The sequence below is a fragment of the Gobio gobio genome, assembly GCF_949357685.1.
Source record: "Gobio gobio genome assembly, chromosome: 12".
Lineage (NCBI taxonomy): Eukaryota > Metazoa > Chordata > Actinopteri > Cypriniformes > Gobionidae > Gobio > Gobio gobio.
This window is the reverse complement of record NC_137105.1, coordinates 33,213,029-33,281,293: the sequence shown is the minus strand read 5'-3', so window position 1 is coordinate 33,281,293 and position 68,265 is coordinate 33,213,029. Positions and strand designations below refer to the sequence as shown.

The 68,265-nt window shown below is 37.9% G+C and overlaps 2 protein-coding genes across 2 annotated transcripts; one reads left to right on the top strand and one right to left on the bottom strand.

Annotated features, from left to right (window-relative positions):
* Nucleotides 1-35,439: 35,439 nt before the first annotated feature.
* ptger2b (prostaglandin E receptor 2b (subtype EP2)) lies at nt 35,440-42,621 on the bottom strand. The gene is made up of 2 exons (XM_079830349.1): nt 41,639-42,621; nt 35,440-37,664 (listed from the first exon to the last, which is right to left on the bottom strand). Exons 1-2 carry the CDS (start codon nt 42,521-42,523, stop codon nt 37,389-37,391), a joined length of 1,161 nt encoding a protein of 386 aa, XP_079686475.1. The 5' UTR covers nt 42,524-42,621; the 3' UTR covers nt 35,440-37,388.
* Nucleotides 42,622-45,791: 3,170 nt separating this feature from the next.
* On the top strand, nt 45,792-67,246 carry nid2b (nidogen 2b (osteonidogen); the record flags this gene model as incomplete). The annotated part of the gene is made up of 18 exons (XM_079831279.1): nt 45,792-45,986; nt 46,241-46,516; nt 46,647-46,870; nt 49,458-49,861; nt 50,326-50,571; nt 50,668-50,868; nt 53,164-53,388; nt 55,600-55,746; nt 56,484-56,612; nt 60,168-60,290; nt 60,597-60,833; nt 62,111-62,335; nt 62,790-62,959; nt 63,057-63,186; nt 63,950-64,121; nt 66,346-66,503; nt 66,899-67,022; nt 67,138-67,246. 18 exons carry the CDS (start codon nt 45,792-45,794, stop codon nt 67,244-67,246), a joined length of 3,495 nt encoding a protein of 1,164 aa, XP_079687405.1.
* Between the last annotated feature and the right edge of the window lie 1,019 nt (nt 67,247-68,265).

The following is a 68,265-nucleotide window of genomic DNA, read 5'->3' as shown; positions in this document are numbered from 1 at the left end:
AGGGGCATTATTTTATTTGCAAGAATAAGACCACAGCCAAGAGGGAGACTTACAATCTATCATTTAATCCTCGGTCTGTTTGAACAGACAATATCAGTAAATCTCCATGACTCAATTTTTGCTATCTCAGCAGCTTGACTTACTGCAATAATTTGATACCAGTGTATATTGAATTGACAGCAGATCTTTTAAAGGAAAGTCTGACGCCATGTCTGCGTCCTCATCAGATCCAGGAAATAAGGACAGTGGGAAACACTTGAATTCAGTTCACCACGAAATGTCACAACAGCCAATCCTGACTCAGTTTCACATCCTCTCAACTTTTAATATGTAATCAGTTTTAAGTGCATGAACTGCTCTTTCTGGTGCATTGTTTAGTTGGTTTATAAGGACTAAAAGCTAAGCGATGTCTGACCTCATTCTCATTCATTATCTTGTTCATGCAAAGGAGCCTGGGAACACCATACAACTCACACAGAGACAAGACATCTGGCCTTCTTATAGATAAGAGTCTCCTTAGAGAGAATGGATAGATTTTTTTGTTATTGCTTTTAGAGTCAATCGTGGGTGGTGAGCAGGGCTCACAAAATTTAAAAATCGCTGGTAGCCCTTCGGGCAGGCACTCTTCAGATTTTGGTAGCCCAAAATGAATGTAACTAGCCTAAATAAAAAAATATTTCTTTATGTAGAAAATTTAATAGAAGTCGCAACATCAAACATCAAAACCATTTTCAAAATCTCAAATATCAACAAATATAAAATAATCAAATAATCAAACGCGTTAATATTTCCAATCATTATGTTGGAAAATACTTATCAGGAAAAAAGAAATTAAATTATTAAGCAATATCTCATAGAGTTTTTCCTTTGTGTTTCATATACTGTCCACTTGGAGGTGCTCTATAGGCATATGTTTTCCTCGATTTGCTTCCCCTGAAGAGAAGCTGCTTTTGAAAACGAATGTGAAAGTGAGGCACGTTTGTTGAGTTTTACTATGAAATGAGAGTTCCATGTCTTTAATAAAATCAACACATTAATTGTTTATCTATCATCCACCCGCAATTCATTAGATTATTTTGTTATATTTTATTATTCCGAAGTTTAGCTTATGCTAACGTTCTTAGCGTACGTGTGTGTAGCAGGCCCGGTTCCAGAATCAAATCACTGAGGGTGCTCTAGTAAATGTGCTCCACCATCAGTGTACAGTGAGAAATGTATGATTTATTTACTGTTCACTTTTACCAATAATTGGAATTTAAAAAATATTTAGCTACAAATTGTCTATTAATCTATTAGTCTGCCTTTACAGCGCTTTAATGCGTTACTAGTATTTTAACATATCTTCCTGAGAACCAGAAAAAAAGATTTAGTGAATTTAGATTTTTTTTTAGGTCATTACATTGTTTGGAGCATTAAAAAAAACTAATGGATATAAAAAAAAATCCTATGTTATATGCTATATCCTCTGCTCTGTAGAGGACACCAGAACTATTTATTGAGAAAATTAAAAGACATGAATAGACAAAAACAAAGTGATTTTTTTTTTTTCATTCACCGGTCAATTTTTTATGCTTCAAGCTGTTTTTATCCAAACTTTGTATAAAGACGATTCTCAATGTTATGAAAGATACAGAATCATTTGATATACCATTTTACTTTATGCAATGTGTGTAAACATGGCCATATGCCATTCCCATTCTATGCAATGCATCTATACACTGTATCTAATTTGCATATGAACGTGTAAGAATAATAAGAATTCTTCATTTTTCATAAGAATGTCCAGACTAAAAACTGTGCATGTTGTCAGAGAAATCTGCTAAAATATAATTAAAACCTCTATTCTGGGTCTCAGGATTATATTTCTGTCTCGTGCAGAGTGGCATTTATATTTAGATGTCACTTCCTAAACTTTGCAGCATGCGATTGGCCGTCGGTCCTCTTAGCAACAATAGTTTTATTCAATGAATGTTACAGAGTGTACCCTCGAAAGTGAGCCAAGATCGCTATGATCACTAAAATGCTGTTGTTTTGTCAGTTCATCGCGATCTCACAAAGCTCCATTTGAAAAATTAAGTTGTAACAATAAATATCTACTTACATCGTGTCTTGTTAATGAGAGGTTACACGAGCCTGCATTAACTCAGCACTGAATAGCCTAAAAACAGGTTTAAACAGGTTTTAACATTCAGGTTTAAACTCAGAGTTGGTTGAACCTCCTTATGAAACGGGCCCCAGGTCTGGACTATTTATATTGTATTTAGTGCTGTCAAAATTATTTCTAGATTCTTTCCGTTTCACACATTAAAAATAACGCAACTGATGCAGCATCTGTGTTTTGTCATCTTTGTTAACGAGAAACCTGCATTAATATTCTGCATTCATTTGCTTGCCTGTACAAAGTATGCAACAACAATAAGGTGTATATTAGAAGTTGTTTTTTTAAGATTACCTAACCCACCCCTAAACTCTACACTGCGAAGTGGGCATATCAGGTAATGCAGTGAAAAATGCCCTACTGTTTATGGCAACTGCTGTTACTATCCTGCAGAGAAACCTATACTTTGGCAATTGGGTAAAGCCTTGGCTGAATTAAAAATCACTATACCCTACGTTAGTCCACTAATACAGTTCACTTGAAGGAGTGAATGAAAACGAGTGAATTCAGACAGCCATTATTTGCACATAGGCTGTACACTCGTTATTGTGGTGCAATGTGGTATTGAATGAGTGCACTCAATAACGTCCACTATGGTTTCAGACACCACTACAAATGGCTGTCCCTTCAAATAATGCCCTATTTGAGGATATAGGGGGCGATTTCGGATTAAGCCCATGTTTTGCCCTCCAGGTGGGCGTTCCTAAGCGTGTGACATCACGTGAAAACCATGAATTCACAACTATTCTGTATTTGTAATGTATTTCCAACTAAGAGGTATTTGAGGCGTTAGCTAGAAAGGTGTTTATATCAGAGGAAATGTTTATTAAATAACGATGAATCACGCCCAATAAGTCAAAGAATGTGCTTTAGGCGAAGCACAATTGATAAATAAAAGGTGTGACAACTTAGAAAGTAAGCAGCTCAGCTTAGTGAAATAAATTTGTCAAAAAATGTAGGGCATGACATGAACTGTTTTAAATAATTGTGATGTTGTCCTGCGAGTGCCAGTGTGGCTCTGTTTTGTTTAGACAGTGACAATCTGTAAACCTGAGCTAATCACAGTTCATTGCTTTGCGGCTGAAGCCATAAAGGAAAGTGCATTAGGCAGCATTCTGAGCAGGAACTGGCTTGGTGTCCATTGACACATTCCAGATTTCACACTTCCTTTCCAATCGACCATGTGAAGCATAAAGTTCTATTTATTATTTAGGTTATCTTATCTCATGAGTATGATTAAATGTTAGGCCTACTTGTGTTTAATTTATCTATTTGAAATGAGGGAGAGGATTGTTTGCTGGCAAGCATTTAGTACGGATGTTGTAGACTGTTTATATAAGTTTTAAATAGAATAAAGGAGCATGTTTACAGTGGTGAGCCAGCAAAAGTACACAACAAATAAATTGTATCCTCCTTGAGAGAATCTTTTTTTATTTCTCACTTTTCACTTAGGGCTAAAATTCCCAATTGTCAAATCATAAATTACAACATCTGTTTCTTTCAGCACACTTTTCAAAACGGATTCATGTTTCAAATTAAATTTAAGACCACAATGTGCATCAAGTAATACTGAGGCTGTGTTAAACATCAAAGAGATGAGCTCTGAGAAATTTCCATTGTCATGACAGCAAAAATGATCAAATGGTCATCAAAATGATTAAATACACCATGGATGAGGAGAACAATGTGTTATGCATTTTATTAGAAATGTAATCTTGTTTTCATTTATGGTACTTTTTTCCCAAAAGTCTTAAACATTTCCACTATAGTGCCAAATTATGTACTTTTAATATTGTATTTAATAACTGTCATGGGTTCTGTGACTCGGGTTGGTCTTATTTTCAGAGTATGGTAACACAACAACGATGTAGGCTACTAAAAACGGAAACGTTTTTCCTTTGCGTTATTCATGTACAGATGACAACATTGTCAAAATGATCCCCATTCACACCAATTCGTAAAAACTGTTAAAATCACTGTATTATGCTGTCAGGCCAGTAGTTGGCGATCTCACTTTGTAAAGAAACACTAAATGCCTGTAGGGCACTATCATACACAAGGCGCAATGCGGCATCAGGCATTTTTTGGCTAGTTTCAGCCCGATGCAGTTCACATCCAGGATCATTTTCACATCCTGTGCCACGTTGTTAAAATAGCAAATGCACTCATGCCCATATGTGCACCCATTGGGTGTGCTGGTCTGAAAAGAAGGTGTGTTAAGGCGCATTGTTGCCGCGTTTTTTGAGGCAACTGAAATAGACTGTGCCAATAACCAACTGAAACCTGGTCTAAAGCCAATGCCGCAATATTTATTTATTTTGTTATTTAAAGAGCGCGTTAGCGTATAGGCGTAAATAGCGTGGGTGGACCCCCCCAACTGAGGGTTGTCCCCCTTAAAAATATAATTAAAAACCACATTGTAAATAATATATTGATATGCTTGCCTCTGGCTTGGCGTGCTCAGTTGGGGACACTAAATTTTTTATAAATTTTTCAAATAAATATCCAAATAAATCTAATTATTAAACTAAATTAACCATTTAAACTAAACTACTGATCTAATTACTGATCTAAAGCCCACACTGTCACTGTATGATAATTGAAATGAACTGATGACATAACTGTTTTCTCCAGAATAGCTGCACGGCTGAATAAAATAATGCTGCATTATTTTCCTGTTTAACAATGTAAAGCTGCTTTGAAACAATCTGCATTGTTAAAAGCGCTATATAAATAAAGTTGACTTGACTTGACTTGACTTAAAATAATTGTGTAAGTAGTAAAACAATAAAAACGCTAAAGCGGCAAAAAATGTGTTTTAAGTTTCGAAACATTTTGAGTCCCCCCTCTCTTGCCTCACGGTGGTTTGGTCCATCGCACACCTCACCTACACACATGTCCGGTGGGAGAGAACAAAGTTCTTCAGTAGTTATGACGTTTGCCGTTTCCACAAATTTGACCTTTTGTAGTTTCCATAGAGACAATAATGGGATTGTTTTCAAAAACCTTCCCTTGTTACCTTCTTTATTTGCTTCCCTATTTATTATCCCTTTGTTCTCTGTCTTGTCTGTTCATTACCTAAAGTGTCTGGATTGTGTGCTCCCTTTGTATCCTGCCTAGTCCTGCTGACTGCTTTCCCCTACGGGGTAGTTTTCTGTTTGTTTTATTTAGCTTTTTTTAATTAAATAAAATTACTCTGCGACTGAGTACTCGCCTCCTCGCTCTACACCCACAACCTGACAAATAACATTTTGTAATTGAAGTTAACTGCTGTGTAAATGACATTGTTAGCATTTTTGGAATAAAATGCTTCTTTGTCACGCAAAGGCTAGTTTTACATTTACAATTAGATTTAAATGTAAATATGGTATGTCATAATTTCAACTTTTTATCTATATCATTTATATTTTCTTATGTGGTGGAAATGGGCTTCATATGAGTATTTAAGATTAATCAAATGCTAGCTATGAAATTAATGTTGTAATTTCGACTTTTTATTTCATGATTATAACTTAGTAAGTCATAGGGGTTGAAAAACTTTTCACTTTTGAATCACATTTATGTGATTAAAGTCGAGTTGATGTGAACTAGTTGCTGATGACATTATTAGCCTAATAAACAAATCAGCCTGAACCTTGAGCTGAGACTCGGGTTGCCTTGATAACAGCTATGGCATATGACACAATACTGTCTTTTGTCTTTGGGTTGTTATTTCTCACAGATTTCTGCTCGTTCTAAATCAGATACAGATAAATTAGCACAATAAAGATTACATTTATATGGATGCATTAGTGAGAGAGTATGTGAATTAATTCTACCTGGCAGCGTCTCTCTACTAGTGAAGCTGTGGTTTTAGTTACTAAGAAATATATACTAGAAATATACACCGATCAGTCATAACATTATGACTAATCTTATGTTGGTCCCCCTTTTGTTGCGAAAACAGCCCTGACCTGTCGAGACAGGGACTCCACTAGACCCCTGAAGGTGTGCTGTGGTATCTGGCACCAAGATGTTAGCAGCAGATCCTTTAAGTCCTATAAATTGCGAGGTGGGGCTTCCATGGATAAGGCTTGTTTGTTCAGCACATCCCACAGATGCTCGATTGGATTGAGATCTGGGGAATTTGAAGGCCAAGTCTACATCTCAAATTCGTTGTTGTGCTCCTCAAACCATTCCTGAACCATTTTTGCTTTGTGACAGGGCGCATTATCCTGCTGAAAGAGGCCACAGCCACCAGGGAATGCCGTTTCCATGAAAGGGTGTACATGGTCTGCAACAATTCTTAGGTAGGTGATAGGTGATAGGCTTCCTGATCTCATACAGAGCAGACGTGCCTTCTATCTGCTCCCTGCTCTGCTTTGGCGCTGATCTTTTTGTCTTTTTTTCTTGACTCCCTGCTTGCTGGACTCCTGAAAATACTGAAATTGAATTAATTAACTGGTCTCTCAGCGCGATTGACAAGATTTTCTCACTGAGGAAAGGTGCTCCGGGAGAACCCACCTGCCCGGACGGGACCTTCCCCGCGGGCTACACGCGGGACGCCTGGAACAACTGGCAAGGCCTGTGCCTGGAAGTCCTGTCCGTGGAGGATATTGAGGATTTATTAGGGGCCAAGCACCGAAGGTGCGAAGGCACCTATTGAAACCGTTCCCGTTCTTATTATTATTATTCATCTTCTTCTTCTTCTTCTTCTTCTTCTTCTTCTTCTTCTTCTTCCGCCACGAAGTCTATGGCAGCCCATAGAACCGTATGGTAAAAAGTTGTGAAATTTGGCACACTAATAGAGGACAGTCTGAAATGTCACCGTAGCAAATTTGGAGTCTCAAACTCAATCCCTCTAGCGCCACCATCAGTCCAAAATTTGACTCATGTTTATGCTAATAACTTTTGAACCATAAGGGCTAGAAACAAAATTCTTTTTCCCTCTGATTCCTTGGCTTAAGACGATTCGATTGCACCATATGACGTCATTTTCCGTCATAAAACTTTTCCCGCCATTTTTAATTTTCCGAAAAACCTACTTTTACGAACTCGTCCTAGACGGTTCATCCGATTTGCACGAAAATTGAACCAGATCATCTTCAGACCATGCTGACAAAAAATCTTGCAAATCAAGTTGATTCGTCAAATCATTTGCGATAAACGCGCAAACAAATTTTACATAGCGGTTGCAAAAACACTCTTAAGGCAATATCTCCGCAACGCTTTATCGTATTCAAACCAAACTTGGTACATGTCATCACAAGCATGACTTGAGGCAACATAAAGCGTTTCGGCGCAGCGCCACCTACTGGTCCGGAGATACGAAAAATTGCTATTTTTGCTTATAACTTCTGAACTGTTTGTCCAAAAATCATAAAAGTGGTCTCGTTACATTCAGGACGGCATGCCGAGTCGTCTGATATTCAATTTTACCATATCGGCCATTTTGGCTGTCGGCCATTTTGAATTTTGTCAAAAAATGCTATATTTTACAAATGCATTAGTATATTGTTACTAAACTCGGTATGTGACTTCCATGCTATGCCCTGAAGGTACTCAAAAAGTTTTAGGGCAGTGCCACCTTGTGGTCAAAAGATATAACAAACTTGACAAAAATGCTAATAACTTTTGATTAAATTAGCCTAGTATATTGAAACTGGTCATAATAGAGTCATTGGCTCATGCCGATTCAATTGCAACCTATGATGTCATGTTCGGTCATGATAATTTCCCCGCCATTTTTAATTTTCCAAAAAACCTACTTTTGCGAACTCGTCCTAGACGGTTTGTCCGATTTGCACAGAAATTGAACCAGATCATCTTCAGACCATGCTGACAAAAAATCTTGCAAATCAAGTTGATTTGTTTAATCGTTTTTGATAAACGCGCACACAAATTTTGCGTAGCAGTTGCAAAAACACTCATAAGCCTATATCTCCACAACACTTTATCGTGTTCAAACCAAACTTGATACATCTCATCACAAGCATGACCTGAGGCAACATGCAGCGTTTCGGCGCAGCGCCACCTACTGGTCCGGAGATACAAAAAATGGCTATTTTTGCTTATAACTTTTGAACTGTTTGTCCAAAATTCATGTCTTCCGCACCATGCTTTGAAGGTACTCAAAACGTTTTGGGGCAGTGCCACCTTGTGGTCAGAGGTTATAACAAAATTTACAAACATGCTAATAACTTTTGATTAAATTAGCCTAGTTTAATGAAACTGGTCATAATACAGTCATTGGCTCATGCCGAGAACAGAGATACTAATTTTTCCATATTTGGTCAAACATCCTGTCCTCAATGTTCTTATTTGATCAAAACCTACTTTTTCAAACTCATCCTAGACCACAATTTCCACCAAAATCGAATCGTATCATCTTCAGACTGTGTCAACAAAAAGTTAGGGATTTTGCATCAATAGATGAAACCGTTTTTGTAAACCGCAGCGACGAAGTTGAGCCATTATGCCAAAATTACTCTTGAGGCTGTATCTCTGCAATGCTTTGACATATTGGCATCAAACTTTGCATGTGTCATTGTTCCGTTATTCTGACCACACCACATCAATTTCGTATCTGTGCCACCTATTGGTCAAAAGTGATAAACCATTAACTTATATTATCAGTGACTCTATATATGATATTTCAGCCATTTTGCCTAATCTTCTTAAACTGTATAATTGTTAATTGTTGCAGTTGGTCTGACACTCTCAGACTACAATGCATTTTCAGCCTTTTGCTTAAAATCATCTTAAAACGTGATTAATTGCTCATTGCTCCAGTTGATCTGACACTGCCAGCCATTTTGGCATGTCTTGTCTTCTTCTTTGCGCTTGGCCCCGGTATTGCTGCTTGCAGCTATATTTCATAATTGGCATTATGATAGTGGGGTTCCTATTTCTCGGCCTTGGGATTGCCCTGACCTATCGTAAAATTGGTAAGACAGCTGCCAGTAAATTCACCCAGCCGCTGTCTGTGGAAATTAAAGAGTGCTTCGTGGATGTGTGTGACCGACTGAAGGTATTAGATCAAAGAATGACATTGATTGAGGAGCTGTATCGTAACATCTCAGCCCGGACTGCGGAGAAGCAGGGAAGAGTGGGCTCCATCGGGGGTCAGGCTAGTGAACTGCTACGCAGTGTGTCTGGTCTGACCGTGAAATTGGATGAAATGTCCAGGTCCATTCATGAACCGGACGCTCGCCACTGACGCTGAGGATCAGAACGGATTGATTGATTATGGTCTGGAAAATTACCGAAGATCAGCTAAATGGATTAAGATAGTTTCCCTCATCCCAACGTCCAGCTTGTCCCTATCTCTCGGTTGGGAGGTCAGCTTGACAGCTGGGTCCTGCTATCTTGCTTTCGTTCCCTGTGCACGGCCATATCTCCTTTCAAGGACAAGCCACAGAACTGAACTTTGAAAACATCTTAAGTTATGGCTAACATTCTCACACAACACAGGAAGCTTCAAGACTCTTACTCGCATCACACACACCTCACCCCATCCCTGCCCCCATCCAACCGTCTGCCTCCCCTTTCCTCCTTCCTATCTCCCTTACTATTCCCAACAAAAAATCCCATCACGTGACCACGTGTACTGTGTGTACTATGTATGTAATGTTTGCATGTATGCTTAGCAATCTGCATTTCTTTATTTCCGGAGAGCGTGTGGCGGCGCTTTAAATAGCTGCGGCTCGGAGGCTTGCTCCAAACTTCATTTCGTTGCATTGTACTTGTACATGTGTAATGACAATAAACTTGAATCTCAATCTCAGGTGTCAAAGTAACATCCACATGGATGGGAGGACCCAAGGTTTCATAGCAGAACATTGCCCAAAGCATCACATTGCCTCCACCGGCTTGCCTTCTTCCCATAGTGCATCCTGGTGCCATGTGTTCCCCAGGTAAGTGACGCACACGCACCCACCCAGGCCATCCATGTGATGTGAAAGAAAACGTGATTCATCAGACCAGGCCACCTTCTTCCATTGCTCTGTGGTCCAGTTCTGATGCACTGTTGGCGCTTTCGGCGGTTTACAGGGCTCAGCATGGGCTCCCTGACTGGTCTGCAGCTATGCAACCCCATATGCAACAAACTGCGGTGCACTGTGCATTCTGACACCTTTCTATCAGAACCAGCATTAACTTCTTAAGCAATTTGAGCTACAGTAGCTCGTCTGTTTGCCCATGACCCTGTCGCCGATTCACCACTGTTCCTTCCTTGGACCCCTTTTGATAGATACTGACCACTGCAGACGGGGAACACCCCACTAGAGCTGCAGTTTTGGATATGCAACTAGAAGGCCAAACTGAAATGTCTGTAGTTCCCACAGGGACCAAGGGTTTGGCATGTGCAAGTGAAGCAGCTGTGTTTACTTACAAAAGTTTACTCTGGAACAATGCTCTCTTTTTTTAACAGCCTTGAGCATCAACAGTCTTTACTGTCTTTACAGTGGCTGTCTGGATGTCATTTAAGAGGAACACACACATGCTTAATGTAAATTAAGTATCACACAGGGGCCCTCAGAATTTTTTTATATAAAAAATTATATTTACTAACTTTTATAAAATAGTTTAAAAAGTAAAAACGTTTTTTAATAAAAAGTCATCAGGTCTAATGTTATTTTAGTAATTTATAATTTGACAATAAGCATCTAAATATTTTTGAGGAAATAAACCCTTCAAATCTGCCTATTCAGTTGTAGTGTTGTATAGATGTCCGTTTACTCCAAATTAGGATTTTTACGCCTAACATTTTCAGCTCTATGATTGGTGGTCCAGCTGTGAAATTACAGAGGGCCAATCTATAACAAGTCAATGACAGGGCAATTTCAAGTGACAGGAAAATTGACCAATCGCATTGTTCCTTTTAATGGGTGGGACTTTAATGGGTTAAGCCAGAGAATGATTGTACTTCTTTTTTGAAAGTAAATTTAAATCTATATATTATGTCTTTATATTTAGAGTACTGAGTGTATACATTACGGACATACATTAAGACAGCACAGCAGTTATCTATCTAAAATAACACGATGTTCATGATAGGTTGTAAAATATTGGGTTGTTACACCAATTTGACGCTGGGAGAATGAAGGGTTTTTAAATTGACCAAATTAAGTGTGTTGCATACTTTCATAGAGTATACTTTCATACTCTATGGCAGACAGGGTGGACACATAATTACTTGACAGTGATTTCTTAAGTTATTCATGCCTGCCGGCTGTGTACGGACGTTGTTTTCCGCTGCTAGTTTGTATTGAAGTCCATGCGAAGTCTAGTTTATTTTCCCCTAAAATGGGGCGGTGAAGAAATCGACAGTTAAGTTCCCGGATGTGCTGGTAGTAGGGGAGCGCGGGGCACGCGGGGCACGCGGGGTTAGTTGTAACACGCATGGTTTAAAACTTTCCACACATGTCAGGATGACGAAACTTGGTGTATTTACTAGTTGCCATATCAACATTATTTAGAGAAAAAATTGTGCCAAAATTAAAACATCTTTTTTTTCATCTGTTTTTTGTGTTTATTTAAAATAAGACAAATCTGATATTATTTTAATCTTATATCTGTTGAGATAGTTCATTAACTCTCTAGCAGATAAGCAGCAGAAGACACGAGCTGCGGATTAAATCCCAGTTGTGCAGATGCGTGTGTTGTAACACTGCGTTACAATGAGCCCCTATTAGAACTACGCTATTCTATTCTATACTTTTATGAATTCTTTTGAGAAACCATGAGAAAAGGGTGTGAATAATGATTGAGAATGTTCAGAAATGATTCATTATTGTTTATGTTTTTACCTCTGCATAGCTGTATTTAGCGATGTGTTTGTTATCAACTCAAAAATGTGTATATTTTTAATGATTAGAAAATGCCTTTAGTTTATTTTAAAAAGTTAGTAATTGTATATTATTGACAAAATATTTTAGTTTGTCATAGATATTTTTTTGATTATATCAGGTAACATTTTAAGCTGCCATTTGGTTATGTTACAATGTGCCACTCACATGTTACAATATAGCTACCCCACATATGGGGCATGTTGTCACATTTCACTTCCATTCTTTCGGGGTCAATCAATCAATCAATTTTATTTATATATAGCACACTTAAAACAACCACGGTTGACCAAGGTGCAACACAGGTGTGATATGGTCCCTCTTCCTCTTTCCTGTCAAGAGGCATGCAGCAGCATTCTGGACTAACTGCAGACGCTGAATCAATGACTTATCTAGACCTACATATAAAGAGTTACAATAATCAAGACGAGAAGTTATAAGGGCATTTATTACCCTTTTTAAATCTTTAGGATGGAGATATGCCTTTACCTTGGCTATAGTTCTCAACTGGAAAAAACACGATCTAAGAGTGGTGGATATCTGATTATCAAGCTTAAATGCACCATCCAACACAATACCAAGACTCCTCACAGTTGAGCGACTGTTCGAAGTCAAAGGTCCAAGATAATTTATATCAAGAAGTTCAGGGTGTCCAAACACTATGATCTCTGTCTTGTCTCCATTTAAACTGAGGAAGTTTAAATTCATCCATTTTTTAATGTCCTTCATACAATCAAACAGGGGCTGCAGTGGTCTCTTTTTTTTTACATTCAGGGGCAAATAAATTTGAATGTCATCTGCATAACATATCTGCAGAAGTTTGGCAACCATATACGAGAAGGCTAGTTACATCCCGGCAGCAGAAACACAGAATTAAAACGGCAAGAAACAAAGGACAAACGCAGCATGGTACTGACAGACGGCTTGCCTTACACACTGGTGCAATCTTGGATCTGTAAATCTGTAAATCAAGAAAAAAGTATACACTGTATTAATGAAATAAAACCACGTAATTGTACTATAAATGTGGGAAATGAATGTGGGAAAAAATAAATAGTCTACTCTGAACCCCAAGTGGATTTACACAAACTGAGAAAGTCAAAAAGCGTTAGGTTGTGCCCCGCTTTCCCCTACGTATGATTATGACATGTTCCGTCTGCTGTGAGGAACACGAACGGGAAAAAAAACGCTGATAAAATTGCTAGCGCTATTCGCTATGAAAACCGCAAGCAACAATAATGAGGAGGACAACATTGCGAATTTATTATTTAAGCCGTTTTCAAGATTAACTTTTAAAAGCTGGAGATCAGAAAAGGAAGACCAAGACCAGAGCTTAATTTTGAGCAGAAAGCCAAGCTTTTAATTTCAACCAAATCAATTAAAAACGATACAACTGATGACAGCATAAATCAAGAAGCTAAAGCTCCACTGCTGGAATTGTTTGCTATTTGGGTACGTTTTTTAAAATCGAATAGGTTACGTGACTGATTTTATTCTGGCCACCGCTGCCACGGTTTTACATGTTAAGCTTTAGTTGAGAAAACAATTATTTTGCAGAATTACTGGTTAGTCTGTAAATGTACTATCTAAGTGGCCATCCACATCTGCTGTAATTCTGCATAATAGTTACATTTTCCACAAATCATACGTTTAATACAGTCTGTTACATATATTTAATTAATTATCAACGGGAAGTTGTTAATGCGGAAAGTATCTGTGGCTAATGTGTGCTTTGGTCTAAGCACTATCATGATGCATCGGCTAACATTAAATGCTGTTTAATTTGATAGTTTTGTGGCCAGTTGTCACCATATTCCGTTGAAATAACACAGATTGTGTGATGCAATTATTTGCATATGATGATTTGCATTTTTTATTACTATTTTGTTTTTGTGTGTGATAACTCTCACGCTCACTCTGATGTTTGCTTGTGGCCTTTCTTGTCAAAGGTATTATAAAAGAGAACACTGTAAGCTGACTTTAAGGCTTTAAGGCTGATTTTAGGCTTTTCCCCGAGAACAAAAAGTGGGTGAGAGGGCTAAGGTGCAAGTGTCATGGTTTGCTACTGGAATCACATCATCCTTGCAACCATGCATTAGGCCTACTAGTAATGTTTACACCTTTTTAAGAAAATGAACATGAACAATCTGCATAAAGATGTAAATTAAGCTATATGAAGTGGATATTTTTTTCTATCATAAAAAGTTTGTTCACTATGAACATGTTTGTTCAGGGACTTTTATATCCACAGGGTTTTCTTTTTGTAATAAGAAAGTAACATATTGTCACGTAAGTGAAGTCTTTTATTGTCATGTAACGAAGTTCGTTGATATGGGAAGAAGGAGGCAAAACTAAACACTTTTAGCCAATCAGCAATCAGCATAAACGCTCATTCATGACTGACAGGTGTTTAGTGCGCTAACTTGTAATTGTGTATTCAAGTGATCCCTATGCCAAAATCATGGCATAAATATACAGTAAGTTATCTACTAGTAAAGAGAGGGAGAGTGTCCCAACTCTCAAAACATGGATTACACCTGTGGGAGATGTCCATCGTCATGTCATGTGCACACTGATCAGGACATCTGCAACTTTCAAACCAACAGCTGCTGAAAGAGGTTTGAATAAACGATTCATCCATTTTGGCTGTGCTAAGTGCGTTATGTTCTATAAATATGTACTTCACAAAAGACGTACAGCAATTCTGTATTAAAGCGCAACACAAAGGTATGCACATTGTTGTTATTTTTTTGTTGGATTATCGTACCACAGTATGTATCAACGAATGACACATTTTGGCTGTGCTGTGTGCATTAACGTGTGTGAAATGCCATATTTGGTCACTTTTTCCACTTAAATCAACATATTCTTACTGTTGACATTTGAAAATGTCCAAGGGTTAAAGCCATCGGTTAATTTCTTGATTGCCATTTTGACAGTTTCCACCTGGACATTTTAGTCATATTTTCTCATTCTCTTTAATGTATTTGCCCTGTTTTGATCTGTTTTCCTGGGATCATTATTTGGTTTTAAGGAGAAAAAATTGTGCTTATCAAACTTGATATGGTATGGCAATAAAATTCTATAACATTATTTTGTCATTTAAAGTTGTGGCGGGTTTTTCTTGGAGTGGGTGGATTTTGGTGAGCTTTTGGGCTGGAAATTGTCGACCCAATCTGGCAACACTGTCAGACACCGCCATTTCTGTTTACTCACTGTATCAGCTAGCTAGAATGTTACAATGTCTGCACCAAAAAACATTGCAAATGTTCTGTTGTTGGATGTACCAACAAACATACCAGTCTCCATAGACTCCCGGCATCCGAGCCACTGAGGACATTTGAAGTACATTTTTGAAGGATATAATAAACAAAGTTAAAATGTTATATATTTGCGCAAAACCATTTTTACACATGATTGCTTCACGAACAAAGGTCAGTACAACACTGGATTTGCGAAAAAGTTGTTTCGGAAGGATGGGTCAATACCAACACTGTCAGCGTGCTGAGTAGTAGGCTAATAACTGCAAAGGATCCAGTAGCGAGTCAAAAGGTATATTTATTCTCAAAACACAAGAGTAAAGAGCACAGAAACCACAGCATGGGGGCAAAGCACGGAGATCCACAGCGCAGGAACTGAGCAAGCGCCACTGCCCCTAAACCTACCCATCACAGGAGACTGCGCAGTTTACTTTCTGTGAAAAAAACTCATCCTGTATGATTTATCAGCATTTTGAAAAAGTGAGGACATGGGGAACGTCCTCATATTTCACCCTCTTTTTGTAATACCTATGTCATACCCATGTCATTATACACATTTGTGTCCTGATATTTCACAAAAACATGCCCCCACACACACACACACACAGGAACTCCGGACAGGAAATGACGATCTGACAAACAGGAATGGGTGATGAGACAATAAATAGGCAGGTGAAATGCGGTGCAGTGCAGCTGGCTGTAAAAATGAGCGGTGATATTCAGTGACCCCGCCTCCAACACAACCACACACACACACAGAGAGAATGAGTAAGTTAATTCATGAATCCTGAAAAACACTTTGTGCTCTAACTTCATATCCAGAACAAGGAAGGATGGCACTTCCTATTTTGTGAATGTTTGCAAATTTACTTTCTGAATGAGCTTTCTAGAATGCTGTACAGTAATATGGCTAAAGTTACCATATTCTCTCACAGTGGCTAGAGCTGTGCCGTTAGTTTTATACCGAAAACGCTCACTGTCTGCGTAATTCATAAACGCACAATTATTATGCATTGTATTATAGTTGGGTGAGGGACGTGTTACGTTCCCACACAAGCACCTATACAACAATTTGTAGATTAACATGATGGTACATGCTAGTCGATGAGTTGAATCAACTTAACTCCACAACAACTAACATTACATAAATGTATCCACTAACCATTCAGTAACATCCGCAGTCTAAAAGTTGCAACCTCTTTCTGACTCTCTCCATCTGTGTCCGACTCCGGTTCAAACATGTAAGGCTGCACTCCACAACTGGTTATTTCTGACCTTTTGGCTGAGTGAGATTCGTTTTGTTGTTGACGTTGTATCGTTGATGTTGTAAGCTCGTGTAAAGGAGCTGCGGAAGGGGGACGGGGAGCAGCAGCAGCAGCAGCAGCAGCTCATTTGCATTTAAAGGGACACACACACACAAAAATGGCGCGTTTTTGCTCACACCCAAATAGGGGCTAATTTGACAAGCTGTAACAAATGATCTGGAGGGTATTTTGAGCTGAAACTTCCCAGACATTCTGGGGACACCAGATATTTATATTACTTCTTGTGAAAGGGGGCATAATATGTCCCCTTTAAGAACAAATGGTGCAACCAAAGATTAGTATCTCCGAAGTCACAGTACTGAAGAGTAGGCAAAAAAAAGGGTCCTACTTCTGGTGAGATTCTGAGGTGTGCATGCGATCCACGGGAGATCGTTTTTAGTGGTCGCAAAGTAAGTAAGCTTTAATCTCCTGAACTAGTCTTGTGCAAAGAATCCTGTAAACCAACAATCCACTGCAGTTTCAATTAATGCAACAACATTTTTTCATGAAATTAAGTTATTATAAAATGTATAACATTTGTGTTGCTTTAGCTCAATTTAAACAAGCAGCAAAAATATATATTTTTTACAGTGTGTGGACTTTACGTTCCTATTTAAGAAAGAACTTACGAACAGCTGGTGCAACCAAAACTTGAAGTTGGTGCAACCAAAACTTGAACTTAAACAGAGATGAGAGTACTAGAATAACGAACACATGATGTGAAGAGCTTTTTGAATGACATGTTTAAATTCTGTGCTTTCTGCGGGTGATTCTGTGTGGGCTGAAAAACTGTAGATACAAAACATGTGTTGAGACAAGTCCTGGAATGACATCAGGCAGAATCCATTTCTCGAATTTCCTGGATCTGGGAAAATTTCCTCAACTTTTAAGTTTATGTGCTTATGTTTTGCATCCTCCTTCCAGATGCATGAGCTTGGTTGTTTAAACCAACAGTTCAGTGGTTTACTGGCATCTCTAGTCACATTTTGCCCCCTCACACCATCATGATTCATGCCCATGCAAGACAGGCAGACAGGCTAGGAGATCTTTTTATTCGTTCCACCATATCATGTTTCAGCAGTTTACCCCAAGGCTTGGTTTGCAATCTGATTTGTGTATTTCAGATCTGAGAAACAGCCAAGAACATGTTTTGCATTGCAATACATCCAGATTTCTGGAACAGGTGGAGTTATGAACTTACACAACACTGTATTGCATCATACATAGTAGTATAATTGACATAATATACTGATGATAATTTGAATATTCCACAAACTGTGATGGGCAAAGATTAATTTAATTTAATTCATATTATCTTTTAAGAAAACAAATCTAAATAAACCTAAATAAATAAATAAAAGTGTTGTTACTATTTGAAAACTGATGTTGTTGTTGTCTAGTATTAAGACTACTAGGATGCCAAAATAAACAGCATAACAATCATAAATCAGTCGCCTTTAGGGAAATCATTCTTGATTTTATGGCTTGGTGGACTCTCTCTCAACAGGAACAAAAATATTTCGGGATTATATCCAAGATACACATTTTCACAATCTTATGAACTTTTCCCAGAACACTAAGACATAAAAATACATTATACTTATTTTAATCTTTCCTTTCTACTTGGGCCTTTATCATTATCATTTGATTAATAGTCAGGCATTCCTAAAAATCTTTAAAAAAAAAAACATTTTAACTGTAAAATTATTTTACCTTTTTAGGTACAGAACATTGATACTGTAAGTATTAACATGTCTGCATTGCATTGTAATGATTTTAATGATTAATGACCTGACATTTTCTCCCTTATTGATATTAATGGGTATTAATTCCATTATCCATTTGCACAGCTAAAACTCGTCAATGACTTCATATGTATTAATTTAAATTTGTTTATAATTTACTTTAAAGCCAAGTCAATTATGCTGACTTCTGTAGTATTTTTTTCTGTGCCGGTTGTGGGGAAAATAATATAAAACTTGCATAAGCTGATTGCTGCTATTGGTAGGCTACCTGAAAGCGTAATAAAAGCCAAAATAAATCAGAAACAAACATGCTTAAGGCTGTTCATACTGACACATGTTTAAATTCTGTGGTAATCTGTGCAGCTTTCTGTGGAGTTGTGTGTGGACCTGGGACTGTACCGAAACTTCCAACTTAAAGGGGTCATGAACAAAAAAAAAAAAATTTCTACTTGTGATTTTTGTATGGTTTTTACATTCAAAAACATCATAATGAATAAGTAATAGGCTATTTTCTGCCATGGTTTTGAGCCTCTCTCAAGACACGCTCAGTTTTAATGGCCGTGCCGCACTGAAGACTTGGAAGTAAACGCCCCACGGCTAGGATTGGATACGATTTGCATATTTAATGAGCTTTGACTCCCTGGTGAGTACGCGTGAGGCATTGTTTTGAAAGCAGCAACCAGAATGATTCGTTCCTCAGGGCTCACAAAATGTCTTTATCAAACAAACACAACGATTTATCTCTCATCCACCCGTGATTAATATAAATTTTATTTTGCATTAACGGGCCCTCCCGATCGGTGGATATAAGCGCAAACCGTGCATCACACACACACACACACACACGTTGCAGACAGCAAAAACTTCCGCAATTGTATTTTTCCTTCAAATATCAAGTCAAGAGAGTGAACAACGCACATCCCCGGGACGTTGGGCTTTGCAAGCCCTGTGACAGTGGTAAGTTATGTTTAGTTAGACATGTACATGATGTAACATAGTATTACATTGTTACAGATCAAATACAATCACATATAAAAACATTTTTTACTCACATTAGTGTGTTGCTTCATTCGTTCATGTAATCTCTTCGTTTGTCTCTTGTTTACAAACGAATCCGGTGAAATTAACATAACATGAAATTAGATTCCACTGTTATGCTGATGATACTCAGTTATATATTTCAGCACGACCAGATGAAATCTCTAAATTATCCAAGCTAACAGAGTGTGTTAAAGATATAAAATATTGGATGACCTGTAATTTTCTCCTACTAAATTCAGATAAGACTGAGATATTACTTATTGGACCAAAAACTGGTACACAGAATCTCTTAAATTATAACTTGCATTTAGAAGGATGTCCTGTTACTTCATCTGCTACAGTTAAAGACTTGGGTGTTATATTAGACTGCAACTTGTCTTTTGAAAATCATATTTCAAATACTTCAAAGAAAAAAAAAAGCATAATACAAGAGGAAACAAATGGGCAAACAAATAAACAAACATTAAAAACAACATACAAAAAAAGCTATTTAGATGAACATACATGCACGTATACACATATCTACATTCACATATAAATACGTACACACATTGTATATCTCCATATCCAGAATGTGTAAAGTATTGAATATATGATGTTATTGCTATCGTTTATTATTTACTGGTTCTACAAGAAAAAAAAAACAATCAAGCAAAACAGAGAGAAAAAGGAAATACAAAAAAAGGACAGAAAAGAAAAAGAAAAAGTGTAAATACTGTAAATAGCAACTAGATTCTCTTTACACAAAGTGAAAATAACATTTTCTTAGCGATAGCTAATATTTACACTAAGTGCAAATAGCTTTAAATGCTATTTAAGTGAAATAGCATACTAAGTGAAAATAGTGACATATTCTATTTGCACCATATAAAAGTAGCAGTTCTTTGCAATATGTGTAAATAGTAATTACATGCAATTTATAATTAACAGGATGCAATAATAACATAGTGTAAATTATTATATTTATTAAAATTATTAGATGGATGCCGCCTTAAAGGTCCCGTTTTTCGTGTTTTTTTTGTTGTGTTTACAGTGTGCAATATAACATGTGTTCATGTTTCGCGTGTAAAAAAACACAGTATTTTTCACACAATTTACTTATCTGTATACCGCTGTTTTCACTGTCCTCAAAACGGCTTGAAAGATTTCCCTGTTCTATGAAGTCCCTCCTTCAGAAATACGTAACGAGTTCTGATTGTGCCAGCGGTTCCCGTGTTGTGATTCGACAGCAGCTTAGCGCACGCAGAGCGCACGTTACCGGAAAGGTCACGCCTCTTACCATAACGGGGATGCATGCGCTCAATGATCTCTAAGTACAGCGTCCCTGGGAAAGCCAAACAAAGGTGACTTGACTCCGGGATGAAAATAACAGCGTCTCGATGACATGGCAACAAACAAACTATACGAACGCAACCGAACGCAACACTTCCTATTCTCCACGCGGGAGCAACAAGACCACGCCCCCTTTTTCACGTGTTCTTGTGGGCGGAGGTTAGTCGACATACTGCTCTACTGACGTAATTAAAGCAGGAAATACCAGGATGTAGTCCTAACCAGCCGTTTGCTGTAGGCTTTGAAAGGGAACTTCTGTTAAATAAAATATCTCGCTTGGCATTGAACTTTGAGCTTTATAATTTTACAGGTATTATAAATGCTCTAACAGCAACATTACACACTAACTAAAGTTTGAAAAATGGGATCACGAAGAACAGGACCTTTAATGGGACAATAAAAGCCCTCTCTACACCTGCCCCTAACCCTACCCAATAAATGCTTTTATTTTTATTAAACATTTCGTTAGGCACTTTATTTCCACTTTTAGAATATTTGCTTAATTAATTTTTTTTTTTAAGTAAATGCCTTTCCGATGTGATATGTGATGGGAAAAGGGATAAGAGTGAGCTCTGCAAAAGGCTGATTCGAACCCGGGTCGATCATGTCAAAACCTAGATCCTTTAGCCTTACACACTGATTGTGCCACTGAAGACATTAAAAAATGTGCAGGGGTTTTTTTTGGTTTTTTTCTTGTTTGGCCCAACCAGGCATTGTTAGGCACAGCTAGTGTGAATAGCGCTTGAGTGGCCATATGTCCGGATTTTGGCCGGACAGTCCGGATTTTAAGCCCCCTGTCTGGCGTCCAGCGCAGCCTCAAGCCGGACACTCATTTGTCCTCCTTTTTGGAGTCGCGCTGAATCTGCCTAAAAAAACCTGCTCTAGAATCTTTATTGGGACGCAGCAGCATAGCATCTAATGCCGTAAGATCTCTAGTCAAACAACTGAAAGTGGTGTCAAATAAATATCTGATATCATTGTTGAAAAATGTAAACAATCCTCCACAACGTGCTGGCTACGTCATATCATAACGTTAATATGCCGAAGCATCAGACCTCATTTAATCCGGAATGGACAAAAGAGCAGGAATTTATATCAAAAAGCAGTAGAGACGCTTTTCATGGATTTTGCACACTGTGACGCTGTGAAGTGGACGTTAGTAGTCAAGGGAAAGCCGCCATTGACCGACATGCCAGCACTGAAAAACATAAAAGTAACCGACAGGCCGCAGGTACTTCTTCCCTTAGGTCATTTTTTTCAAGAAGCAACATGACAAAATTTCTGCTGTAGAGCTTTGTAAAGTCTTTCATGCAGTCAAGCATCACCAGTCATACTGTATAAAAGAAATACATAAATAAACAAATAATTAATGCGAAAAATAAATAAATACACATTTCAGTTCTTAACAAAGAGCTGCCTGAGCTACTGCAGAGGGTGAACTTCTTGTGAACTGAAATGTGTATTTATTTATTTTTTCGCATTCATTATTTGTTTATTTATGTATATCTGTTATTTCCAGAAGTCCAGAAATGTTATGTTTTCAGGCACTGTGCACTTTGCAAGACTTTGCATCAAAATGTCTTGAATAAATACAAATACTGTGAACAAACACTTTTTTGCCTCTTCTGTTACACATAAACCTACATCAAGATATATCGTAGATCAAATTGTCTGGCAATGAATAGAGTAGGCTATTGCTGAATTACTGTATCATGATACCATCGATATGATGGACAAAATTGTACTGTAGTTGCGAGTACACCAGAGTCCTATGCAATTATTCTTGCCTCACTAAATGCCGAAAAGTGTCCTCCTTTTTGGTGTTATGGAAATGGCCACCCTACTTGCCAACAAGGCACGCTATTTGCACTTGGTGTGAATAGACACTCCGAAAGAAAAAATTGAAAGTAAAATGGGGGGGGGGGTTAAATGATTTCCTGTTGAAAGTTCCTGCAGTGGAAACGCGGCTTTAGAGAGCTAATTATGGCAATTTATCTATTCAATTAAATACCTTACTCACCTGTTCAGCCACTGCTTGTATATGTCTGTATATTGTCTGTATATATTTTAAATATTCTGTATATAATCTGTAAATATTCACCCAAAACATAGACAGTTCTCGCCATCTCGGCAAGCAAAGCCAATGCTGGTTCTTGTTACAAAATAAATGTAACTGTAATCCGTTACAGTTACTGAGAAAAATGGTGTAATTAATTTACAATTACTTATGAATATGTTAACGATTACAAAGGGGGTTACATATTAATATTTTCTGTAAAAAGCTAGAATATGTTGAATCAACATGACATCATGACTTTACGTAAACATACACGCCACTTTCTAAAGCCAAATGGCGTGTTATCTGTACGCATTTTGAGCAATCCGCGTGTATGTCTACGCCGTGTGATCCCGCGTGTATGTGTACGCCAAAATGAACCATTATGTGTGTGTGTGTTTGTGTGTGTGTGTCCACAATGTAAATGGATTTATAAACATACTAAATTATGTTTTTTTTTAAATTTTAAAATGCAGAATGTTTCTTGTGATGGGTTTCACTAGCCGCGTTTTCCATTGCGAATTGAAATTGCGAATTGAAAATACGCCCAATGGAAACACGTCAATTTCGCAAAAATTCCCATATATGGCAAATAAGTTTTTACGCTTGCTTGAGGTGGTTTTTCAGGCAATTCGAAAAAGGAAATTTTCGCAAAACTGCAATGGAAACAGTTTTTCCGCATTTACAGGTCACCTGGTACGGTCACGCATTGCTCTCACATAGGGCCTACATATAATTTTTTTCCACTCAAGTATAGAGACAGAGCGTATTTAGGCCACGCCCATACCGGGGGGGAAAACAATCCAACGCTCTCCATTGACTCCATTGAGGCTGCATCCTTGTCATTTCGGACTTATAAAAAAAAAACAGAACAATGTCTAAAAGCTGATATGTGACAAAGTGTACAGCAAACAAGCTAAAAAACACAGAAATAATTTTTTATAAGCTGTCGACCCAAAAAAACGAGAGTTTAAGGAGACAAAAGTGGATAAAGGCAGTAATACGTGATGTTTCAGCAGGAAGAATGGGTAAATTTTGGGATCCTGACACTCAGTATGCCTCAGTATACCTATGTGTGCAGTAAATATGTTGTCACTGTTAAGTCAAATATCCAAATGTCAGTTTTATATATGATATTTCCTGTCGCTGATTACGTTCCCCTCTAGTGTGTGTAGTTCTCAGTGTAATATAACGTGTCTCCATGGCCTGTATCCACTTTTTTGTCCTTAAACGCTCGTTTTTTGGGTCAATAGCTTATAAAAACGTCTGGGTTTTTGGTTGTGGGTTTTGCTTAGCTTGTTTGCTGTACACTTTGTCACATATCAGCTTTTAGACATTGTTCTGTTTTTTGTTATAAGTCCGAAATGACAAGGATGCCGCTTCACGCAATGCAAAGTCAATGGAGAGCGTTCGATTGTTTTCCCCCCCGGTGGGCGTGGTCTTCAGATTATGACGCGTGTTGCTCTGTCTCTATGTAACGATATCTTATGTGGTTAAAACGACATATATTTTCTCCTAATAAGGAAAGTGCCGTAACTTTATAATGACGGACACCGGTGCAACCACAAATACCATAACTATCTATAGGCCTACTGTAATTAAAGGTCCTGTTCTTCGTGATCCCATTTTTCAAACTTTAGTTAGTGTGTAATGTTGCTGTTAGAGCATAAATAATACCTGTAAAATTATAAAGCTTAAAGTTCAATGCCAAGCGAGATATTTTATTTGACAGAAGTTCCCTTTCAAAGCCTACAGCGAACGGCCGGTTTGGACTACATCCATGTACATCCTGGTTTGATTACGTCAGTAGAGCAGTTTGTCGACTAACCTCCGCCCACAAGAATACGCGAAAAAGGGGGCGTGGTCTTGTTGCTCCCTCGTGGAGAATAGGAAGTGTTGCGTTCGGTTCGGTTGCGTTTGTCGCCATGTCGTTCAGACGCTGTTATTTTCATCCCGGAGTCAAATCACCTTTGTTTTGCCTTCAGGGGCTGTAGTTTGAGCGCATTCATCTCCCCGTTATGGTAAGAGGCGTGACCTTTCCGGGCAACGTGAGCTAAGCTGCTGTCGAATCACAACACGGAAACCGCTGGCACAATCAGAACTCGTTACGTATTTCTGAAGGAGGGACTTCATAGAACGAGGAAATTCTCAGGCCGTTTTGAGGACAGTGAAAACAGCAGTATACAGATAAGTAAATTGTGTGAAAAATACTGTGTTTTTTTACACATGAAACATGAACACATGTTATATTGCACACTGTAAACACAATCAAAGCTTCAAAAAAACACGAAAAACGGGACCTTTAAGACATATATTCAAGAAATGTATTAAAACAGAAATACGCTATAGTTTCAGCCTTGCTCAAAGACTGAGGAAACAGGCCAGTTACGCATGTCAATCCATTACCGGCGATCTTGGTTTGCTTCTTATTCATTAAATATACAGCCAAATAGTTGATTAAACATTGATCAAAATTAAAATACAATTTATACAAAACAAAATTAATTTTAAAGAAAGAACTTTCTAGAAAACACAATTCACAAAATACATGTCCCCAGACATATGCGCATCTGATGTGCCTTACTCATGCTGCTCACTTTTCATAATCAACATATGAAATTAAAAGTTTATAATATTTAGACATAGCCTAACTATATGAAACTAAATAGGCTACGTTTTCTTTAACCCTCTGTCCGACGAAGTCGTCGGTGCCTTTTGATAGATTTTTTCCTTATTCCATTTCCAGTGGAAACTCACAATACTCCGTCATTTTTAGGCATACAGATAAGTGCAAGACATAATTATAAACAGTAAACTGTCTACTTTTATTTGTGTACACTCAATAACAGCAAAGGCCGTGGACTCAGGGAACGGATTATTTTGCACTCCACTCCAAACGCTGTCTTCATTTCAAAAATATATTTTGTTTATTAAACGCAGAGTTTTTCATTTCAAAAGCATTTCTAAATTCAGTTTATATTTCCAACAAACGAAATTCCAAGCCAAAATAACGAAGTGGTAAAAAAAAACCTTTGAGTTACCGCCATGCAAATTCAAACTTTTCGCTCGTCTCTGTATGTAGCAATGCGTCACAATAACCTGCGTATGTAAAAGTCGATCATTCTTTACAGATGATGGTTTGTTTGGACAGAAGACGAGTTCTTTATTAAACTCATGAAAAACAATAGAATATAAAATGCCACAATTTATCATAACACCTCATATGTGCCGCTCAAGTATAAGGTGCTTTCCTTGCCATCAGTTGGATAACACGCACATCTCTTTCCATTAAAAATAATGGCGTGCGGTGGCTGGGATCATGGGCGTGGAAGTGGGGGGAAAAGTGGACCTGACTACCCAGGGCCCCGTCTAGGGAGAGGGCCCTTTGAAAAGTCTGGAATATATTTTAACATGGAACATGGGGGCCCATCAGGACTGCCTATGCATAGGGCCCAGGATTTTGTGCTACACACCTGGCTGGGATATACATAAACCTAACAACATACGTAGCATACTTTTTGGAATGATTTATCACGAGAGCTATGAGAGCACCATGCTACTATGAGTTCAAGACCTACTTTGGCTCTGTATTGCTTGGTTCATATACAGTAGTTTATTTAACGATGTTTATCTCCATTTATAACAAATTAGCTAGTCTGCTAGCTATCTAAAGATGTCTTTAGCAGCCACACTTCTATTTATGAACCCTTCTACAGAAAATATTAAACATTTTCCTTCTTGAATAAGCTTGGTAACCCTGTCAGTTATAATATTATAAAAAACAGCACTGTACCAGTGACCTATAACCCATGATGACTGATGTATGGTGTGGACACTGAGCTACTTTATCTGTCGCTCTATTGTCCAGTTTGATTTTTGGTTTGGAAGATAAAGAATACACACACACACACAAAGACAGACACACACACACAGATTGAAGTAATTTTTTTACCAAATTGTATTGACTGCTCTAAGATATGAGACACCAGTTGGGACACAGAATAGAATGACACATGCTTATTTGATAGCTGTTTAATTTCCTATGTGGGTTTGCTTTATTTTTTTTTAAATCATTGTTTTTCCCCCCAAGGTATTGTTACAGTAGATGCCAGTGTTTCCTGTAATAGCTATGCAAAGATTTTATTTCAAAAAGGTATCTCAGCTCTTCAACTATTTCTTGTTATAATATTTTAAATCTTTATTTAACTTCAGAATGATCTCAAAGTAAAAAGAGGTGCTAAAGTCTGATTTTGTGGTGGCTGTGCATTAAAATGTAATTATTATAATCTTAATTGAAGTAATTAAGGATTTTGAAAGTCTGACAGTAATCAGTGTTGAGTACTACTGTAAGGTTACTGCCTGGTTTAAATGTTTGAAAATGATTAACAGTTGAAAACATTCATTAGAAATTTTGAAAAGTAATCAAATGTAATCAGTTACAATACTTTAATAAAATGATTGAAATAGTTAAACCACTTATTACTTATGAATAGGGTTACTTGTAATGTGTAACCTATTACATTTCCAAAGTAACCTTTTCAGCACTGCTAGTGATGTTCGATTCTTGAACAAAACATTCCTTTAAGCCGGTTCTCAGGGAGTAACCAGTTGAGCCGGTTCATTAATCTAACTGTTTCGAACTTTAGTTCCGGGTTGATAATGCAAGACGCACAGCCGAAGTAGTACATCCAACTGAAAAAAGAAAAAAAAAAGAAATACAATGAGCTGGTTCAACCAACAGTCAGAGTTTGCAGAGGATTACAGAGGAGTCTAATGAGTGAGTTGTTCAGTCTTTAGATATGTAGAACATACAGTATCTGGGTTTGTGCATCAATGTCTGTAATGTGGGCTGTAGGTGCGAAACTTTTAGGAATCTTATTCAAGATCTACTCAATATTGGTCAGTCGCATTCGACATAAAGGATCGGCAAATTAAACTGTGACCACAAACACCATTAACTTAAGTGAATGAAAGGCAATGATCAGTAATATGCATTCACACAAATAACATTTAAAGGCCCCCTTAATTTTTTTAGCTTTTAGTATGAATATGTTAGCCTTAAGGTTATGAATAATCTGCTGTGTTCCAAAACAATGACAAAAATTCTAATTTAGGAGATATAAGCATTCAAAACGTACAGTCTCTCACTTCCGCTAAAATGGATCACGTATTTTTATGACATCACCGTGGACTTCAGCTTCTCATCACATCTTCTGTCCAATCAAATGCTCTCTAGAATCTGAAGGGTCCCGTCCCCTAAATAGACACTGAATCTGCAGCTGAAATCGGTCACTTGCTTTAGTCCAGGGGTGGCGTAAAATCAAAATGTGATATAAACAAACGCTATTGGCTGTTTTAAAAAAGGGGAGGAGCTGTCTGATATATGCCGCCCTGTCTTCCTGTTTTAGGGGAAATTACGTCAACACATTGAATAATGCTGCGCGTTTCAAGGCACTTCAGTGGGCCTTTAAATTGAAATGCTTCAATATGCGTTGACACAAATGTATTGTACCCACTTTATATTAGGTGGCCTTAATGTGCTAACATCTAAATTAATAATTTTATACAATGCACTTGTGTACATGCATGTTTTTACATTGTACTTACATTTTAAAAATTACCTGAATTTATTTGAATGCATCATTGATATAACAGGAGCTGATGAAACCGGTTCATTGAAACAAAATGTCCGAAAGAACCAGTTTGCGGAAATGAATCAGACTATACATCACCAATATAGACTAATTACCAAACTCTCAGGAGAATACAGGAACAGGATGATCAACATTAACCTGACATGCAATGTTAACACAAGACAAAACACTGAGGAGAACTAAGAGCTTACATACACAAGGAGAGGTAATGAGGAAGCTAAATGAACAACAGGTGAACATTGTCAGTAACCAAGGGAACAGACTGACACACACTAGGAAACTAGTGCTGTGTTCAAAATCGCCCCTATAGGCCTATACCCTCATTAACTATTCCCTACATTAACCCACTAATACAGTCCACTTGAAGGGGTGGATTCGGACAGTGAGTGCACCAGAAGGGCTGCTGCTTTTGCGTAGATTGTGCTTGAAACATAGCAAACATGGCAGCTGTAGTAATGAAAAGATTTATCTTGCACTCTACCATGGAAACTATAGCATGTATAAACCGTAATTAAACAATTTAATAATCAATTAAAAAGGAATTTATACCTGTATGATATTACACTGGACCAGCACGGTTTGGAAAATGGATGATTGATTCAGCTCTGGGAGCCATCTCTTGGTGAGACGCGGGAATTCATTCAGCGTGCGACTCTCATGATGCATTATAGGTATTCTCTAGCCATTGAGCATACATCAGTTGTACACTCGCTATTGCGGTGCATTGTGGGATTGAACGAGTGCACTAAATAATGTCCACTATGGTTCCAGACACCACTACAAACACAGACTAGGTCAACTTACAATGACAGGGAAAACAGAACCAAAACACGATTAAACTAAACAGAACAGAACAGAATGTACATGTTACAGAGACACGCACAAGTGAGTGATACGCAATTTCAAGCAAAAACCATCCCATCAGGTCTAAAATATAAACACTTATAATAGGCTTACCATAGTGAATCAGGGTAAGACAAAAATACATTTTGGAAGAAGAATTGATGTTGTATCGACTCACATAGTGTATACCTTCACATTTTTAAGTATAATCAAATTGACACACAGTTTATGTCAATCTCATGTCAATCTTGAGTACCAATAGAGTAGTATTGCATCCTTCATATCTCCGAAAAGTCTTTTGTTTTATCATACTTATAAAAGACAGATACGCTGTACCGAGTTTTTCCGAATAAAACGTCTGGAGCAGCTGGAGGCGTATCGTGTGGGCGGAGCTAAGTCACGAGCGCACGTAGCTATTGCGTTGAGAGCGTCTGAAAGCTGTGACATCCTTAGAAATCGTGGAAAAAAATGTTGTCCTAAATAAAATATGGCTATCAATCAGATTCAGCCATACATGATCAAGAATAGGATCCAGAGGCTGAAATTTAAGCGGAGCAGCAGCAACAACGACTACAGCAGGAAGTCTCTATGTGGTATGTACTGTAACTGTATATTTTTGCTTAGCGGCTTGTGTTGAAATGATTTTAACACCATGTCATGCGCAAGTTTTACAACATTTGTGTGTGCTTACTCATGGTTTATGAGGACATGATTTGGTTTATGGACTATTGTGACTTTATGTTAGCAGTAGCAAGCGGAACGTTTTACATCGAAAAAAAATGGAATAGTAGCGCATTTGAATGAACAAGCGCGCTTTATGTGAACTGGTTTAATATGAAATAATTAATTTAGTTCAACATATTTTCCCACTCTTTGTGTATTGTTGTGTTGAGTGGTTTTACAATAAACAAACAGACACCTACAGTGGTGAGCTAAACAAATATATTTAAACACACACCATACATCGCAATGCTCCATTGATAAATTAACTGTGCGTTCATGTTGTTTACTTGATGTGCAACGAAAAAATTGAAAAAAAAAAAACGTTGCTGCTCCGGAAAAACAAACTCCAGCCACTGTCCCCTTAATGTTGGGTTATTTAGGAAGCTGTACAGAGTTGTCTTGCCCTGACAACCAAAATGCATCTTTGGTGTCATTGTTGATTTTGTGAAGTCCTGTGACCTGTGCAGCGCAGCCGACGACTTCCCGGCATGCTTTTGCTCTCTCGCTCTGGTCGAAGTGTGCACGCACGCCCTTCCGGGAAAAGTGCCCAAACGGCCCGTTCTTGAAAATTCCGCCCTTGTTCAACTTATTTTTTGAAACTTTGGCCATGTTTAGCAAGTCTTTTGTAAAAAACTAAGAATGCATGAAATAGCATTATACCCCTCCCCCCATGTATAACTTTAAAAAATGAAGTTGAAATAGTTTAAATTATTTTTATGAGTTAAAATAATGGAAAAACATATGTTGCCATGACTTATTGATCATATATATTTTTTACAGTGTAATACAATCCTTATTTAGTGTTATTCTTAACGACAATGAGAATGTGTTTGTGAAATAGGTGATGAGTTTTCTCAATTTTTACTCTAAATAAACTGTCTAAATAACTTCTCAGCAAGAAATTTGCGTCTAAAGGACGTCTGACGTCTTGGGTAAAACTAGGCAAAAAAAAATTTAATAGATGTCTAACCATAGCTCAATAATAAACAAGTCACCTAGAACATTAACATGTCAAAAAACTTAAATCAAACACCTTGTAATCACAATTGACTTTGCTTACATGATGGAATATCATACATCTTGCAAGTTATTTTAGCAAAAACTACATGGAACCAATTTCAAGGTTATTTTGCCTATAGAAGTGGGTCACTCTTAGTCAGACTATTTTGGGTCTATAGTTAACCGAGACGGCGAAATGACGGCTATTGCTTGCTGGGTTCTTTTGAAAGTTTCTCAAGGTGAAATTCCTCCTATTGTTGACTCATTTCAAGATGGTTATTAAAGCATTTGAATGCTGTTGTGTAATCTTGTGTTTTTCTTGCAGTTTAAAGTGTTGATGTGAGTGCCTGGCAGTGCCAGTTACTCAGTTCCCTGTGAATGATGTTCTAATGTTAACACACACTTGTGCTTCAGGACATTAGACATATCTCAGTGTGTTCGCATTATGTTTAATGACTTTTGGAGCCACACAGAGAGACAAATATATAGGAAAGAAAGCAAAAACTATGATATCATAAGTAAGTATTTTGCTATTAATAGAACAAATATTACATATTATTTCACCAATTTACTTGTATGGTGAAGCTGCATATTCTGCCTTCAGATTGAGTGTTATTTCTGAAGAAATAATAAATATATACTTAATTCTTGGGGAATTGGCACTTAATTTAATCAAATATATGATGGTGCTGCAAATCAAATGGTTATACAGTGGTGGCCAAAAATATTAGAACACTTGGCATCTGGGAGTCGTCTTATTGGGTCTGGATTTATTTTCCAAGAGGACAATGACCCAAAACAATCTTCTAACTATTGCCGGAACCTGCTGGATCATTGAAAATGATGGACTGGCCCACTCAAGCACATTTGGGGCGAGTTGGTAAATAAACTGGACAAATCTATTGTACATTCAAAGGGAAGCCTTTGGCTTCAGTTCCAGAAGGCATGGGATAACATTAGTGTTGAAGTTCTCAAAGGAAATACACTCACCTAAAGGATTATTAGGAACACCATACTAATACTGTGTTTGACCCCCTTTCGCCTTCAGAACTGCCTTAATTCTATGTGGCATTGATTCAACAAGGTGCTGAAAGCATTCTTTAGAAATGTTGGCCCATATTGATAGGATAGCATCTTGCAGTTGATGGAGATTTGTGAGATGCACATCCAGGGCACGAAGCTCCCGTTCCACCACATCCCAAAGATACTCTATTGGGTTGAGATCTGGTGACTGTGGGGGCCATTTTAGTACAGTGAACTCATTGTCATGTTCAAGAAACCAATTTGAAATGATTGGAGCTTTGTGACATGGTGCATTATCCTGCTGGAAGTAGCCATCAGAGGATGGGTACATGGTGTTCATAAAGGGATGGACATGGTCAGAAACAATGCTCAGGTAGGCTGTGGCATTTAAACCATGCCCAATTGGCACTAAGGGGCCTAAAGTGTGCCAAGAAAACATCCCCCACACCATTACACCACCACCACCAGCCTGTACAGTGGTAACAAGGCATGATGGATCCATGTTCTCATTCTGTTTACGCCAAATTCTGACTCTACCATCTGAATGTCTCAACAGAAATCGAGACTCATCAGACCAGGCAACATTTTTCCAGTCTTCAACTGTCCAATTTTGGTGAGCTTGTGCAAATTGTAGCCTCATTTTCCTATTTGTAGTGGAGATGAATGGTACCCGGTTGGGTCTTCTGCTGTTGTAGCCCATCCGCCTCAAGGTTGTGCGTGTTGTGGCTTCACAAATGCTTTGCTGCATACCTCGGTTGTAACGAGTGGTTATTTCAGTCAAAGTTGCTCTTCTATCAGCTTGAATCAGTCGGCCCATTCTCCTCTGACCTCTAGCATCAACAAGGCATTTTCGCCCACAGGACTGCCGCATACTGGAAGTTTTTCCCTTTTCACACCATTCTTTGTAAACCCTAGAAATGGTTATGCGTGAAAATCCCAGTAACTGAGCAGATTGTGAAATACTTAGACCGGCCCGTCTGGCACCAACAACCATACCATGCTCAAAATTGCTTAAATCACCTTTCTTTCCCATTCTGACATTCAGTTTGGAGTTCAGGAGATTTTCTAGACCAGAACCACACCCCTAAATGCATTGAAGCAACTGCCATGTGATTGGTTGATTAGATAATTGCATTAATGAGAAATTGAACAGGTTTTCCTAATAATCCTTTAGGTGAGTGTATATTGACGCTATGCCAGAGAGATGTGCTGCTGTAATTGCTGCAAAAGGTGGACATACCAAATATTAAAGTAAAAGTGGATAAAAACAGTACGACTCACTTCATCATATATTTGATGGTAAGAGCAATCATCTGCATGTTTCATGAACATTATGAAATGAAATCATGTTTTGAAAGCAAAAAATCTAATAATTTTGGCCACCACTGTATACTCTGTCATAATTGTACAATCATATTTTGTACATGCAACTTAGTTATGGTATATACAATAATGATTTAATTCATTTGAACTCGGAAATGTAAAGAAAAATCTGAGTATCCTATTTGTAATTACGACCTTGTGGTGCCATTCATGTGCGTTCAACTTGTAAATTCAAATTTTCTGACATGACTTTTACGCACCATAAAATTAATTGAAAACACCTTTCAAACAAATACATTTTATGTTGAGACTTAAAGGTAGATAGAGAAGAGATATTACGAATAGAGGGGGGTAATGAATTCTAGAGCTTGGGAGCGATAACACAAAAAGATAATCTACCAGTAAACAGCCAGAATCTAGGAACTCGCAATAGGCCAAGTTCAGACGATCTAAGTCTGGGTGGGCAGGTACGGTTGAAGTAGGTCTGATAGATAGAGGTGCAAGACCATTTAAAGCCTTAAAGGTTAAGTACCTTAAAATGAATAAAACATGGAGAAGAGGAGTTATGTAAGCACTACGTCTAGTCTAGATGAGCACTCTCGCGGGTGCATTTTGTACATACTGTAGCCTTTTAATGTTTTTTTGTTTTGTTTTGTTGGTAAGCCAATTAACAAGGCATTGCAGCAGTCCAAATGAGAAGTTCTCAGTGCATGAACAAGGGGAGGAGCGGAGACTGCAATATTACACAGGTGATAAAAAGATTTTTTTAACAACAGAAGCAATATGAGAAACAAAGGAAAGAGAGAAATCAAATAAAACACCAAGGTTACGTACAGGGGAGGAGGGTTTAACAAGAATCCTATCTATGTCAAAGGACAAAGATCATACATTGTAATCATACATTGAAAATTGAAATATTTTGATGTATTTTAAATAAATTGACACTGAACTTGAAATATTTGAGTAAGCCAAATCATACATTTACCATACCAATATCATGTAATTTCACATTTTTAGAAGTGGAAACTTGACTAGCTTTAACTAGCTAATTCAATAAATGCCACCTTGCTAATTGGTTGTACAATGCTTAGGTAGCATTGGCATAGCATAGCACTTGCTGAATGAGGACAGCAATATGATCCATTTAACATATATCTGTTCTCAAACTAAGCTCATGCTCCACTCGTCACCACGATGGTAACCCTTAAAAAAACATAACAGAAACTCTTCTAAACTAACATAACAAAACATTAAACACTACTAAATCTCCCACTTAATGCTAATCTTACACAAAAAACATAATATAACAATTTTGGCATTTACTGTCTCTTTTCTTTCTTTTCAGTGTCATGGCAAAGCATGCTGGGAAATAGAAATCCCAGCCCAGTTTTGGTTTAATTTAAGTTAAAAGAAATTTAAAAGAAAAAAGTTAATAAAACCCAAATTAATGAAACAATTCAGATTAATTAAAATGTGTCAGTTTTGAGAAATCAATAGAAAAAGAAAGTTCTAAATACTCATGAAAGTTTGTTTGAACTAATTTGTTTAATTTGATTTCGCTCTACTCAAAACGATTAATTATTTTGAGCATTAGGGTTTACAGTGTAAGATACAGTGTAAGTAGTCCATATTTGCAAATCAAATCACCAAGTGGTGTTATGTAGATGATAAAAAGTAACGGACCTAGAACTGAGCCCTTTGGAACACCCTGTGTCAGTGCAATGGTGCACGGTGGACTTATTCCCTTGTATGGTGATATAGTAGGCCTACTTTCTATCATTGAGATAACAAATAGTTTGGTTGTTGTTATTCTTTAAGACGGTTAGTTTCTCAATTTTCTTTATACCTTTTTATGTCTTTATTTTTTTTTTCAAGACAATATTTCACCAAAGTTGGGCACTTGAAAGGAGAGCGTTTGGATTTTTGTATCTGCAGTTTGTATGCGTAATTTGTATTTGAAAGGACAGCAAAGTAAGAACATGGATTCCAGATAGAAATTATGCAAGCCAGATTCGAACCTGCATTCCCTACATCAGTATCACAGCACACGTGTCAGCTGTGCCACAGCACTACGTTTTTTTCTTTTTTTGTAACTTGTTAATGTTTGCACAAGTGAATAACCCCACAAAATACAGAAAAGCATTATTTGTTAAAGATATTTATACATCTCAGTTTAAGAATGTAATTTAAACAAGTACCAGTCCCAAAGTGGATGCTTTATCCTGAAGTGAAGGAGGTATAACCCAGCACTAATTCAACAAAAGAAAATACACAGAACAGATCTCTTTAGATCAGGTGCCCATAATCCATCCGAGACAAATTGCCACAAAAGCTAGATAAACAAACACTGATTTCTGGAATACTTTGACTTTATCAAATAAATAATATCTTTGAGAGGTCCTGTGCAGACTGCATCACAGCGACCACACAATGGACTTTAACATGCGGCTATTTGACAGATAAATGTTTCCCTGCGGTCTTGCCTTATAAGGATCCCACTTTCCCCTTCTCCAAATGTCCAATTAAAGAAGCACATTAAATGAACACATGGACCCTGTAAGAGTTTCTGCTCACGAAGGTGAACAACAGGACATCCATCACTTTTGCATTAGCCCGAGAGTCACTATTTGCTGTGCAATTAAAGATTAAACAAAAAACAACATGCAGACTCTTAAGGAAATGACCTCCAACTAAAAACATATGTGTTTTACACAAAAGCTGGTGTTTATTGTGGGAAATAGCACAACCGTTTTAACAACGTCTAGTTTTCCCAGGACATTTTTCAATCTAAAATGAATAACAGTGGCTATAAAATGTGAATTTCAGATGTTCTAGTTTGATTCTGTCACTGTAATGGAACTAATTCCTGTAAACAAGGAAATGCTTTGCCAAAGGCCATTTCTGTCATATTTCTTGAGTTGAATAACTCAAGTTCTGCGCTTGGGGCTGTAAAACCAAAACCACTCGAGGGAGAGAGCTGATGGAAAGAATCTATCACAGTATCACTGTCACATAATGTCTTAAATTTGTTAAGTGATTTTGGGAATGGTCATGTCTGATGACACATAATAACCTTAAATAAAAACTCTCTCTCATGTCTGCTAGACTTGACCTTGAGTCATGGTTGTAAATTCATCAGATGAAAGGTCTGATGAGTGTGAGTGTCTGAAGAGTGTAAAAAAGTGTTGCTCAAGACACAGAATGAACATGTCCAGTGATCCATATGCTTATCCACTTTATCCCACAACTTATGTGGAATCAAACTTTTTCACTTTAAGATGAAACCGAGATTATTACTATAATGTTCTTAAAGGGATAGTCCATCTAAAAATGAAAATTCTGTCATCATTTGCTCAACCTCATATTGTTACAAACCTGTCTTTCTTCAGCAGAATACAAAAGAAGATATTTAAAGAACGTTGAACAACATTGGAGCCTACTAGACTTCCATTGTATGAACCAAAAACGGACGTTTCTCAAAATAACTTCTTTTGTTCCATTGAAGTTTTGGAACATGAGGGTGGGTAAATCATGACAGAATTGTCAGTTAGGGTGAACTATCCCTTTAACACAGATTAGCATTTGATTTTCAGGAGATTGAAAAATAAATGAATACCTCTGAACATGACTGATCCAAAATGCATAAACTTTCCTCCAAATGACTGTCATCAGTCATGGGACTGTTGCACAGTTTTATTTAAGTGGTTGGGCTTTTTCACAATGAACTGACTTGCTGTGACATGATTCAGTCCTGCATATATGGAATGTAGAAAACGAAACTGATGAAGCATGAAGTCACACAAAGAAAGAGACCTGCATTCACCATGCAGTTGAGGCAGAAAGCACGGTTCAGCTAACAAAAAAATGTTTTTCTCTCCATAAATAAAGACAATAAATACACTTAATTTGCTACAAAATTATAATCTTTTATATTCTCCATGATATCATAGGTGCAACACCACCTAACTCTTTCACCCTCAAGTCTTAGATCCATCTGTTTAGGTGTCCAGTGACCCGAAAATTCTGCATCTGTTATTTTCACAATATGGGTGAGCAGTCACTCCATAGTCTTTCCCACGAATACAGAGAGGTTTTAGAGATCAGGAGCCAGCAGTTCCTGGAATTCCCTCGTAAATTTTCAGAAAATCTTCAGGAGGGCTTGACTGATACAGGACAGGATGAATGCTGCGGTCCTTCTCCTGTGTGGGTTTGGACTTTGCGGTCTTATAAATCTTGTCCCAGAGCAGACGAGGCACCGGGGGACTGAGGATGATGAAGACCCAGGGGTCTATGATGGGGTTGACCGATACCAAAAGAAGGGATATGAGATCCTTGTTGCCTTTTAGGCCGAAGACAAGGTTGATGTACAGTTTAATCTATGAAAACAAGAACACAATGTGAACTTATGTTGTGCATAAACAGCTAAACAAAACTGCAATAGTATCAACATACACTTTCCATTACAATGTTACAGTGTAATAATTTGGTGAATACATTTTGAACAGTATCTCTATAACTTCAAAAGGGGAAAAAGTTAATTTTTTTGTTTCTTAAAAACAATTAATTCACTTCATTTTCATTAGATACTAGTTCCTACTTCTACTGACTAGTTACTAACTCAATAGAGACAACTAATTGTTTAATTGTTAACATAGTGCACATGAATTCTATTGGCATCTCTGGTTGAGATATTAATACAATTGCTTTGTTACATGTTATTTGTCAAGTAATGACGGGTCTGAATGACTGTAGTTAGTATTAGGGATGGGCAACAGTGGTCGAGTAATCGAGTACTCGAACGTGACAGCGATCATCGATCATGAGAACGATGATCGCCCCGACTTTAAAAAAATATATTTGTCTCTTTTTTATTGGTTATTGCGTAATTTTGCGCGGTACCGGAGGTCTGATTGGTTAGCGTTATATAGCCTACATAGCATTATAATGAGAACACGATGGAAATAGAATGCTGTAAATTCTCTGTGCTTAGTTCCCCGTGTATCAGCAGTTAAAGGAAATCCACAGAGAAACTAGCGAGAACACTCAGACTAGCGCGTGAAGTTCATGGGGGCATTTGCGTCCTTTTCTGCAGATGCACGTTGTAAGATTACTTTTATGTTGTCTATATCTGATTAATCTAATATAAAGAGCGTTTGGTTGAGCTTAATAAGCTAGAAAAGCGCTGCCGTTATACCGGCTGTTGTTCGTTCTCTTCAGTTTCAGCTCAAATGCATTAATGCTCGACATTATGTTTAGAGACGGTCATATTCTTTTCAGATAGGCTATTTATTTCTCAGAATCATTGATATTAGTAATGCAGCAGTGCTATACTGTTCTCATATTTTTTAACAGTAGACCTAGTTTATTTAAAGTTGTTTTTCGTTATGAGTTCGAAAACGCGCAGTGATGTCTGTAAACACTTCGATCATGAATAATAAAATTAAGTGCATGATGTGCAGAGTCAATCTGTCAAAGCATTATAATGAGAACACTATTTTAATAAAATGTTGTTTCTGTGTGCTTTGTCCGTGTATCAGCGTTGTTAAAGGGTTAGTTCACCCAAAAATGAAAATTCTGTCATTAATTACTTACCCTCATGTCGTTCGACACACCTGTAAGACCTCCGTTCATCTTCGGAACACAAATTAAGATATTTTAGTTGAAATCTGATGGCTCTGAAAGGACTCCATTGGCACAATGCACGGTTCACTCTCAAGACCCTTAAAAGGTACTAAAGACGTCGTTACAAAGTCCATCTCACTACAGTGGTTCTAAATTATTTTTATGAATCGGCGAGAATAGTTTTTGTGCGCAAAAAAACCCTAAATAACGACTTATATAGTGATGACGATTTCAAAACACGGCCTCATGAAGCTTCGAAGCGTTATGAATCAGTGAGTCGAATGAGCAGTTTGGATCGCCAAATTTCAGCAGTTTGGCGGTTTGACACGCGATCCGAATCATGATTCGACTCACTGATTCATAACGCTTCGAAGCTTCATGAGGCCGAGATTTGAAATCGTCATCACTATATAAGTCGTTATTTAGGGGTTCTTTGCGCACAAAAACTATTCTCGCCGATTCATAAAGTTATTGTAGAACCACTTTAGTGAGATGGACTTTGTAACGACATCTTTAGTAACTTTTAAGGGTCTTGAGAGTGAACCGTGCATTGTGCCAATGGGGGCCTTTCAGAGCCATCAGATTTCAACTAAAATATCTTCATTTGTGTTCCGAAGACGAACGGAGGTCTTACGGGTGTCGAACGACATGAGGGTAAGTAATTAATGACAGAATTTTCATTTTTGGGTGAACTAACCCTTTAAGGGAAGAGCGCATTCAAAATGTTCCGTTTCAAACCAGCCTGTAAAATCTAGCACGCTGAAGTTCACGTGCGCATTCACGTCCTTTTGTGTTAATTTAAGTTGTAATAGGTTCCTATTAATCTTCATATTAATATTGATATAGGGTGTGTTTGGTTGAGTTTATTAACCAGCTAGCAAGCTCTGCAAGGTGGTGTTATTTCACAGTTTCAGCTCAAAGGCAATGCTCGATATTATTGACTTGGTTATTCGAGACGGTCATTTTATAAAGATGTTTCTTTTTCAAAGACATTTATGCATCATAATCTAGCAGTTATTTTTTGCTTTATATGTTTATGTTTTCATATACCCGTTTTGATGTCACGTTTGTATTTGTCAACAACCATTTTCATAACAGTATTTTTATTATCTCAATGACGGACATGCCCCGCCCCCTGCACATGCCCCGTCCCCGAGTCTTCGAGTACTCGTTTTTGAGACCTATCGATGATCGAAATGAGAAATTGACAAAAATGCCCATCCCTAGTTAATATTGGTTAAAATGATACTAGTAACCATTAGAATACACACTAGTGTCTATTAGCAATATGAAAACTGGAATAGACACTATAACTATTTGAATTAGCTAGAAGCAACTAATTAATTAATACTAGTCTAGTACATGATGAATAGTTACTACAACTGGAATAGACCAGCAAAAACTAGTCTGAAGTGAAATATCATAACCACATACCCATAGAATCCAACGGCAAATGTGCAATATGTTACCAGTAACAGCAGAATAGTTACATTTTACCATAGTATGGAAGCTTGTTTACATCACAGAATATAAAAAGGTAATTGCAACTTTTTATCAATTTACGCTTTATAACTTTACAACATTTTCAGAAATGTGAGTTCATATCTCACAATTCTGAGAGAAAAAAAATTTGAAAAGAGTTTCAGAATACTTGGAACTGCAAGAAAAAATTCTGAGATAATGTGAGATCATTTAGTAGTTGCGAACTCACAATTCTGCTTGCAATTCCGAGTTTATATCTTACAATTTGGGGGGAAAAGGTCTGATAGATACGAATATATAGGCTACATATGATATATAAACACAATTCTGACTTTTTTTCTCAGAATTGTGAGATATAAACCCGTAACTGAATGATAAAGGCTAAATTGTGAGATATAAACTCACAATTCAAAGAAAAAAGTCACAATTGTGAGTTCACATATCACAATTTAGTTTTTTTTTTTTAAGTCGCAATTACCTTTTTCTCACAATTGCAAGAAAAAATACAAAAGATAATTTTTCTCACAATTCTGACTTTTTTTTCCACAAATCAATGTTTACATCTGACTTTTTTCTCAGAATTGCGATATAAACTCACAATTAAGCTACATAAGTTACATAAACTCGCAAAACTCACAATTCTGATATTTCCTCGCAGTTGTGAGTTTATATTTCACATTTCTCAATTTATAACTCGCAATTGCGAGAAAAAATTGCAAGTTTATATATGACAATTTTGACTTTATTTCTCATAATTGCAACTTTATTTTTTAGAATTCAGAGGGGAAAAATGTCAGAATTGTGAATTAAAAAATCGCAATTATCTTTTTATTTTTTATTCAGTGGCGGAAACAAGCTTCCAAACATAGCCTACTACTGTGATAATGACTAAGAAAATGTTCTAGTATGTAGTAGTTACTGAAAAGGTTCAAGTATATAATGTATAAGTAGCCTACTTGTTAGCTACTAATTCATATGTGAGTGATTATTGAAGAAAGTATAGGCTACTTGTAGGCCTATAAAAAGGACTAGTAATTATTGGATAACCTAATATAGGCCTATAGCCTAATTGAAAAATGTAAACATATTGTGTAGCCTACATACTATAAAAGTACAATAATTTGGACACTAAACAATTTGTTTGTGTCTTTGAGCAAACAGGACATTACTTCTAGTAATCAACCCAAGAAAAGAAAAGTAAACTCGTGTAGAGTGTTTGTGGGTGATTTGAGTGAAACTGCCTTACCACAAGAGGAAGAGAGCAAATGACGAATGCTATGGTCATGAAGCCGAGCAACACCAGATGTTCTACCTCCTTCGCGATGGAGCGTTGCCTCTTGTGACCTTGCTGTCGTCGGATAGAGCTCCGGTGCGCCTTGCGTCTTCGGTACATGAGTGAAAGATGATAGATGACGGACACGTTGCACAAAACCGTGCACACAATCATGACGAGCAAGCAAGTCGCGTAAATTATATTGAAAACTTTGTGCTCCTTTTCAAATGGGTTCATGTCAATGAAGCACCACGTACCCGGACAATGTTGAATATACTTCCCAAAACCGATGAAAGGTGTGACACAGAAAAGAGCGCAAATCAAGTAAATGAGAGCTATGGTGATGTATCCACAGCGTTTACTCAAGCGCTTCTCATAAAAGTAAGGATGTCCTAAGGAGAGCCAGCGCTCCACAGCCATGGAGAGTAGAATAGCGAGAGTGACCAGACTGAAAAATGTCATCGCATATCCAAAGTGCCCGCAAACGAATCTGTTTTTACTCATCCCGATCAAAGACTCCTTCCTCACGTACGCAGTTAAAACCAGAGGACTGACAGAGAAAGTTCCCAGCAAATCTGTGATGACCAAAGATGTAACGAGGACTTGGAACAAAGTTGCGGGCTGTTTCCTCCGCCGTATTTCCAAGAGAATTAATGCGACCACGTTCCCAAGGACACCGGCGGAAAACATGATCGCAGATGTTTTAGGAGATCCACCATCAGAGACAAATGTGCTATTCTGGCAGTGGAAACTGTCGTTTCTCGGGTCTGATGCCATAAAAAACCCTTTTCCCTGTATTATCCACCCAGGCGTAATTGTGTGCTGGTTGAAGTATATTTGTGGTAGAGGATGTATCATAGCAGAGAAGAATAAGGCTCCATACTTATAGTGGAACCGAACGTTTACGCACGGCACAGCCCATTACTTTCAAAAGAGAGAAGTAACGAGAGAGTGAGGAGGAGTTTTAGCAGAGCATGCTCTGATGTCAACAGCATTATAATGACTCAACACATCTAACTTAGTAGCTATATATATATATATATATATATATATATATATATATATATATATATATATATATATATATATATATATATATATATATATATATATATATATATATATATATATATATATATATATAATTCAGTTAAATGAATGAAAATTAAATAATAAATATGTTAAATATATGACTAAAGTATTTATAAATGATAAATGTAAAATATTCATATATTACAAGCAATACATTATAATACATTGTATTATATAATATCCTATGATATCAGATCAGTTTATAAATAGTACTTAAAATGAAATATCATTACATGTTATTTATTTGCAAATGACAAGCTATGTTTAATGTTATGTATAGTTAATGCGTATAAAATCTTGGTTTACCATCTGCATGGCATCATGACGCCTCCCAGTGGGGGAATATTTACAATACTACGAGTTTTAGGAAAGACATATTTTCTCATAACAAAACAGCAAGGTTAAAAGATGTGGAGGTGGGGACAACTTTTCAATTTTGTGTAAAAAAAAAACCAATGAAAAAAAAGCAAACACAGAAAATAGCTGGAACAGCCATCCGGCTAAATTTGTTATAAAACGTAATAAAAACAAGTTTTATATATATATATATATATATATATATATATATATATATATATATATATATATATATATATATATATATATATATATTAACATTTTGAATAGAAATGGGTACCTATCATACCACATATCTTTCCATATGTCATCAATTGAAAAAGTGTGCACATAGTATTGATCCACTTCATCTTCATATCAACTGGAGTTCCACAGGGATCAAAACTAGGACCACTTTTAATCTCCTTTTACATTGAATCACAAGCAAAGTTATCATATCCAATGGCTTTCTTTATCATTCTCGTGCAGTGATACCCGGTTTAATCTCTATTTCTACCATCTAACAAACAGGTTTCACAGCATGTCTTGAAAACTTTTCTGTCTAGATGAATGAAGCAAAATTGATTGAAAACAAAGCAGCTTTTCATCCTCCCCCCGTTGCCAAGACCATGTCATTTCAATAGACAAACTCAACCATCTCACCCACTCAGACAGCCAAGAGCCTTGACAACGACCTGTTGTTTGCACCTTAAATACCACAGTCAAGACATGCAGATTCCTCCTGCATAAAATCCAGATCATTAGTAGAACAATTGCATGTACATACAGTAGCCTGCTACGAGTTTATTAGCAGTAACCAATGCAACTGCAGAACAAAATGTTCCGTCTTTCAATGACTGTATCATTTAAATTTTTCTTCATTTTTGTAAATAATGGACATTGTAGTGAACTTGGGACTGTGCCACAGTCTGCCACTATTTTCTTATTTGAATGAAACTGAAATTGTTTTAATGCTTTGTACATATACATCATCCCAAAGGTGTTCTATCGGGACTGCAGGCCAGTCAAGTTCCTCCACACCAAACTCGCTCATCCATGTCTTTATGGACCTTGCTTTTTGCACTGGTGCGCAGTCATGTTGGAACAGGAAGGGGCCATCCCCAAACTGTTCCCACAAAGTTGGGAGCATGAAATTGTCCAAAATATCTTGATATGCTGAAGCATTAATAGTTCATTTCACTGGAACTAAGGGGCCAAGCCCAACCCCTGAAAAACCTCCCACACCATAACACCATACACCATAACCCCCCCTCCACCAAACTTTACACGTGGAACAATGCAGTCAGGCAAGTACGGTTCTCCTGGCAACAGCCAAACCCAGACTCCATCAGATTGCCAGACAAAGAAGCATAATTCTTCCCTCCAGAGAACACGTCTCCACTGAGAGAACAGTCCATTGGCAGCGTGCTTTACACCACTTGCATCCGACACTTTAAATTGCACTTGGTGATGTAAGGCTTGGATGCAGCTGCTCAGCCATGGAAACCAATTCCATAAAGCTCTCCTCGCTCTGTTCTTGAGCTAATCTGAAGGCCACATCGAATTTGGAGGTCTGTAGCTATTGACTTGCAGAATGTTTGGCGACTTCTGCGCACGGTGTGCCTCAGCATGCGCTGACCCCGCTCTGTCAAGTCAAGTCACCTTTATTTATATAGCGCTTTTTACAATGCTGATTGTTTCAAAGCAGCTTCACGGTGTTAAACAAGAAAATAATGCAACAGAATTTGATTCGTCTGTACAGCCGCTCTGGAGAAAATGGTGATGTCATCCAGCTCATTTCAATTATCATATAGTGTCAACGCGGGCAGATCAGTAATATAGTTGAATATTTAGTGTCCCCAACTGAGAAAGCCAAAAGGCGACAGAGGCGACGGTGGCAAGGAACCAAAACTCCATCAGGTGACATAATGGAGAAAAAAACCTTGGGAGAAACCAGGCTCAGTTGGGGTGATTGTGGCCTACCACTTTGTGGCTGAGATGCTGTTGTTCCCAATAGCTTCCACTTTGTTATAATACCACTAACAGTTGACCGTGGAATATTTAGTAGTGAGGAAATTTCACAAATGGACTTATTGCACAGGTACCACACTGGAATTCACTGAGCTCCTAAAAGCAACCCATTCTTTCACAAATGTTTGTAGAAGCAGTCTGCATGCCTAGGTGCTCGATTTTATATGGCCATGGAAGTGATCGGAACACCTGAATTCAATGAATTTAGAGGGGTGTCCCAATACTTTTGGCAATATAGTGTATTTTGAAGAATGTTGGTAACCAAACAGTTTAAATTCCGTTGTATGTTTAATCCAACTATTAATTTAAGCCTTTGTCTGTGATGTCTGGAGGAAAAGATTTTAGAAAATGAAGGATTCCAATCATCAGATAATTTTTTTGAAAGTGATCCTCATTAAATGTAAATGTAAATTAAAGTAATTACAAAACAAGTAATATTTCAAATAGACATTTATTGAAGCAATTTTGCACGAATCATTTTCTATTCAAATTTGATGAACACGTGCATTGCACTCGCCTACCAAAACCCTCCCATAGACATTTTGGTAACTAGTGGTTTGTGGTTGAGGCTTCCTTTCATTTTAAATCACCACATCGTCACATCTCTTGAACTTCTTCAGGGACAATTATATTTAAGTACTCCATATCGAAGCTGCTCCCTCTCGAAATGAAGAACTGCTGGGTATTTGCTTTACTTTTTACAAATGTTTATCTCATGAATGCGATTCAAAAGGACACACTTTTCCCTTTTGGATTATCTGAAGGGGATTCCGTTCTTCAAGAAGGTGATGATGAACTATCTGAAGCCCTGAAGCTAAAAAAGCCCTTACAGTTCTACGAAGTGCAGTTCAACGTTCTTTATGTAAGCCACACAATTTTTTTCATTACCATTACATTTAAAAAAAGCATTTCCCCATTATTTTAGCATGAAATTTGCATATGCAACCAGATCTATTAAGCATGTGGAGTCTGAAGTTTAACATTTAATTGAATTGCTATTGTTTTCATACTAATGATGAGCAAAAATATTTAAAATGCATACAAATAATTAAAGTATTACAATATGAAAAGTCTTTAAAATGTTGAGTTATCACACGGACACTCTCCATTCCTCAGGTTGCCACAAATGGCTTCTTGTCCCTTCAGCTTCCTCCTGCAGAGAGTCAGTATTTAAGAACCATGTTTCCTCTGAGCTTCTCAGCCATAGCACCTTTCCTTACTGACATCAGTTCAGGACATGGGAAAGGATCTGTGTTTTACCGTGTGGAGGAATCATTAGATGTATTAAACCGGGCTTCTGAAATGGTGCAGCGTGGTTTCACTGGTTCTACATTTAAGGCCAGCCACACAGTCATCGCCACATGGGACAACGTTGCATGTGAAGAGGACAGGCTTCTCCAGTCACCATTTACACATTGTGTAACATTCTTTTGTATTTATTCATCTTTTTACACATAAATGTTTACATTTTTTTAATGCTATTATCATCATTATTAACTACGTTGTTCTGATCTGCATTCAGGTAACCAGTTTCCAGGTTGTGTTGGCTGGAAATAAATCAGATACATATGCCTTGTTCCTGTATCCTGAGGAGCAGCAGATGCTAAATATCAGTCACAATTATGCTAACATGTCAAAAGGACATGCTAAACTTCAGGTTGGCTTTAACAGAGGTGATACATCTACCACAGAAGAGCTGTTCTACAGTGTGTTTAGCTCTGATGAGACCACCAATAACCTCCATAAGTGAGTGCATGAAACCTTTTTATTCTTTTTACCATTTCACGTATCTTCCTGCAATTTATTAACATTAAATGTGGCATTATAGGTCTATTACTTATCTAAATTTTTAATTTTTGCTTATCGTTAATTCATTTGAACTGGTAATACACTAAAACAGAAAACTTAAAACATCTAAAATTTATGAATCGATTACATCGATTATCTGACCAAATATGATATTTGCAAAAAAAGCAAATTCAACATTTCTGAGAATTTGTCGCAATAATTTTAAACAAAATATGTTTTTACTCTTTATTGTGGACACTATGTTATTATACAACACTAAATATAAAAAATAATAGTGATTAACATTAACCTGATAAATGTTGTAATGTTTTATTTTTTTTAACATTAGTTACCTCTGTTAAAGTATGTGACATAACAATGAAAAATACTTATACAGCATTATTTATCTTAATTAATGTTCATTTCAACAATGTATACATTATTAATACATTATTAAAATGAAAAAGGTCTGCATAAGTTACAAAGCACAAAGTCACTCCAAAGGAAGATATTCTCTATATCAGTAAGCACTGTTTCTGAACTCCCTGATTGTAGTCTTGAGTTTTCTTCGGTAAATGAACACACCACAATATTCCTCATTAACATACACATAAAAAGGTTGAGTTGCGATAGTAGTGTGTTGAAACTCGAGGTTATGGTAAGGAGCGTGATCAGTGCCTGAAGCGGGCCAGTACGCACCGGCACTTCTATATTTTAATATTTTTTCTTGCATACCGCCACTTACAAACACTGCATGTTTCTGGTATTTAGCCACTCGGAGTCAAAGGGCCCTGTTTTAACGTTCTGAGCACATGGCGCATGTGCACTTAGGGCGTTTCTGAATCCACTTTTGCTAGTTTAATGACGGAAAAAAAGGTTGGTGCCAATCGGTTCCAAAAGGTTTGAACCTAGTCTCTTAATGAGTCATGGGTGTGGTTTGGGCATAACGTGCAATAAATCAATCAGAGTCTCATCTCCCTTTCCCTTTAAAAGCCAGTTGCACTTGCACCATGGCGGAATTTGCGAGCGGAAAAACTGAACTGCCCAACCTTTTGATGCTCTCGTCTGCTGTCAATCCCACAATGCGTTCGCTCTTGCAAAAAACTGGACGCGCGCTCTCAAATTTACTGTGTTCTCTTATGAATTGGCTCTTCTCTCCCTCAAATACAGGAATACGCAATGTGCAAGCTCAAGCTTTCCTGTGCACTCGTGGATTCAATTCAATTCAATTCAATTCAAATCAATTCAATTCAATTCAAATTGTTCTGTATAGCGCTTTTCACAATGCATATCGTTTCAAAGCAACTTCAAAAAATGCATGCGTTATTACATTACAATTTAAAGTGATTTGTCCATGTTATGCATTTAAGAAATGCACATATACAAAGTACACAGATTAGCTAACAATCTATTATTAATCAATATAATAATTAAGGCACAGAAATAAGTGAAATAAGAATACATGTTAATGAATAGGGTATATAGAAATGAGCATGGGTTCGTGTTGATGCAGAGCTGTGTCATCTGAAGTCCTCGCAGGAGTTGAGTCGTCTCTCCACAGGTGTTGGCCATCTGAAGTCTTTACGAGAAGCTCGATCCAGACTGGAGCTGACGGACTCTCTATACCTCAGGATGGGCATCGCGGGATAAAACAGAACAGAAAAAGAATTAGCGTAGCTGTTGTTCAAAGCATTAAGCAAAGACGATCATGTGCACTGATATAACTGAAGTACAAGGTTATGAGATACATCATGTGAATGCCTGGCTAAAGAGATGCGTCTTTAATCTAGATTTAATCTGATTAGACTGTTAGCATGAATCTGATTAGACCGTTAGCATCTCACTCAAAAATGACCAAAGACTTTCGATATTTTTCTTATTTAAACTTGACTCTTCTGTAGTTACATTGTGTATTTTCTAGACCGATATGGCTAGGAACTATATTCTAATTCCTGCGTAATAATCAAGGAACTTTGTTTCCGTACCATGGGTGCATCGACGCAATGATATTACGCAGCGCCTGATGGTACGGCAGCAAAGTTCCTTGATTATTATGCAGGAAAGATGGCTATAAGCTAAGCTTTACAAAAACTCAACTGTTTAACTCTAGGGGAGTTGGAAAATGAGCCTATTTTTTTAAAAAAAAGTGGAGTGTTCCTTTAAAAACTGGGTGTGACATTTCTGAAACAGCTTGAAGCAGTTGACCAATGACAACACACTGGTCCATCTGACAATCAGAGCACATTGTGCTCTTCAGAAGGACGGTTTTCATATAGACACAAACTAAACGAGAGGTGCTGTAACAATGTAACGTAAAAAAAAATGACATGAAACATGAAAACCTATTATTGTAGACCCCAAAAACAAAATCAAGACATTGAAAAAGGGCATAATAGGTCCCCTTTAATGCATTAACTGTTAACAAATGAGACCTTACTGTAAAGTTTTACCATCAATTCTGTAAAATAACTGTTAATTGTTAGCTACTAACAACAGTATTAACAAACTGAATCTTCTGGTAAAGTGTTACCTATGCGACTCTCAGGGCAGGGAACACTGAGGTAAATGGACTGTGGATTTTCCACATCGGAACCAGCCGCTTCCCATTCCAGAAGATAGTTCCTGCTTCAGTCTCCAAGTCTGATTCTATGGGATTTGATAGCTTGCGCAACACCACAGATGAAGATTTCTACATTACAGAAGAATCAAACACACCTGCAGATAAATCTATTTCTGAGGCCAAAATGGACATCCCAGCTTCACTTGTTCAACAGCCATTAAAACCAAATCAAGAACTACTACATGCTAGTTCAAATAATGGAACCAAACTGTGTGGTGTGCACTTGAAATTCTGCTCCCAGGAAAGTTACTGCACAGACTATGCAACTGGTCCGTGCTGTCATTGCCGTTCAGGTTACTATGGCAATGGCAGACAATGTTTACCCATGGGTGAGCTTTTGTAGTTTAGTATTTTCGGTCCCACTTTATATTAGGTGGCCTTGCACTTACATCAAAACATAAGTACAATGTACTTATTGTGTTCATATTGTATTGCGAAACACTTTTGCTGATATTGAGGTGGGATACGGATAAAGTTAGGGACAGGTGTGGTGGTATGGGTACGTTTAAGGGTAGGGTTATGTGTAAGGGAAGTTTCAACAGTGTAATTATAAATGTAACTACAGAAATGAATTACAGCTGTAATTACATGCAGGTAATTTTTAATATGTAAGTAAAATGTAAAAACTTGCATGTACACAATAAGTGCATTGTATCAAGTTATTAATTTAAATGTTAATACATAGTAGTTAAGGCCACCTAATATAAAGTGGGTCCATATTTTTTATACATGTCATAGCTTATGACTATGATACCATTTATACAAATGTGAAAGATAATACCTGTTTTTACAGGTATTTCTCAGCCTTTAAGTGGAAAGCTGAGTGGCCGTGTTTCTGTTGGAGACACTAAAATTCAGCTAAACAACGTGGACATCCATGGCTTTGCTGTGGTGGGAGAAGGACGTGTATACATCTCCATCAGTCCTGTCCCAGCTCAGGCAGGTTGGGCTCTGATGACTGTGAGCCCACTGGTCTCCATATTTGGCTGGCTGTTTGCTCTTGAGCTCAAAAACCATCCAAATGGCTTTAGCATAACTGGTATGATTGTTTTTTTTTTTTTTTTATTATCTGAAGCTTCATTATATTATATTTTTACAGTGTTCATGTCACTAAAGAAAAATATATTTTCTTTAGGTGCTGAGTTTTCTCATTGGGCAGAACTGGTTTTCAGCCCACAAGGCCAGCGTGTTACCATTATTCAAGAAGCCCAAGGAATGGATTCGTTCAACCATTTGAATGTTAACATAAGGATCAATGGAGAATTACCTACCATTCCCAGTGGTGCTAAAGTTCATATTCTGCCATATAAAGAGACCTACCAATACAACCAATCAGGTAATTCTTGTAAACAATCTTGGAGGGTATGACTATCGTTCTAGTTCTCTTAAAAAAAATAATAAATCCCCGATGCTAACTAATACGAAATTATGATATACTTTATAGGAAGTCAATAATGAGATAAAGTCATAATAAGGTGAAATTATGTGATTATTCATAATTCTAAAATTTTATTTAGAGAAATCAGTTAAGATTTTATAATTCAGATTTTCTCTGTCATAATTGTGACTTTATCTCATAAATATATTGTAACAAAACTGAGATAATAAGTAAATTATGACTTCTCATCATTTTAACTTTCTGTCATAATCATGACTCTGTAAGGCCCACTAAAATCCTGTTCCAGGGAAGGTAACGAACTGCGGTTGAAGGTCGGTGCATGTTCAGTGTTTCAGCTGGGCAAAATGGATTTAATTCTAATATATCTTTAATCTTAAGCAGAGATGCCCAAACGAGGGCCCGCGGGCCAAAGTTGGCCCGTGGTAACCTTTGATTTGGCCCACCAGAGAGAGAGAGAGGGAGTGATACCTTCGACACAGATTGTCATTTCTAATTTGACATAACAATTTTGTTTGTTTTATTGTTAAACTACAACAGAGTAAACTGAAATTAAATGTTTAAATTAAATGTAAATTAATAAAAAAATATTGTAAATGTGCAATTCAAGGTGCAGCACCGCGTGTTTTGCAACACATGACGCCAATAAACGCCCAATCTTGAAAAACTTCTGAAAAATAAGGACCAGCTTCATATCTCTCATTAGGTCACTGACATTGCAACCACATGGTTTTATTATTGCTTGCGTATTTGGCATTGAACTTTATTGTACATTGAACACCTGGGGATTGTTGCCCATTTAATTGTTCATTAAAATGCAAAACTTTACAAATAAAACTGCATTAGTTAATCAGATTAAAGTTGTTTTATATTTATTTTAAATATTATGACCCATAGCAACTTTAATGTAATACAGTTTGATTTAAGATGCAAAATTTACTTTTGGCCCACGGCTGTCAATCAAGTTTGATTTTTGGCCCTTCATAGGAAAAGGTTTGGGCACCCCTGATCTTAAGTAACTCAGACCAGACCGAAACCTCTTTCAAATGGAGATACATGATAACAAAGGACATTTAAATTGGATTGAGCTCCCATTTGCCTGGATTGAAAGAAGAGACCAAATGGCTCCAAAGCCACAGCCATCACAATATGCAAAATATCTCAAAGCTCTAAAAACTCTTATTAACTTCTTCCATGGGGACGAGATTGTTGTACCAGTCGCACTGAGACATTTCAAACTATATCAAGCACATATAATATTGTACAGTGAGAACCTATATCCAAATCACACAGATTTTGGGTGATCTCTCAGCATGAAGTGGAGTGGGATGTGGGAAATTCAGGAGAAGTAAAATACATGTAAATTAAGGCATTTCCCACTTGATTCACTCCGTGGGACGTTGTCTGCGAAAAGTGTCCTCTCAGTGAGTAATTGTCTTTCACCAGACAATCTGGCGTTATGCAAGTTTTCTCAGTCTTTCAACTTTATCTCATAAATTAAACAAAGGACATATTTAGGGATTGTAACACTAAGGCTCTAATGAAGAAGAAGAAGAAGAAGAAGAAGAAGAAGAAGAAGAAGAAGAAGAAGAAGAAGAAGAAGAAGAAGAAGAAGATTATAATACACAGGGTTTATTATGCGACAGCATGCAACATAACACACAAACAATACCGGACAACTAAACAGAACTAACAACTGTGGTGAATGTGGTTGGTGTCCATGTTGACTGATGAATGGCGGCAAACTAGAACAAAGGAACACATATAATTATAAAATAAAATGTACATTAATTATTACAATTATTACAATAATGACTTATCTAATTTCGATTATTTTATTGACTTATCTAATTTTTTATCTCATAATTATCACTTGATATGTCATAATTTTGATTGACTGAAGGCTGATTATTTTTGTTATGTGGCCAGAATGGGGTTCTTTAAATGATACACATCAAAACAGTGAAAAATCCCAGTGCTTTTAGACTAAACCTTAACACTCCTTGGACAATCAAATTAATTAAGCTATATCAGATATTCTCTTATATTACCTGAAGAATTGTTTATTCCAATAATAATTAATAATTAACAAATGTAACTCTTTATTATACATGTGTGTCTTTTACCATAGTGCTGTCACATGTTTTAAAAGCAATAAGCCACTTGAATCCAAAGTTAGTGCTTTGAGATGTGTTCTTTGAGCATTATTGGTTATGTAGTTTGTTTCTGGCTCAGTTGTGGCATCATCTTCACTGCAAGAATACGTGGTGGTGTCAGAAAATGGTGGATCCGAGACATTCTCCTACCGACTACACCAGAATGTGAGCTTCCGTGACTGTGAGCATGGTCCATGGACCATACCGGACTTTCAGCAGGTGAATGTGGAGCATCTGACGGTCTTGTTCACAGAAGGATCCACCCTTAGATATGCCATAATCAACCAAGTGGGACCTGTAGGAGGTAAGAACTTCTAGGTTACTAATGTAACCCCCATTCCCTGAAGGAGGGAGATGTTAGATCGATACTGACGTAATGGGGTTTTGCCTGGGAGCCCAATCATCTCCAAGTGGTAACAAATGAGCCAATGGACACAGCCCAGTGAGATTTGCATGCCGAGTCACACCTGCCTGGACATAAGGCCGGCATTACTCACAAATGTGAGCTGTCGTGAGAGCGCATCAGCTGCACGATTGAGCTCACCTGGAACGTGAATGGTGCGCAGAGTTGTGACATGCAACCTGAGCGTCCCCCGCCTTGGTGATTGATGCACGCAACAGTCACAGTGTGGTCTGCAAACCAATCCTAGGGTGAACGCATGTGATGATGCGTTTCTGCGTGAGCATCTTGAACAGGAGCTTGAGAAGGGAAATTGGCCGTAACCCCCTGCCTTTCTTGGGTATGATGAAATACTCTCTATTGCGTCCTTCACCAGGAGGACCACAATTTCCATACACAGGACAGGGGCATCTTTGCTTGCCACTGAGGTAAACAGGAGGCCGTTGAACCTGGGAGGATGCCTGGCAAACTGAATCACATAGCCGAGTCTGACTGTCTGAATGATCCAACAGGATGGGCTGGCAAGGAGCGCTGGGGCCTAACCCAAGAAGCATAGCGTCCCGAAGTAGAGGCAGCGAGTGTGGTGTGACACTAACCTGTCTCCGTGGGACTGGCTAGGGAGGCTTGAGGACAGGCCCAGAGGTTGAGGAAACTGCTCTTTTATTGAGAAAGTGGGTACCCCGGCGGCGGAACAGAAATAAAATGAAACTGAAGATTCTCCACCCAGCCCTCTTCCAGGGGGAGTGGTGTTTTTAACATCTCCTGGTTCAGAACAGCTCCCTCCATCTCTGGATGGGGTGGACGGGATGACTACGGTTGCCCCGGAGCTGGTGTAGACGCCGGAGGGGGACACCCTCGGTGACAAGCAGGCTGAGGGCCAGTCCATGGCAGCTTGGTGGCAGAAGTATCACGTTGGGGCAGGGTGTGCTTTATAGCCTCAGTCTGCTTCTGGACTGCCAAGAACTGCTGGGTGAAGTCCTCGACACTGTCGCCGAAGAGGCCAGCCTGGGGATGGGGGCATCGAGAAAGTGAACTCTGTTGGTGTCTCAGCCAGGTCCAACCAGAGATGGTGTTCCTGGACCACCATGGTGGACATCGTCTGACCGAAGGCCTGCGCCATGACTTTCGTCGCTCGGAGGGGAAGGTCAATTGCCGTGCGCAGTTCCGGCAACAACCCAGGCTCAGAACTACACTTGATGGGCCTGCAGGGTGGCTATGGCATGTAGGGCGGAGATGGCAACTCTATGGCACATGGTACGCTAGAGGAGTGGGAGGTCCATGGGAGCTGTCCCTGCAGAAGAGTGCTATGAGAAGTGGTGGCATGCTGGGTAACAGCAAAGGGGACTCATACCTACATTTAAAAGAAGGAAAGTCACGACCGCAGTGCCAACATGGACATGCTCTCGCAGTGAGAGCATGTACCATCCACAAATGCTCTCTCAGCATGCTCTCAGGCCAGACATGTCAGACAGAGTTCATGGCTGTCAGATGAAGTCAGGAAACGACCGCATCCAGAAACACACAGACAGAAATACATCTTTAAAAAGACACTTGCCACCCGTGCTTGTTCTTTTAGGAAATCTGCTCTGAGTGTCGAAGGGATGAAAGGCTGCACTTCTCAGTGCACAGAAGGCTGGATGCAAATTATCGCTGGATGCACCTCATTTCGGTAGAGAGATCTTCTACGATGAGCTGCTTCAAAGCAATAAAAATAGCTGTTTGCTCTTTTTAGAGAAATTCACTCTTTGAAGATGAATGGAATGAGCGATCGCTGTCACAACCGTTCGGCTCCAAAGCAAATTATGAATGAAGTGAGTAATGCCGGTCATATTTATATCTGTATGTCCGGGTAGGTGTAACTCGGCATACAAATCTCACTGGCCAATTGCCAATGGCTCGTTTAGTTACCACTTGGAGGTGATTGAGCTCCCAGGCGAGACCCCATTTCGTCAGTATCAACGTAACGTCAAACATGACTGACTGAATGGGAACATAGTGATAACCTAACCATTCTACAATGTGAGTCATTATAAGTTCCATTTCATATAATTTTGAATCTTGTTGTAGACTTTAGAGATGTCTTTATATATGGAGATTTATCACCTATATTTGCAGGTGAGCTCCCTGGGCTTGTGGAGTTGAACCCCTGTTCAACTGGGAAGCACCATTGTGATCCCATGGCTCTCTGTCTGCCAGGGGATGGCATTCAGTACCACTGTCAGTGTGCCATGGGCTTTCAGGGGGATGGACGCAACTGCTATGGTATAAATATTTCAGTGTTCATTTTTGTTATACTTTGACATCAAGCCAACTGTTTGCTATCCTTAGAGACTGTGTGTCATCTTTGGATGCCTTTAACACTAGAACCGCCACGGGGTAAAATTTACCCATAGCTGTTTTTCAATAAAATATGTTAAAGTTTCCTAGTCATTGACAATACAATTGTGTTTTTTTACAATCCCCTGTTGTAAAGAAATTGGGGCATTTATACCCATAAGTGCCAGCAGGTCAAATGTATCTATATAATGCCTTTATTTTTTGCACTGCCATTTTCGCACCACCTACTTTTTAACGTTCTATCTTACTAGGCAACACCTTTCACCGACTGAGATAGCAGTAATCCGTTTTAGTCACAGTGGGTATATTACACCACCCAAATGTATTTATTTCCTTTTAATTCTTGTTGACATTGCAGGCTGGTTTAGCCTATATTCAGTGATTAGTGTAGCCTGCTTAAAAAAGCAGTGAACATAAAACAACACAGAAAAAAACATAGTTGATGACTAAAAATAATACTTTAATGACTAAAGTGGCATAATACAGTGAAATAATGAGTTTTTTAGCCATATCAAAACAGTAGTCATGTGCATGGGTAAATTGTACCTGCTGGTGGTTTTAGGTTTTAGGTACAATGACCCCTGGCGGTTTTAGTGTTAATAAATGACTGCCTTAGTTAAAGTGCTGAACAGTCTCTCTTGGGTTTTGAATCTGTGATCCAGATGTTGATGAGTGTGCTGAAGGGCTCAGTTCCTGTGGTCCTCACTCTGAGTGTGTGAACATGCCGGGTGGCCATCACTGCCACTGTGAAGCTGGCTATGAGTTTGACCTTGATTTGTATGTGTGTGTGGGTAAGTGTTCTGTGTTTTGTAATCTGTCTATTGCCCTGTTTTCACCGAAATTACCCGGAACAATTTGTACCAGGAACTTTTTTTACAGGAACTATTTTCCCCCAGACCTGCTGCTGTCTGCGTTTCCACTGTGGTCTAAAGTACCGAGAAGATTAGACAAATTAGTCCGGTGATGTAGGACTGCGCACGGCGCGAATGCTCCTCCCAGTCAGCGACAGACAGTAATAATTTTTGTGCGATACAGTCTGCAACAATAACAAGTATAGAGGAGATTCAAGCAGTGCTGCTTTTGCTGGTTATGTATTGGTTTACTAAAGAGGTCATTAAACTCCTCATGAAATCAAAATCGATCTTATTTAATTTGTTAGCCCACATTACAGGTCTTAGGGTGAAAAACTAATCCGTGCAAGTTAATACACAGAAAAAAATTGTTTGCCGCGGTAATCTTTAATCAAAATCTGAAAAGTAACTTCCGGTCTTGAATGGCGTTCCCTTTCCGATGACGACTGTGTGACGGCTTGGGTTTGAATACCCTTAACCACTCCCCTCCATCCGTTAGTCTGCTATGAGCGTGAGATGGAGAGGAGGAGCGCTGAAGTAAAACCCTGCCCTCTATTCAATATTCCGTTTCACTTGGAAATACGTCACAGCACTGAAATAAAGTCAGTTGCAACTTCCGGTTCACTGGGACTTTAACAAAACGGCGGAAAGAGACGAGCACTGATACTAAAGCGTATTCTGAAGGCTCGTAAAGCTAGATTTAAAATAAGACAAAGTATGTTATTATCAGCTATTATGGACATTGACCGTGAGATGGCTGAGACGAACGCGTGCCATCAGACAGAAAGAGCAAGGTTGATATTTGCTGAACGCAGAACGATCCTTGCAAAAGACTTTTTAAAATGCCTGTTGAAATAAAATGCTGCGTGAGCTCAACCAATCAGCATGTTCAGCGCCCAAGTCCCACCCCCGAAAGTTCCCGAACTTTGAAACAGTACTACCTCGGGAGCAGGGCCGTTCGGAGGGGGAAATATTTACCCGGAACTTCATTTAGACCCTGGTTCCTGCGGTCGAAACACACCGAGTACCACCCCAAAGTTCCTAGTTCCTGGGGAAAGTTCCTGCGGTGGAAACGCGGCTAATGAGAGTTAGGGTGTTGTAACTCAACACCCTAAGTAGATGTTAGTGTAGATGTGTTGTGTGTCACATTAAGAATGACGCAAAAGATTCTCCATATTGCGTTTAATTTGCCCCACCACAAGCAACTCTAGGATATATTCTTTTTTTTATATATATATATTTAAAACAACCCAAACACACCTATATAAATATAGAATGCTGCATTAATCGGTTCCGTAAGGGAAATAAAATAAAAATAAATCAACTCAATGCTGGATTCCAAGTGATCACGGTCTTATGATGTTCCAATTCAGCCCATTGCAAAGGTTCTGCCAGTAGTGGGCACTCATGCAACGCAATGAGACAGAGGGAAGTTTGCAAGTGAAGGGCATAATATAAAACTATGGCCGTGTCCCAAATGGTACACTTCATGTGCACTTTTGGTCTTGTGGACTTACAATGGCCGCTGCGTGCGTGTGCCGGTGCATGTGCGCGTGTCCGTGAAGTCCACGAGACCGCAGGATGTCCCATTTGTCTCAGAAGGGTGCTCACGAGCACCGCCTTTGAGGTCGATATGCGCCCTCAATGCGCACTTCTGCCGAGCCCGCACTGGTGCGGGTTACGCAGCGGACTTCTTCCCGGCAGTCAAAGCGCCATTACGCCGTGAAAGTGCGGACTCAGAGGAAGACTGTGAGGGTTTAGGGTGCCATTTGGGACAGGGCCTAACTGGATTGCAGCCACTGTTTCTGTTTCTTCTTCGCCTGGGCTTTGATCCAGAGATTCTGTACTCTTTTAGAAGATAGCGCCCCCTATCGCAACAGTAAAAACATGAACAAAGCGTAATAGTAAGAACATGAACAAAGCATTGCTTCATAAATGCCGAAAAATTCTGTCAATGGTGGGTTAAGAAATATCTCGCAAGAAAAGTTGCTGTTCCAAATATCATCAGTTAATCGCGACAGAGCTTTTAATGTGAAATTACTTTTAGTACTGATTGCTTTCGAAAAACTTCACTTAGTGTGAATGTCATTTCAGAGACACCAATTTCCACACTATCGACCTTAAATAGTATTCGAAATTAGAATTAGTGTGTCCCAAATCGTAGTATGTTAAAATGAGTATCCTAAAGGTTCTCGTATAGTTGACTGTTTATGATGGAAATTCGAAGTCCAGATCCGTGCAAGACGTTAATATTGAGTATCCCATGTTTTAGACACAATATTATGTTTATTTTTGGTCCGACAATAAAAATGGATCCAAACTAAGCCAAAGAAGAATCAAATATGGGCATCTCCAAGCACACAGAACACATAAGTGCTGTTTGCATTCCTGAATGAATCAGCATTTTTGTACAAATCGTTTGAGTAAATGATTCAAGGAAGAGTCGCCACCTACTGGTGTGATGATTCCTGCCACTTATATAGACTGGCAGCCTGGGTAGCACTTTATTTTGATGGTCCCTTTTGAACATTCTGCTGACTATAAGTAACTTTGCAACTACATGTCAACTAACTCTCATTAGAGAATATTAGTAAATGGTAAATGGACTGCATTTATATAGCGCTTTCAACAGACCCATGGCCATCCAAAGTGCTTTACATATTGCCTCACATTCACCAATTCACTCACTCATTCATACACCGGCGGCGTCAGCCATGCAAGGCGCCATCCAGCTCGTCGGGAGCAGCTGGGGTTTGGTGTCTTACTCATGGACACCTCGACACTTGTTCAGGTGGAACCGGGGATTGAACCACCAACCTTCCAGTTTGAAGACAACCTACAAGAACTACTGCCGCCCAGTAGTAGATCCTTAGTAGACTGTATGCTTAATATCTGCCAACTATTTATTGTGATGGTCACCCAACATTCTACTGACTAAAAGTAACTTTGCAAGGTCATGTCAACTTATTCAAACCCTAACCCTACCAGTCTACTAATACTTTACAAACACTCTAATGTGAGTTAGTAGACATGTAGGTGTAACATTATTTATAGTCAACAGAATGTGTTAAAGGAACCATCAAAATAAAGTGAAACCGCAGCCTGCAGGGCACCCTGATGCCGTTCAGCCAGTCAAATTTGATTGTTGACTGTTGCGTAAAGCTACATATTTATGTATTTACACACTGAATGTTGTCACTTTGTTACTTTGTTACATTATACTGTGGGGTGGACAAAAGCTAAACTTAAACTAATTTCTGTGTAGATCATTGTAAAATCATACGTAAATTACAGAAATTCAATTCAATGGAGCAATTTATGTAAGAACTGTTTTATGAATGATTTAAAGTGATTCATGGATCATAATCATTCAACACTTTTTCATAAATGGGGACTATTGACATTTTTTAATTAAAAGTGTAATTTATATAACCGCACATGTGGCACACATTCAATCTTATTTCAGAGGAGGCCCATCATTCTCTTCTTTTACAGATATAGATGAGTGTTTCATGCAGCTATGTCATCCGTTTGCTTCCTGTTCCAACACCCAGGGCTCGTTCCACTGCCAGTGCTGGCCCGAATACAAGGACAACGGCTTCCTCTGCCAACCACCACGTAAACCACACATTTATCAAGGAACACACAATGCTTCCTCCCTGTCAGCTAAGTTTCACACTGTTCTCTTTGCTTATAACGCATAAGAAGTCAAGCAATCAAAACAAGTCAAATATTACGTTCATCATAGCAATAAAAAACCAATCAAAAGCAAATGTGTTGTTTAATCATTCATAGTGTGGTTGAAAACAATTAGAACATGTTCCCGGAACAACATCTTTTGTTCCAGAACTTAGATACATCTCATCATTGCATGTACTGAATTCCCATAAATGTTCTCTGGTCTTATGTTTTTTTCTACTCTAGAGAAGCCCAAACCCCCATTAACTGTGTGCCAGCAGCACAGAGACAGTCTGCAAGAGAGTTTAAGCATCTACCGAGGCCTGGAGGCTTTCATTCCTCAGTGTGATGAGAAAGGGCAGTACAAACCCCTGCAGTGCCTGGGCACCACTGGCCACTGCTGGTGTGTGGACAGTAGAGGTCAGGAGAGAGTGGGCACCAGGACAATGCCTGGCACAGTGCATGCAAACTGTGATCAGCCAGGTGTGGATTTATATTTTCACCCCCGCATTCTGTTAAGATCAGGTTGATATTTTAGGACATAATATTTAAAAGTTTGGGGTCAGTAAGATTTGTTTATGTTTTTTGAAAGAAGTTTGTGTTCACCAAGGCTGCATACATTTTATTATACAGTAAAAAGTAGTAATATTGTGAAATTTTATTACAATTTAAGAATAACTGTTTTCTATTATATATTTAATTTCTGTGAGGGTAAAACTGAATTTGCAGCATAATTACTCTTTAGTTATTACATAATTAGTCTTCAGTGTCACATGATCCTTCATAAATCATTCTAATATGCTGATTTGATGCTCAAGAAAGATTTCTTATTATCATCAATGTTGAAAACAGGCGTGCTTAAAGTTTTGTGGAAACTTTTTGAATTATTTGGATTATTTGAATGTACAGTAAATAAAAAAACAGCACTGATTTGAAATAGACATATTTTGTAACATAAACTTCTTTACTGTATTTTGATCAATTTAATGCATAATTGCAAGGATAAAAGTATTAATTTTGGCAACACTCTTTTGATAGTCCCTTTTGAACATTCTGTTGACTATAAGTAACTTTGCAACTACATGTTATCTAACACTCATTAGAGTATTAGTAGACTGTCAGCTTAATATCTGCCAACTCTTTCTTGTGTTGGTCCTCTCCAACAGATATTCTACTGACTAGGCTATTAGTAACTTTGCAAGTTAATGTCAGCTTATTCTAACCCTAACCCTACCAGTCTACTAATACTTTACCAAAACTTTAAAGAGAGTTAGTAGACATTAAGATGCTACTTTACTTATAATCAGCAGAGTGTGTTTTTTTTCTTCAAATAAATGCTGTTCTTATGATCTTTCTATTCATCAATGAATCAAATCTATTGCATATGGAGCTCCTAAAGGGACATGGTGATGAAAAATATGTTTTAATGATATGCTATCTTACAAAACCTTTGTGTTCCCCCGAGAAACTTTGTGAATGCAAAAGCATTGACGTATAATTTTTCCAACAAATCTAAAGGACACACTTCCTGTTCCTCAGTGTTGTATTGCATGTGTGTTGTGTGAGTGGTTTGCAGTTCCAACTATATATAATTATCCCTCATGGGATGGCTTAACCGTAATTAACGCTCACATAGTCATTCATTGAGGCAAGATATGGATGCGGTCAATGGTCAGAGATTTGAAAACAGATTAGTCACAGTGTTTTCCAAAAAAGACATTATTCAGTAAACTTGACACTGTACTGTGTCTCATTCTCAGCTGCTTTGGTTCCCCGTGTGGAGACTGTGTGCGAGCGTTGGAAGCTTTCACTCATGAGTCACTATAATGGTCAGCCGTCCTCTCAGGACTACATACCCCTGTGTGATGCTCACGGGAATTTCCTGCCTGTGCAATGTTACGGCACCAGCAGTTTCTGCTGGTGTGTGGACCATCAAGGCGTGGAAATTATTGGAACCCGATCCTACAATGATGTAAAGCCCCCCTGTGAGTAATAAAGTTATTTTTGGACTGATTTCGTTGAAAATACCGTAAAACAAAAATCTCAGGGGGCCCCCCAAATGCCACGGACCCAATAATCGTCACCACATTTCTCCCCTCGAGCAACAGTTCTGGCTTCCAACGAAAGTGATAACAGGCAGAATACTAAGATAAAGTGAGCAGTATTCACCTCATGTGATTTTAATATGGCTGCCCCTATGAGGGCAATTTAAAATAAAACATTTTTCTAGGCCATGAGTTTATAACTCATGTGAGTGTTTTCAATCATATTTTCAATTATTTTTGGGGGTTAAAACACTTTTTACAGTTACTTTGTACACTTTTGAAATGTCCTTCTCAACTTATATACCACATGCTGCATGATTATATGAAGATTTTTTTTTTTTCCCCAAATCATGCAGCCCTAGATTACGCAATGTCTCTTCTTTTTACTTGTCAGGTATCTCAGGTGATGCCCCCCCATTAAATAATGCATTGACATATCCTGTCATAAGCTCCTCCCCTTCAGGGCCTGCTATCCTTTATGCACAAGCCTCGCAGATTGTAGTCATTCCTCTTGATGAAACGGACCCAGTTCAAGAAAAATCCACTGTTTTACTGGCCTTAAAGGTAGACCCTCATAACTACAATATGTGATTATCCAAATTCAAAACCTATTGCAGTCTTGTTCTGATTGATCATAAAAAAATAATGCATATCATTGCAGGACTCCGTTGTGATTGGAATGGACTATGACTGTCAGGAGAACATGTTATATTGGACAGATTTTGGACGACATACCATTAACAGAGTGGTCTTAGTATTTGGGTCTGAGCCAGAGGCTATTATCAGCCAAGGTAATCAATAAATCAATACATTTATTTATTAATAATTGTGATAATGTTGTTGTCCATAATTTTGTTGTATGTTTGTACAATGGCAATAAAGAATCTATCTATCTATCTATCTATCTATCTATCTATCTATCTATCTATCTATCTATCTATCTATCTATCTATCTATCTATCTATCTATCTATCTATCTATCTATCTATCTATCTATCTATCTATCTATCTATCTATCTATCTATCTATCTATCTATCTATCTATCTATCTATCTATCTATCTATCTATCTATCTATCTATCTATCTATCTATCATCTATCTATCTTTATTATGGTGACTATAGCCACTATGTTAAGACTCTTAAGAGTTTTAAAAATGAGTCTGACCAACTAGTATAAGTAAGGGGTAATAAGTATTAAGGTATTTTGCACACCAAATTTTTATATGCACTTTTTCGTATTCGTCATATGGTGGCTCTGAATTGTCAAAAGCCCTCTTTTGCTTGCTACAGATGCGAAAAACGCAGGAAATCGAACCCGATCCGAATTTTTTCGTGACGAATGTTTTGGAGGCAGTGTGTAAACGTGATTAGCACAATGTGAAGTCGTATTTATTTTTTAACGCGCAACTTTGTACGAGAATTGTGTGTGCAAGGACCTTTACTTTTCATTTTCATTTTTTGTAATTTACTCAATGTTTAACTTGTAAAACTAGTCTAGACAGTTTATGCAACTGGACCACAGAATCCTTAATCATGTAATGTGAAATTCCAGGCTTGGTCCAGCCAGAGGGAATTGCAGTGGACACTGTGCACAGGAAGCTGTTCTGGTTAGACAGTGGGAAAGACAGGATTGAGACATCTGGTCTGGATGGCAGAAACAGAAAAGTGCTGATTGATTCTGATTTGGTCAATCCCAGAGCCATCATAGTGGATGCTAAGAATGGGTCAGTGAGATGTGATCAAAATCCTTAATTTTATCCTTATATACAAAGTTTGATCATGAAACTCTAGATGCTGCAGGCTGATAGGTCCTTAATTCAATGTGCTTGCAATCACATCTTTGGGTGCTTTCACATCTCTAGTTCGGTTCATTTGGTCCGAACCAAGGGCAAACAATTATACACTGTAGCATTTTTCAGCTTTTTTGGTTCCTTTTCACTCCACGCTGATTCCTTTGGTCCGAACCAGTTGAAAGGAACCAAAATGCAGTCACATGACAACATCCACATCCCTCATTGGCCATGGCGTATTTCCTAAACTGCTTTTCGATTTGTCAGAATTTACGTGCGGAAAAATTCCAACAGAAGAGGAAAAGCCAGCAAACAACACGGAGACAACACAACTATGGAGAGACGCATGTGCGGGCTGGTTTTGTCCCTGGCCATAATCTATTACATTGTTTGTATACACCACAATATGCAAACAATACATTTCTATAATGAAGCGCGGATGCGGCTTGAAAACAACGTTCTAATGCACTGCAAACGGCGAGCACGCATCGCTCGTCACTTCAAGCGGAGGTGTGGATTAATTCTATTAAAATTTCTATTTTCTATAGACCAAACGAACCGCAGCAAAGGGAAAAACGAACTCTAGTACGATTCAACCGAACTAAATGAGGCAGGTGTGAAAGCACCCTTTCTCTATAGGGCACAGCTGATTGGTTCCTGCTGTATCAGTAACCAATGAGCTTGCATACTTAACTTTCGAACACTTTGTTAGCATTTATTGTAGCAGTGCAGCACGCTACCTGTATACCCCAGCTCCACCTGTATACAGTAGATCTGCTAAGGGTATGTATGGGTAACACTTTAGAATACTCTTCCGTCATTAATGAATAACTACACAGGAACAAATTATTAATGCATTATTAACACTCTAGTAACTCTTATTAACTAACAAGAAACTCAAATGAATGAATTAGTAAGTAATAGCTTAGTTGAAGGTAACGTGAATAATTATATATTCAGAGAGAAATACCATTACACATAAATAAATTCTGATAAAAGAAATTTACCATAAAACAGAAATAAATGTATAAAGCTTGCAAAAAGTAGTATGCCTTGTTTTAAAAAAATAAAATAAAATAAATGTACTTATAAGTACATTTCAATTATGACAACTCTGGTGACAACTATCTCGTGATTGATAGAAAAGTTTTAGCATGATATTGAATATGGAAATGTTATTTTATTTGTTATTGGCGAACTAGATCTGCTACACTTCTTCTGCTGCTGCTGCAGAGTAAGTATGGTCTTGCTACTGCTACACAGAAATGCTTTGAGCATGTAAGATATGCTCCTGCAGCTGCATAAATAGATATACGTAAATTCCCATTGCAGATCGAGGCAGGTGGAGCTGGGGAAGGTGGAGGGTCTCATATGAACTCTGATAGCGCACTTCAGGACCAGCTTACAGTGAATACTGAACCAGACTATATAAATGTTGATCAAGCCTTCTCATTGGGTGCAGGATCATCAGAGCCTATGCCATGCTGTAATGATGCTAAGAGCAATCATGTCAACCTGTGCCCTCTAGAGTTTCATGGCTGAACTAGATATTCCAAAGTTGTGGGTCAAAAAGAGTTTTAAATTATTTTTGAAAGAAGTCTCTTATGCTAATTGCATTTATTTGATCAACTACAGTAAAAAACAGCAATGTTGTGAAATATAAAATTCTGTTTTAATATACTTTAAAATATAATTGATTCCTGTGATGTCAAAGCTGAATTTTCAGCAGTCATTACTCCAGTCTTCTGTCAGAAATCATTCTAATATGATTAATTGAGGCTGAAGAAACATTTCTTATCATCAATGCTGCATACGGTTGTGCTGCTTAATATTTGTGTGAAAACAGTGATACATTTGTTTTCAGGACACTGGAATGAATAGAAAGTTCAAAGGAACAGCGTTTATTTGAAATATAAAACTTTTGTAACATTAAAAAATTCTTTATTGTTACTTTTGGTCAATTTAATGCGTCCTTGCTGAATAAAAGTATGGCCTCAAATTTTTGAATGGTAGTGTATGTGCTATATTCGTTTTAATTAATAATTAGCATATACATTGACATCTTCATTATGTATTACTGCAATAAACATCAATATACTCACTTATATAGCACAACTGTTTTGTTTGAAGGTGTTAATCTATTGTATGTGCTCTTCAGAACCTTATATTGGACCGACTGGAACCGTGATGCTCCCAAAATAGAGAGTTCATCCCTGGAGGGACATAAGAGGAAAGTCCTGGTGCAAGAGGGTCTCATGTTGCCCAATGCCTTGACACTGGACTTCACCACAAATCACCTGTGCTGGGCAGATGCAGGTAAGAGTCTTCCAAAAAAATATTGTATCTGACTTTATCATCTACATAAGGCATTTTCACAAGTACTGTGTACTGTGTATAGTTAAACCCAAACAAGAGCAAAACGCAGGAATAACAGGATACTAGAGACTTTAATGAGCATGGAGAATAAATAAAGTAACTACAGATTAAACATTGATGACAACGAACACAGAACTGAGAAAACTAAGGGCTTATATACACAGTAAATGAAAATGAACAAAGCAAAGAACAGTTGTGTAACTAATTGGAAACCATAGTGACAAAAAAGGACAAGAACTCAGACAAGCAGAACAGTGAAAACAAAACAAAAATGAACATGACTGTTACAATCATATGCAGTTCAATATTAAGAAAAAAGTCAACTAAATCCCCAGGCTCAAAGAAACTGGAGTGCATATCTCCAGATGGAACTCAGAGACGTGTGTTCCAGGATGCTTTGGACTATCCGTTCAGCCTGGCTGTCTATAACAGCCACTTTTACTACACTGACTGGGAGAGGTGAGTCTCAGACACTGCATCGCATGCTTATCCCTGCAGGTTGAGTCATGGATTTCACTTAGCATGATCTGGCTGGCTCAATTTTTCCATATTCATGATGAGAATGTCTTTACAGAGATGGGATACTGGTGATAGATCGACTCACTAGGAAAAACACAGCTTATGTCCCTATTCAGCAGTCACACTTGTATGGGATTACAGTTATTCCATCACAATGTCTATAGGTAAGTATGCAAATTGCATATCTTTTTTGAAAAAAAAAAAAACTTGATGATGAAAGCAGTACAGAATTCCTGATCACGCTATCTGTTTCTGTTTTTCAATAGAGACCTGCGGACTTATATATTTCTGTGTATGGATGGTTCTGTAACAGAAATGTCAGAAAATAAATAAATGACAACAAAATGGACTGAAAAATTATTTAGCATTTCAGTAAATGCCACGCAGTATATATATTAACTTTTTTGTGCAATTGTCATTTTTAGTTAAGAAAAATTTCTATTTAGAAATTCTTATTTCCGTTCTAATTTTCATTCCGTTACAGTTTTTCCTTCTAATATTTATATTTTATTTTATTTCAGCTTCATTTTAATGAACAAAAACGAATCTAATAGTTTATTTTAGTTACTGATAATAATCCTGATGCCACCCTAAACAACCTGAAATACTGGCTCAAGTTGTAGTTCAGTATTTTCACCAAGGGGTGGCGCCACTTACTAACTAGTTGCGATAGTATAGTTCATCACTAAAGCCTGAATGGTTCAAAATGGTCTGTGTATAAATTCAACTAGATGAAGATGTCAAAGCAGATGTTTTATGAGATAAACAAGTCTTTAAATAAAAAATGTATGAAACAAAATACAATAAAAATAAAGTTCTATTATTTTCATAAATTATTATTTTCCTTCGGATCAATGCATTGCTTTCATGTGAAGCCTGTCAAGCATAGGGCACAGGATAAATGCAATTTGGCCCTCAACCACAATGGAAAATTCCCTCTGTCTAAAATAATGTTGACACATAATGGTTCATTTTTGTCTGACCCTCAGTAAGGCCAAAAATACTAGGGTTATAGGAGCAGAGAGAGTCCAAAAAATCTCTTCCACAAGATTGCTCCCACAACTCCTCGCCCTTGTCTTTGCATGATTCCAAACCTATGTTGTTCTGCTCAGTTAGATTAGAGCCTAGTTTCACTTTATTCTCTCGTCCATGGGAAGGTGTGGAATAATATTTGAGCATTGCC

Bases quoted from the DNA above. Each gene is read 5' to 3' on its own strand.
- ptger2b (XM_079830349.1), bottom strand. From the start codon at position 42,523: ATGATACATCCTCTACCACAAATATACTTCAACCAGCACACAATTACG. The intron at 37,665-41,638 runs GTAAGGCAGTTT...TTGTTTTCATAG, and splicing joins TTTGCTCTCTTCCTCTTGTG to ATTAAACTGTACATCAACCT.